Source organism: Mytilus edulis, chromosome 3 (genome assembly GCF_963676685.1).
Source record: "Mytilus edulis chromosome 3, xbMytEdul2.2, whole genome shotgun sequence".
Classification (NCBI taxonomy): domain Eukaryota; kingdom Metazoa; phylum Mollusca; class Bivalvia; order Mytilida; family Mytilidae; genus Mytilus; species Mytilus edulis.
Window position 1 is genome coordinate 51642874 of NC_092346.1, and position 60948 is coordinate 51703821.

General features: G+C 33.0%; 3 protein-coding genes and 1 long non-coding RNA gene across 4 annotated transcripts; 2 read left to right on the forward strand and 2 right to left on the reverse strand.

Moving 5' to 3' along the window:
- Nucleotides 1–2205: 2205 nt before the first annotated feature.
- LOC139516765 (lysosome-associated membrane glycoprotein 1-like) lies at nucleotides 2206–25132 on the forward strand. Its single transcript, XM_071307056.1, has 9 exons — nucleotides 2206–2302; nucleotides 2396–2483; nucleotides 6398–6498; nucleotides 10324–10525; nucleotides 13187–13378; nucleotides 16650–17029; nucleotides 17424–17652; nucleotides 21799–21969; nucleotides 22355–25132. Exons 2-9 carry the CDS (start codon nucleotides 2441–2443, stop codon nucleotides 22501–22503), a joined length of 1467 nt encoding a protein of 488 aa, XP_071163157.1. The 5' UTR covers nucleotides 2206–2302; nucleotides 2396–2440; the 3' UTR covers nucleotides 22504–25132.
- A 7709-nt stretch (nucleotides 25133–32841) lies between these two features.
- On the reverse strand, nucleotides 32842–39826 carry LOC139516766 (uncharacterized). The gene is made up of 2 exons (XM_071307057.1): nucleotides 39374–39826; nucleotides 32842–33817 (listed from the first exon to the last, which is right to left on the reverse strand). The coding sequence occupies exons 1-2, from the start codon at nucleotides 39714–39716 to the stop codon at nucleotides 33012–33014; spliced, it is 1149 nt and encodes a 382-aa protein (XP_071163158.1). The 5' UTR covers nucleotides 39717–39826; the 3' UTR covers nucleotides 32842–33011.
- LOC139516768 (uncharacterized) lies at nucleotides 36950–38144 on the reverse strand. Its single transcript, XR_011663019.1, has 3 exons — nucleotides 37981–38144; nucleotides 37383–37461; nucleotides 36950–37132 (listed from the first exon to the last, which is right to left on the reverse strand). It is a non-coding gene; the product is annotated as an uncharacterized lncRNA (long non-coding RNA).
- A 2332-nt stretch (nucleotides 39827–42158) lies between the features above and the next one.
- On the forward strand, nucleotides 42159–58254 carry LOC139516770 (lysosome-associated membrane glycoprotein 1-like). The gene is made up of 9 exons (XM_071307059.1): nucleotides 42159–42216; nucleotides 44735–44808; nucleotides 46736–46827; nucleotides 48663–48873; nucleotides 51499–51687; nucleotides 54551–54867; nucleotides 55225–55447; nucleotides 56373–56549; nucleotides 57783–58254. The coding sequence occupies exons 2-9, from the start codon at nucleotides 44751–44753 to the stop codon at nucleotides 57929–57931; spliced, it is 1416 nt and encodes a 471-aa protein (XP_071163160.1). The 5' UTR covers nucleotides 42159–42216; nucleotides 44735–44750; the 3' UTR covers nucleotides 57932–58254.
- Nucleotides 58255–60948: the final 2694 nt, after the last annotated feature.

The following is a 60948-nucleotide window of genomic DNA, read 5'->3' on the forward strand; positions in this document are numbered from 1 at the left end:
TAGCATGACATTTAAGACTATAGCATCACATTACCCTGATGCCAAACCCTGAGGAGAACACTGCGGCTTAATTGCAGTGGGATGATTTATCTCATTTCCTTTATTATTCAGGGAGTTGCCTTAATTTAGGTGGATTTACTTTTTGTTTCATTATGGGCAGAGTTGGAAGGCCTAAATTTTATCTTTGATTTAAAGCTTTTCATAAATAGGTCCAAATTGTCTACAGTTATAGCCAGCTGTTCTACTTTGATTTTGCAATACTTTGAGTTGTTATTGATTCTACCATAACACTGGTCACATACCTGTCAACCTATGAAAAAGAAGGTCATGAGACTCATGGCCTGAATTGAAGAAGAACAAACCTTTTCCCATCTAAATTTATTACTTAAGTTATATTTTAAATCAGACAGTTTTTTTGTTAAACAACTTTGAAATAAACAAATCATGTGACCTTTAACTTAACATTATTGGTTGTTAATTAACAGTGTTTTTCACATCAAAGCTGTCAAGTGAATCCATGTGCTTAATGAGTCACTTAATTTGACAGTAAAATGAGTTATAACAGCTAGTTGAAATTCCTTTCCAGAAAGAATAACAAATTTGCTAGTATTGCAAAGGAAAATCACTTATGTGATCAGTCTAAATATACCTTATCGCTATATGTCTGTCATACATTGTAACTTGGAATCACAAAGGTTTCCGTAAAATTTTGATGTCAATATAGAAAATGTCTGACGCCACAATAGAAATGATTGTTGTCAATAGACGTATTTACACTTGTATGCAAATTTATCCACCATACACCGTATCACTATTTGTCCGCCATAACTGGACATCACAAAAGTTCAAAATGTGCAACTGAATATATAGCCCAGTTTGCAGCAGATATGGTCAAAGCAGGTATTGTAAGGTGGCAGATTCAGAGGGGGTGGGATTTGGTGGAGGGGTTAGAACCCTCCCTCTTTTTGGATGTCGGACCAATGCATTTGAATAGGGACATATGGTTGGATCCCCCCATTTTATCCTGGGTTGGGAACCCCCTTTTTATAATGGCTGCATCTTGGCCAGGTTTTATATCAGTTATTAAACTTCCATGCGTGTTACCAATGTAACAATTGCATCAATGAGGGTAACAAAACAAGATACCTATATTCACCAAATAATTTTCATGTGCACATTTTTGTGCCATATCTTAAACTCGAAATATCAGATTTATGAACAAATGAGGGCAGCAATACTTATTTCTTTCTCAATAATTAATATTGCTTATTACTTCTTCAATGTCCATGTAAGGTCCTGCTCCCTCAGGAAACATTTCATCAACAGCTACAATTGACGGTTTCATGATTGTTGTCCTGAAATTTACATTAAAGTGTAAATTTGAGGAGTTTATAAATTTCTAAATCAGTCATATGAACAAGACACAAAGAACTGTCGATTATGTACCAATATACTTTAATTAACTTTTTATATACTCATTTAAGAAATTATGATTATCCTTAATAATTTCAAATTCAGAAAAAGGATTGTTTTAATGTATATTGATGAACACTTTACGAAATAATTTCGGGTCTCACTAATTAGCGACAACAAGCGTCAACAAGCGACAAGAAGCGACAACAAGAATTATTTTAGCGACAACAAGCGACAAGAAGACTATTTAGCGACAAGAAAACATTTTTTTTTATTAGATATAAAGAAATTTGTATTTAATGTTTTTTTTTAAATATACGAGCAGATATGTCTAATTAAAATGTTTTATTATATAGATAGACAAAGAAACATTTGTGAGGAAGAAAGAGATTGTGAAGTTTATATTAGTATATTAGTATATTGGTAGGTGAAGAAATTTAACATTTGTGAAGAAGAAAGAGATTGAGCTTCTTTTTTTTATTTTCTTCTTCTTCACAAATGTTAAATTTCTTCACCTACCAATATACTAATATACTAATATAATTAAAACTTCACAATCTCTTTCTTCCTCACAAATGTTTCTTTGTCTATCTATATAATAAAACATTTTAATTAGACATATCTGCTCGTATATTTAAAAAAAAACATTAAATACAAATTTCTTTATATCTAATAAAAAAAAAATGTTTTCTTGTCGCTAAATAGTCTTCTTGTCGCTTGTTGTCGCTAAAATAATTCTTGTTGTCGCTTCTTGTCGCTTGTTGACGCTTGTTGTCGCTAATTAGTGAGACCGATAATTTCAGTAAAGTCAAGGTCACATGACGAAGTCATATGATCCGTATGAGCGGCAGGTGATTGGGATTCATTGAGATTATTATTGATATATTTGGTAAGCATTGACACTTATTATTGCCTTGTGTGTCACTGAACTACAATAGAACAGTCTAAGAATTTGTATTACATACTTTTCTTTATGTTATAGGTTTTCTAGATCCTTAAAATTTACATTTCAACATCATTCTGAAAAATGAACGGGTTTACTCTTCTCATCACCGCCCTCCTCATAATTGGTAAGTATTTCTTATTAACTGACGTAAGTTTTCACACTTATTATTCTAGTTGTTTTAAATGATTTGGTTTGGTATTAAACTATATAAACATGCATGACTGACATTTATTTACAACAAAACTTGATCAGAGCGAAGTTGTACAAAAATGGTAGTCCAAACAATTATGTTATAATAGCCTTTCAAGACGTCATAATTATTTGGACTACAAAAATGGGTATTGACAATACATGTCATTTGAACATACAATGATTTCGCATGCCTTTATGACTTCATTTACCAGATAAAAAGGTGCCACTATCCCGGCTCTATTAAAAGTTTCCAGCACTTTCAGATTCTGTAAGGTAGTATAGAAATAATTTATGTCCCATAAGTATGTAATCTTTAGTCCAAATAATTATGACGTCTGACAAGGCCTTCCTATGACGTCATAACTCTGAAGCCATAAATTAAGTCTGGACTTTGAGAGCAAATTTTGGGGGGGGGGGGAACTCTGAGACCAGTCACCTAACTATAATTTTGACAAGAAATTTTTATTGACAGATAGAAATTTTTACGTAGTTACAAAGTCCTACCTTTTTTGTGCTTATTGATGCAAAATATTTCCAGAAGTATCCTAAAGGAAGGATAAAATAAGATGTGATTCCATTTGAGGTGGGCATATATTTATTTTGTTTTTAAAATGAGTTTGAGTTTGCTCAACATCGTCATGTGTTGGAAATGACGATGCCTACATTTTGGTCACATACATGTACACATGGTGCATGGTAATGGAAGTCACATGACAAATTCAACTAACAGCTGTATTCTGGAACTGCTGTATTGTCCCCTTTTATTTGTCTATGTACTGAATCAAAAATGGGAAACAATAGACTGCTTTCATATTAACTGCTTTTTGACTCTTGAATATAGCTTTCGACAAGTTACCTTCTTAGTGGTTAGACATTCTGGTACTTTGTCAAGAAAAAAGCGACCAAAACAATAAAATACCGAGCTGACAATCAGTGCAATTTGGGATAAGTCAACAATTTTTAATGATTTTGTCCTGTTTTGACAACTTAAAAAAAGATCCCCCTTAATTACACTTAAAAATATCTCTTATTCAAGTAACTCAAATTATTACAGCCCCCTTTTACAGTCATTGTCCTCTAAATGTAGCAATTGAAGTGAGTGAAATATAAATACTGGATTATCAGAGGCAGATTTAGGGATTAAGGCCCGGGTCCCCCCTTTTTTGGAAAAATTTAGTTGCTTATATAGAGAATCACTGAAGCGTGACTGGAGCGGGTCCCCTCTTAGGCAGTCAGTGGGCCCCCACATATATAAATTCCTGGATCCACCACTGATTATTCAGGTAATTGTTCAAAAGATAGTAACATAATTATACTAATACAATGTACAAATGTATATTTCTGTAGACTGAATTCAGTCTATTTTAATGCAACAGCTTCAAAAATTTAACACAACTTTTTCATGTTTTGGTTCTCATTTGTTAAAAATTATTAGAATTGTTTGTAATTAAACTAGAAATAAAACATTTTGGACAATATATATATGTTTGAATTATTCTAGCTAAGTAATTCACACATTAAAATGCATCTTTTGAAAATTGTTTAATTATTTAATTTATTGTGCTTATTGCTGTTTGAAAATTCATTTAACATGTTAAAGTCAATACAGGAGTTAATAAGTGTATATTTTTTTATGACGTAACAATATTACATACATCATTTGTACATTGTACTACTTGTATATATAAACCAAGGGCTTTCATGGCTTTATATTACAGTCTAAATGAATTGTGATTGTATATCTAATTTCTATGTTTCTATGTTTAATAATCTTTTTCCTTATACATGTATTTTCTATATGCACTTTTTGGCTTTTAATTGGAATTAAAATATGTTCTAGTTCTTGATATTATCATAAAGACATATTAGAAAATGTTCATGTACATGTATTAACAAAGTTAAGTGACTAAAATCAATAATGGAAATAATGCATTTGTATTACGTTCACCATGTAGTTAAAGAGATTATAACAAAATGTTTAATTGATAATTGTGTTGTACATGTTAGATGTGTTTGGGTTATTTATTGCTCTATGTGTCTTAATACATGAAATATTGATTACAAAATCTTAAAACAACTTAATAAGGCAATTTAAAGTTTCAACCTTAAAAAAGAAAAAAATGTATGATGTTTGAAGAAGCTAAAGACAACTTTCCAAATGCAAATATTCATATCAAACTAGATAATTTCTTAATGTGATAGTGTGACATTAGGATGCCATTTGAAAGCTTTTTTTTATATACCATTTGGAGAGGGTAGTAAAGAGTTATTTTCGTGCAATGTGTTTTGCAATTTTTATTTCATATTTAACCGTGAAAAAGGTTTGTTATTCATCGTGTTTTGTGAAATTGGTAAAAAGATCAACATGCAAGACATTTTAACTGCTCATTATCGTGAAATGGCAATTTTATTTCACATTCTTCTGTGCAGATATCCCCTTTTTGCCCCTCTTTCGATTATCAAATTTAGAATAAAAAATAGTGTCATGTATCGTCTTTAATATATGATATTTACTTCCTGAATTGACAAGAACAAATTCTGTTCTATAATAGAAATCTTAAAATTTTACACTTTTATTTATAAGAAGAATACAGTTTACACTGAAACATCCTCATTAAAATATTCAGGGAAAACAATACAGTAATGAACAAAAATGTATTGTTTTTCCTAGTAATAACTACAATATTTCAATGAGTATGATTAGACAAAATTAATAGGTTTGTATTATTATAAATTTGGTTCAAGAACTCATATTCCTTGAGAACAGTGGCAGATCCAGAAATCTTCAAAAGACAGGCCCACTTCAGTCATGCCTCAGACTCAGTGATTCCCTATAAAAATCTCCCAAAGTTTACCACAAAAGTTCCCCTAAATCTGCCTGTGTCTGTATACGTAGTGTTCCAAATATTATGAAAATTGGTACTATCAACTTTTGTTTCTTTGGTTAGCTATTTCAGATGTTATAGGATGACACATGCATTAGATACTCTATCAGTATTGATTTACAAGGTTGATATGAAGAAAAATTATTTTCACAGGAAGAAACCCATTGACTGAAATTATACATGTATGCAATAAAATTTGAATGTCTGTATTGACATGTTCTGTCATATCTGTTACCTTATTGATTAATGTGAATTCATTATTTTTCGTGGGATACCAATTTTCCTGGGTATAGTAAACCACAAATTGGAAATATAAACAAACTTACAAAGTTCACATTTACCGTAGTTTTCTGTACATATTTTGGCAATACAACAAAATAAAATATCCAGGAAACTAAATATTTCCCTTATTCCATGAAAATTGGTGTTTATGAAATTAAATGAATTTACAGTACATTTGTACATTGAAGCTCAATAGAATCTATCCCAGGGGTAGATTCAAAAATTTTCATACGAGGGGACCAACTGACTCACTACCTAAGAGGGGGTCCAGTCCAGTCAAGCTTCAGTGCTTCCCTATAAAATCAACCATATTTTTCCTGCGAAAGGAGTGGCCTGGGCCCTGAACAATCCTCTAAATCCATATGGTCAACAAATGGTCAAAACATATCATAAGCACACAAGAGCTACAGTTCAGCAGCTAGCTTTTGTTCTGAACATGGCTGTTGAATGAAAGATCATAAACTGCATGTGAAACATCTAACCTTCAAATGGTTGATAATTTCAGGTACATCTGAATTAGATATTTTTTTACTTTTAACTGAATTGTTTCACACTTAAAATTTAATTTCATGTAGTTTGAAATCATTGCAATCATGCAAATGTTTTAGATTATCTCTCTTTTTATTTGATTTATATTAAATATACATTGTCATGTATTTTTTTTTAATTTTGTTTGAAGGGTGTAGTGCTAAACAGGTTCGATATCCTGATCCAAAAAACCCATGTATTATGATCGACATGAATGCTAATCTTACTCTTTTGATGAAGAGCAATACAAGTGTAAGTACATTTATATAAATTTAATGCACTAGTCTTGATTTTACTTAACAAGACATGCTCATAACCGAAACCTTTAGGAAGCTCTAGTATGAAAAAGAACCAAGAAGTTAAAGAGCTTTACTACCATTTCATTGCTTACATACAAAATAAAGTACTTTTGTACATACAAAATGCAGTACTGTTGTACATACATGTACAAAATGTTCACTATGTACATTTACACCTTAAATATGAACATGCACATTTTTTTTTTATACGAATGCAAACAAATTTTGTGGTCGTTTATTGATATCACGTCGTCCTTGTCCAAAGACAGTTGGTTTCTGGACAATAACTTAAGTATAAGTAAATAGAAAACTTTGAAATTTAAACACAAGGTCTATAACCACAAAAGGAAGGCTCAAACCTTTTAGGAATATCGGCAAAAAATGGGAAAAAACAAGGGTTTCCTGGTTAATTAACAATTTAAAAGCAGTGGAAGGGAAGTAATCCAATCACAAAATTATACTGTTAATACAATGTTGGATTACCCCCATTACACTGCCTTTAAATTATGTATTCAGAAATGTTGACTCTTGAGATGATTAGCTGTCAATTTATTTTAAGTAGTTACTATTTCTTAAAATTTTATTTTTTTTCAAAAAAAAAGGGGCAGTGATTTTATCTTTTTTTTAAGGGGGAGGTGGGTGGTCAATATGCAACATGATTGTATATTGCATTGAAGAAGAAAAAAGGAGTTGTTTGTTGTTGTATATTTAGGGGGAGGCAATTCACAACAGCAAAGTGTATTGCACGAAAGCAAACAAATCATATAAGCAATTCTAATTTCTTTTACTACAGTGAGTTATTCTGTGTCAAAAACATATTAAGTGTCAAATATTTAATTACAATTCAAATTCAAACCTGTATCCAGTGAGAATATTGTGTCCATTTAAGCCCAAACTGTTGGACCTCTGCTGTCATATCCATCTGCGCTTGTTGAAGCAATATATTAATGCATAAAAATTAAAAAATTAAAGATAAATCAGACAAGTATCTTCATTTTAATGAAAATTCTTAAGAATGGAAATCCCTGTTTCAAAATTAGTATAATGCATTAAAATCAGACATAATACATTAATGTTTTTTTTCTTTTTAGCTCACGTGAGCTTTTCTCATCACTTGGCATCTGTTGTGGTTCACTTTTTATACATTAAACTTGCTCTAGAGAAGCACTGAATGGAATGAAACCAAACTTGGCATAAATGTTTCTTATAAGTGGGGACTTTGTTTAACATAGAACCCTACAGACAATACAATACATACAAATGATTTCTGTTAGAGAACCACTGAATGTAATGAAACCAAATATGGCATGAATGTTCCAAGGTGCTGACAAAATATTGTTACTTTTAAGCCCATCCATGATGGCCAGTGACTGGATGTTTAGTTCCACATAGAACCCTTTAAACAATACATACACATGTCTTTTTCTAGAAAACCACTTAATTGGAAGAAACCAAAAATGACAAGAATGTTCCTTATTATGTGTTGACCAAGTGTTGTAACTTTGAAACAGATCCATCATTCAAAATGACTGCCAGTGGTGGACTTACCGCTAAAAGGGGTGTATAGTCTGCAGTTTTATTCTCCAAAATTGGACCTTCCAGATGGGGTGTGGACTATAGAGTACAATAAGCAAGACATAAGGGAAAAGGTTCAATTATGCGGACAAGGTGGTTTGTCGACTTTCTGCCATCTTTGTTATTGATATTGTAGAGGGTGCTCTTATCATTTTTCAAACTAATAATTTTATCTCATCCATATAAATAGATTATTTCTATTCAATATAAAAAAAATTACTGATAAATTTAAAAACTAAACCCTTCATTACAAATTTCTCGTTTCTTTTCAATGCATTAGTTGAAATAAACTGGTATCTGCATGATTGAAACGATACAAACATAGTAAAAAAAGTCAACCATAAACAGCAACTACAAAACATAAGCCGTTATTGTACGTTCTGTTTTGGTGTTAAAAACTGACTAATATGGTTTGTATTAGCTTAAGACCCTTTAAGCATTAATGTGATAGATATTTTTAAGACTGTTTTACATAAGGATGGAACTGTTTAACTTTCAAAGTCGTATTAAAGTGATATCTATTATGTACGGATTTCGACTCTCACTGTTTTTTTCTTCTTTTACACATGCTTTTCAAACTTCCTGTTTAAACATACACACGTTTCTAAATTGTTTTTTTAAGTGATTTAAACTTTTTTTAACAATCATGAAGCATTCTAGAATCATTAACAAGCCGTTTCAGCTTCTGTTTGATGATAGAAAATAGTTTTTTCCAAGAAAATATAGCAAGCGACCCCACAGGGGTGCGGACTATGTACCAGTGCAAACTATACAAGCCTGAATATGGTAGCTAACACAGGACCCTATTGGAAATATATATAAATGTCTTCTTTCAGAGAACAACTGAATGGAATGAAACCAAACATGGCTTGAATATTCCTTTTGAGGTGATGACCAAGTGTTGTTACTTTGAAGCTGAACCATAATCAATGATGGCCGCCAGCGGGAACTTTGTTTAGTATAGGACACTTTTGACAATACATACAAATGTTTTCTATTAGAGAATCACTGAATAGAATGAAACCAACCATGGCATGAATGTTCCTGGTGGTGTTGTTACTTTGTAGCCGATCCATCATCCACAATGTCATTTTTAACCGGATTTTTGTGACAAAAATGTCGGTTATTGATTTGGGGATGTACGGCGGGCGGGCGGCAATCAAATGTTGTCCGTGCATTAACTGATGAACCGTTCAGCCAAAGCTTTTAAAATTTTAATATGTTGTTACTGACAACTAAATGAAGGTCAAGTTCAATAATGGCGATTTTGACTTTTACCGTTCAGGAGTTATGGTTCTTGAAAGATTGAAAAATGGAGTTTTCAGTCATGTCCGTGCATTTACGCATGTACTATTCTACCAAAGCTTCCCAAATTTTAATATGTTGTTACTGATGACAAAATGGAGGTCAAGTTCAATAATGACGATTTTGACCTTTACCGTTCAGGAGTTATGGTTCTTGAAAGATTGAAAAATGGAGTTTCCAGTTGTGTCCGTGCATTTACGCATGAACTGTTCTACCAAAGCTTCCCAAATTTTAATATGTTGTAACTGATGACAAAATAGAGGTCAAGTTAAATAATGACGATTTTGACTTTCACCGTTCAGGAGTTATGGTTCTTGAAAGATTGAAAAATGGTGTTTCCAGTCGTGTCCGTGCATTTTCTCATGAACCATTCAACCAAAGCTTTTGAAATTTTTATATGTTGTTACTGATGACAAAATAGAGGTCAAGTTCAATAATGACAATTTTGACTTTTACCGTTCAGGCGCTATGGTTCCTGAAAGATTGTAAAATGGCGTTTCCATTCACGTTGTTGCATTTACTCATGAACCATTCAATCTAAGCTTTTCAAATTTTAATATGTTGATACTGATGACAAAATGGAGATCAAATTTGATATTGACGATTTTCACTTTCACCATTCATCAGTAATGGTTCTTGTGATATTGCCAGGACACAAATAAATATTAATAAATCCGGTTTGCTGTCGTTGTGACAGCCTCTTGTTTAATGATTAACTGTTCAAAATGGCCACCAGAATTTTTTATTAAATTATGAGACCAATATTCAAAATCAAAGTAGAAGCAGGTGAGAGACACAGGCTCTCAAGAGCCTCTAGTTTACAATCCTAGAGAGTGGAAGACACCAGATTGTACCTTGAATGCATTTTGTGCTCTATTTTATATTTATTTTATTTCAGATGAAAGCAGAATCAACACTAGATGGTGGTGCTATGGGCAGTGGAGTGTGTGCAAAGCCAGTATCCAGTGTAGATCTTACATTTGCATCTGGTGTTAAGGGGTCATTAGATTTTAGTTTCACACTCGGAGCAGATTCTAATGTAAAAATGGATCTTACTCTCACTTTCACACCAGATTTCGTATTCAAGAATGGTGATTCAGGTATGCTATAGTATAAGTTACGAATCATTAATTCAATATTTTTGCCATTTATTTGAACATGTATTATTTTAGTAATAATTAGTATTTTCTCCTTGTCATTTCCATTGCACAAATGTTACCTGTAACTCATAGATTTCAACCATTACTATTTTTCCGTAATTTTTCAGATTTTGGGATCAAAACTACACTATTAGGGTCAATAGTCCAATAGCTACCGATTCCCGGTTGCTGCCATTCAATTTTGTTAAAAAAACACAGGTTTTTATACGACCGCAAAAATTTTAATTTTTTGGTCGTATATTGCTATCACGTTTTAACACAAGGTTTATGACCACAAAAGGAAGGTTGGGATTGATTTTGGGAGTTTTGGTCCCAACATTTTAGGAATTAGGGGCCAAAAAGGGCACAAATAAGCATTTTCTTGGTTTTTGCACTATAACTTTAGTTTAAGTGAATAGAAATCTATGAAATTTTGACACAAGGTTTATGACCACAAAAGGAAGGTTGGGATTGATTTTGGGGGTTTTGGTTCCAACAGTTTAGGAATTAAGGGCCAAAAAAGGGCCCAAATAAGCATTATTCTTGGTTTTCGCACAATAACTTTAGTATAAGTAAATAGAAATCAATGAAATTTTAGCACAAGGTTTATGACCACAAAAGGAAGGTTGGGATTGATTTTTGGAGTTGAGGTCACAACAGTTTATGAATTAGGGGCCAAAAAGGGGCCCAAATAAGCATTATTTTTGGTTTTTGCACCATAACTTTAGTATAAGTAAATAGAAATCTATGAAATTTAAACACAATGTTTATGACCATAAAAGGAAGGTTGGGTTTGATTTTGGGAGTTTTGGTCCAAACAGTTTAGGAATAAGGGGCCCAAAGGGTCCAAAATTGAACTTTGTGTGATTTCATCAAAAATTGAATAATTGGGGTTCTTTGATATGCCGAATCTAACTATGTATGTAGATTCTTAATTTTTGGTCCAGTTTTCAAATTGGTCTACATTAAGGTCCAAAGGGTCCAAAATTAAACTAAGTTTGATTTTAACAAAAATTAAATTCTTGGGCTTATTTGATATGCTTTATCTAAATATGTACTTTGATTTTTGATTATGGGCCCAGTTTTCAAGTTGGTCCAAATCAGGATTCCATATCAAGTATTGTGCAATAGCAAGAAATTTTCAATTGCACAGTATTGCACAATAGCAAGAAATATCTAATTGCACAATATTGTGCAATAGCAATTAATTTTCAATTGGAGTTATCTTTCTTTGTATAGAATAGTAGTTGATAATATATGTTGGAAATTTGCCAGACATGACTATGATGTCATTTTCTATTTTTATTTGCCAATAACTTTATGTAAATAACTTCATTGGAAATTTGCCAATATAAAATGTTGCTGATGAAGCTTTTTTTCCTTATCTTATCTAAAATGTTTTTAGATAATGTATGTTGGACATTTGCCAGACATGACTATGATGTCATTTTCTATTTTTATTTGCCAATAACTTTATGTAAATAACTTCATTGGAAATTTGTCAATATAAAATGTTGCTGATGAAGTTTTTTTTTATTGTTTTATACAATAAACAATGTATATTATCTTTTACTACCAACCAATCTTTACCATTCAGTGATAACAAGCACTTTATTTTACATTTTAATATTTTATGATGTATTTAAAAGAGTAGTTATTGTTGCAAACTCCATTAGAAATTTGAATTGATATCAGTTTAAAAAAGGGAAACGGGGATGTGAAAAAAGGGGGGGGGGGGTTAAATTTTTCTCATTTCAGATTTTATAAATAAAAAGAAAATTTCTTCAAACATTTTTTTGAGAGGATTAATATTCAACAGCATAGTGAATTGCTCAAAGGCAAAAAAAAACTTTTAAGTTCATTAGACCACATTCATTCTGTGTCAGAAACCTATGCTGTGTCAACTATTTAATTTTAGATTTAAATAAGTTTGAAGAAGAAATCTTTAATTGATTTGTAAAATCTTGACATTTGTTTTGTGTAAAAAAAAACATGTAATGTCAAAAATTTGATCACAATCCAAATTCAGAGCTGTATCACGCTTGAATGTTTTGTCCATACTTGCCCCAACTGTTCAGGGTTCGACCTCTGCGGTCGTATAAAGCTGCGCCCTGCGGAGCACCTGGTTATTTCTTTTCGAGTCAAGTCTGGTATTTAAAAAAAACGCAAATATGAATGTAATTCTTCCAGTTTCTCCGGGGTTTTCCACCTATCAATTGGTAACTAACTGACTTCCAAAGAGGCAAACACGCATTTTATGAGTGACTTTACCCCTTTCTCTACTTCTCTTTGACAAAATGAAAATGTCCGAGTTGGTGCCTTCTGCTCCTTATTAAACAAATATGAACAACTTATGAATGGAATACATACTTCAGATAACATATTTAATGAAACATGCTATTGCACATCACTTTGCAACCATTCGTCAGTAAATGATTTGGTAAATGCACATTTTGAATGATTACTAAAAAGTTTTAAAAATTACTGAAAATTTGATAGATTGTTACTGATTGTGTCAAAAAGGGGTTGGCATCTATTTGTAACTTGAAATATGCTCAGGTAATGATAAAGATTTAGTTTTAGCTTAAAGTACTATTTTTTATATAAAGATGTATTTTTCAGACATAAAAACTGTAACAACTGTTAGCAGTACACAATTATCTACAATGACAGCTTCCTATACATGTACAGCACCTAGAGTAATCAAATTTAAGACAGTGGAAGGAAAAGATGGCGAAGAGTATGAATTCTCTATGACAATCAGTGATGTCCAGATCCAAGCTTTCAATGTCACTGGTACCTCTTTCTCTCCAGGTAAGGATAGTCAAAATATTCTACAGATCACATTCAGTTAGATAATACTGAATCATTTACCATTAACTTGTTTGTCATACGCTATTAAAAATAGTGATTTTACGCTCATTCAGTATGTAAGAGACCTACCAATGGGTATTTAGATAGAACAAAGGAGTAATGAACATGCAGGTGCATGAAAAAAAAGTTTTAAGTGTTCAACATTTAAACAAACATTTAAAGTTTAGTCCTCTGCTAGATATTCATAGTATTTGATTTAGGCGTTAGGAACCTTTGTCAACCCTACAGTTTAAATATCTATACTATGTAGATATGGTAAGTGGGCGTTACAGACGAACATTCACCTTATCTGACCCAGTCAATTGATAACCTGAGCTCACCAAGAAATGGTCTTGTCCAAGCTGTTATCAAAATGATTCTATGTTGATTTCAGTATGTCATTTTTTGTCGAGCCTCCAATTTTTGTTGCAGAAAGCTAGACATAGGGATAGTGATCCGGCGGCGGCGGCGGCGGCTTAAGCTAACTTCTTAAAAGCTTTATATTTTAGAAGGTGAAAGACCTGGATGCTTCATACTTTGTATATAGATGCCTCATGTTACAAACTTTCCGTCAGTCACATGTCCAATGTCCTTGACCTCATTTTCATGGTTCAGTGACCACTTGAAAAAAAAGTTCAAATTTTTTGTAATTTTGAATTCTCTCTTATTATAAGTAATAGGATAACTATATTTGGTATGTGCGTACCTTGCAAGGTCCTCACTTGACCTCGACCTCATTTCATGGATCAGTGAACAAGGTTAAGTTTTGGTGGTCAAGTCCATATCTCAGATACTATAAGCAATAGGGCTAGTATATTCGGTGTATGGAAGGACTGTATTAAGGTGTACATGTCCAACTGGCAGGTGTCATCTGACCTTGACCTCATTTTCATGGTTCAGTGGTTATAGTTAATTTTTTGTGTTTTGGTCTGTTGTTTTCATACTATATGCAAATTTGTTGTATGGAATGATTGTAAGGTGTACATGTCTAGCGGGCAGATGTCATTTGACCTTGACCTCATTTTCATGGTTCAGTGGTCAAAGTTAAGTTTTTGAGTTTTGGTCTTTTTATCTAATGCTATATGCCATAGGTCAACTATATTTGGTGTATGGAAATATTTAGTGATCTTTATGTCAGTCACGCAGGTTTTATTTGACCGTGACCTCATTTTCACGGTTCATTGCACAGTGTTAAGGTTTTGTGTTTTGGTCTATTTTTCTTAAACTATAAGTTATAGGTCAACTATATATGTTGTATAGAAGCATTGTTAGCTGTACATGTCTGCCTGGCATGGTTCATCTGACCTTGACCTCATTTTCAAGGTTCATTGGTCTTTGTTTAGTTATCTTGGTTAATGTTTATGGTACAGTTGTTATAAAGCTTAGCTTTTTACTTAGGACTATCAACATAATATCAATGATTAGTATGGAAGGCGAGACATTTCAGCGTGTGCACTCTTGTTTTACTCTGATCAGTGATTCTAGTATTTGTTTAGCCTCTAGTTCTGTGTTACACAGGAACTTTAATGTATATAGATACAGCTAGGACATAAATGATATATGAGCTGCATCTGATAGAAATTGACCCTATGCAAATGCACATAATTGTGTACATGTATCAGATTTTTTTGATTTTTTAACATTTAAATCTGAAATAAAAGACAAATTTAGGTCTGTTTTGTAGGGTTTTTATGTCAACTCAATTTTCAAACTTTAACTAACTTTGCATAGAAATTTTTATCAATTAGTAATAGGTTAACAGATGAATTGATATTCTTTGCATAAGGTCAATTTCTAACCCATGCAGCTCATATATTACAGTATTAGGTTGTTCTCTATGATAAAATGAAAATTTGTCAATATGTATTTGACTTTTATTTAAGTCAATGTATGTATGTGTTTTAATATACATAAACATTTCTTTTATATAGTTCTCTTTTATAGAATAATGCCTTCAGCTACATTAGGTCACTATTATTTACATTACATGCTTGAGTGACTTTGGATAAGTGCAAAACATTGGTCTTTAATTTGCAAACTTCACAATATAATCTAAATCTTAGTAACCAAAGCCAAGAAATCATGAGTTGTCATCTTTGTATAAAGTGTTGAAAAAAGTAATTTGACAAAGAAGATGAAATTTTACAAAATTTTGTTGAAAAGGATAATCTTTTATGATAAAATATTTGATTGTAAAAGATTTTTCCTTATTTATTGTATATTATTGATCCAATTTATTATTATATACCATTGAATTAAGTAACAGCTGTCCCCTTGACTAATACCTGTACAATGTATGATATGTATAGTGTTCTAATAGATATATGGTGGTTACTAAGGTAATACATCTACTATTGATGATTTAGTACACGGTTGATGTATCTGTCATGTACATGTATGCATGATTTAAACAGTTATGACAATTTTGAATATATATAACTCTGATCATGCTGATTGTGAAGCAGAAAATTATTTAAAATGAGATAAATGATTTATGAATATTGCAAATAGACTGAATAAATACTGATCAGGATTGTTTACTTATGATTTATATGGATAATAAGGTAGATTATCTAATCACTTGTGTAATATATGGATGATTAAAATACATCCTGTTGAATATATAGATAGATATAAACTGAAATTTTGTTGCTTCAATTAGAAAAAAAATGTATTTTTATGTCCCACTCAAGGGCATCATGTTTTTTGGTCTGTGCATCTGTTTTCGTCAGTTCGTATGTTCTTCTGTCCATCTGTCCTGCAACTCCTGCAACTCCTGCTTCAGGTTTAAGTTTTTGGTCAAGGTAATTTTTGATAAAAGTCCTGGCAATCAACTTGAAACTTAGTACACATTTCCCCTGTGATATGATCTTTCCAATTTTAATGCCAAATAGAGTAAAATATGACTTAAAGACCAACAGTACACAGACAACACAAACCCAACCAAAGACCTGAGTTGATCTCAGTTGCTCCATGAAACAAGTTCTACAAAAACATCCATAACATACAATCAATAGAAAGGTTACATCTCGGCTCTTTTTAGGCAAAGTGTATTTTTCAATGATGATCAATCACCATCTTCTTGTTTTCTGTAATATACATATTATGCACATGTATTTAAATCTAAATTAAATTGGTCACCTTTCTTATAAGATTAGTTTTCTCTTATCCAGAGGGTGACTTATAAACATGTTTAGCTGTAATTTATGATAATTATTTTTGACTTTTTCAGCTGAGGATTGTACAGCAATAGATGGTCTTACAACAGAAGCAGCTATGACATCACAGCCACCAGTTCAAACTACAGAGAAAAACAATGAAACCACATCAGAGGCTCCAACAGTGCCAACAACAAAACCACCAACAAATGAATCTACATCAGAGGCACCAGTAGTAACAACTCAGCCAACAACAAAACCACCAACTAATGAATCAACATCAGAGGCACCAGTAACAACACCAGCAAAGCCAACAACACCTGCACAGCCAGTATATCCAACTCCTGCACCTGGTGCACCTGCTGTCAACACATACAAAGCAGCCAATGTAAATGGAACTTGTCTCATGTTCAAAGCAGGAATTGAATTCACCTTACCTGTTCTAGTCAATAAAGTAAGTAGTATGGAAATCTAGGATATTTAATTTAAGATTCTAAAATAAGTACAATGTAGGTTGTTTGATGCCTTGGTCTACCATTTGTCCATAGTTGATGAATTTATGGCAATTTTATTAATTTATTATCTTTTGGTTTCTTTTGAATTGTTTAGTTAAAAATTAATACACGCAAAGTTAATTGAATAAAATCAGACGTTTCCTCCCTTCGTCTTTGGATATTCAAATTCTTTTTATGGTAAAAAAAAGTTTGAAAATTCGTAGCTATTTTTTACTATTTCATATAAAAGTTTATACAGTTTTTATCTTTTTCATAGAAATATCTAGGAGAATATATCAATAGATAATGAGAAATGTCTGGTACTCAGACTTAATATGAGATATTATATTGTAGGTTAATGTTACAAAGACACTTGGTATCAATAAAGAAGATAAAAGCAACGAAACAGAGTATATTGGAGACTGTGATACATCCAATATGACACAGACCATGACTGTCACATTTTATAAGACATCTACGATGCTGATGACCTTTACAAAATCTGACACTGGGTATTACTTCTCAGATGTGGATATAACATTGAATTTGAATAAAGAATTGTTTCCCGATATTGACAGGGAAGGTAAATTAAAATAAAAGCCGATAAATGTTCAGTAACTGAAAAACATACTATAGACCTCAATAGACACTTTTGTTATATTGTTTTCACTGATATCAGTTTTCATGGATTGAGGAACAAATGCAGTTTTTGTGGGTATTTGGTTTCCTGGTTTGCCTGTAGAAATTGATTACTTGATTGTAAATATGAGTTCCTGGTTTTTTGTCGAGCCTGCAACTTTTGTTGCAGAAAGCTCGACATAGGGATAGTGATCCGGCGGCGGCGGCGTTAGCTAACTTCTTAAAAGGTTTATATTTTAGAAGGTGAAAGACCTGGATGCTTCATACTTTGTATATAGATGCCTCATGTTACGAAGTTTCCGTCAGTCACATGTCCAATGTCCTTGACCTCATTTTCATGGTTCAGTGACCACTTGAAAAAAAGTACAGAATTTTTGTAATGTTGAATTCTCTCTAAATATAAGTAATAGGATAACTATATTTGGTGTGTGCATACCTTGCAAGGTCCTCATGCCTGTCAGACAGTTTTCACTTGACCTCGACCTCATTTCATGGATCAGTGAAGAAGGTAAAGTTTTGGTGTTCAAGTCAATATCTCAGATACTATAAGCAATAGGGCTAGTATATTTGGTGTATGGAAGGACTGTAAGGTGTACATGTCCAACTGGCAGGTGTCATCTGACCTTGACCTCATTTTCATGGTTCAGTGGTTATAGTTAAGTTTTTATACGACCGCAAAATTTGAAAATTTTTTCGTCGTATATTGCTATCACGTTGGCGTCGGCGTCGTCGTCGTCATCGTTGTCGTCGTCCGAATACTTTTAGTTTTTGCACTCTAACTTTAGTAAAAGTGAATAGAAATCTATGAAATTTTAACACAAGGTTTATGACCACAAAAGGAAGGTTGGGATTGATTTTGGGAGTTTTAGTCCCAACATTTTAGGAATTAGGGGCCAAAAAGGGCCCAAATAAGCATTTTCTTGGTTTTCGCACTATAACTTTAGTTTAAGTAAATAGAAATCTATGAAATTTTGACATAAGGTTTATGACCACAAAAGAAAGGTTGGGATTGATTTTAGGAGTTTTGGTTCCAACAGTTTAGGAATAAGGGGCCAAAAAAGGGCCCAAATAAGCATTATTCTTGGTTTTCGCACAATAACTTTAGTTTAAGTAAATAGAAATCAATGAAATTTAAACACAATGTTTATGACCACAAAAGGAAGGTTGGTATTGATTTTGGGAGTTTAGGTCCCAACAGTTTAGGAATTAGGGGCCAAAAAGGGATCCAAATAAGCATTTTTTTTGGTTTTCGCACCATAACTTTAGTATAAGTAAATAGAAATCTATGAAATTTAAACACAAGGTTTATGACCATAAAAGGAAGGTTGGTATTGATTTTTGGAGTTTTGGTCCCAACAGTTTAGGAATAAAGGGCCCAAAGGGTCCAGATTTAAACTTTGTTTGATTTTATCAAAAATTGAATAATTGGGGTTCTTTGATATGCCGAATCTAACTGTGTATGTAGATTCTTAATTTTTGGTCCCGTTTTCAAATTGGTCTACATTAAGGTCCAAAGGGTCCAAAATTAAACTTAGTTTGATTTTAACAAAAATTGAATCCTTGGGGTTCTTTGATATGCTGAATCTAAAAATGTACTTAGATTTTTTATTATTGGCCCAGTTTTCAAGTTGGTCCAAATTGGGGTCCAAAATTAAACTTTGTTTGATTTCATCAAAAATTGAATAATTGGGGTTCTTTGATATGCCAAATCTAACTGTGTATGTAGATTCTTAATTTTTGGTCCCGTTTTCAAATTGGTTTACATTAACGTCCAAAGGGTCCAAAATTAAACTAAGTTTGATTTTAACAAAAATTAAATTCTTGGGCTTATTTGATATGCTTTATCTAAATATGTACTTTGATTTTTGATTATGGGCCCAGTTTTCAAGTTGGTCCAAATCAGGATTCCATATCAAGTATTGTGCAATAGCAAGAAATTTTCAATTGCACAGTATTGCACAATAGCAAGAAATATCTAATTGCACAATATTGTGCAATAGCAATTAATTTTCAATTGGAGTTATCTTTCTTTGTATAGAATAGTAGTTGATAATATATGTTGGAAATTTACCAGACATGACTATGATGTCATTTTCTATTTTTATTTGCCAATAACTTTATGTAAATAACTTCATTGGAAATTTGCCAATATAAAATGTTGCTGATGAAGCTTTTTTTCCTTATCTTATCTAAAATGTTTTTAGATAATGTATGTTGGACATTTGCCAGACATGACTATGATGTCATTTTCTATTTTTATTTGCCAATAACTTTATGTAAATAACTTCATTGGAAATTTGCCAATATAAAATGTTGCTGATGAAGTTTTTTTTATTGTTTTATACAATAAACAATGTATATTCACTTTTACTACCAACCAATCTTTACCATTCAGTGATAACAAGCACTTTATTTTACATTTTAATATCTTATGATGTATTTAAAAGAGTAGTTATTGTTGCAAACTCCATTAGAAATTTGAATTGATATCAGTTTTGGAAAAAGGGAAACGGGGATGTGAAAAAAAGGGGGGGGGGGGGGGGGGGGGGTTTAAATTTTTCTCATTTCAGATTTCATAAATAAAAAGAAAATTTCTTCAAACATTTTTTTGAGAGGATTAATATTCAACAGCATAGTGAATTGCTCAAAGGCAAAAAAAAACTTTTAAGTTCATTAGACCACATTCATTCTGTGTCAGAAACCTATGCTGTGTCAACTATTTAATTTTAGATTTAAAAAGTTTGAAGAAATCTTTAATTGATTTGTAAAATCTTGACATTTGTTTTGTGTAAAAAAAAAACATATAATGTCAAAAATTTGATCACAATCCAAATTCAGAGCTGTATCACGCTTGAATGTTTTGTCCATACTTGCCCCAACTATTCAGGGTTCGACCTCTGCGGTCGTATAAAGCTGCGCCCTGCGGAGCACCTGGTTGTGTTTTGGTCTGTTTTTCTCATACTTTATGCAATAGGGCTACTATATTTGTTGTATGGAATGATTGTAAGGTGTACGTGTCTAGTGGGCAGATGTCATCTGACCTTGACCTCAGTTTCATGGTTCAGTGGTCAAAGTTAAGTTTTTAAGTTTTGGTCTTTTTATCTAATATTATATGCCAAAGGTCAACTATATTTGGTGTATGGAAATATATTATGATTTATATGTCAGTCCCGCAGGTTTTATTTGACCATGACCTCAATTTCACGGTTCATTGCACAGTGTTAAGTTTTTGTGTTTTGGTCTATTTTTCTTAAACTATAAGTAATAGGTCAACTATATTTGTTGTATGGAAGCATTGTTAGCTGTACATGTCTGCCTGGCATGGTCCATCTGACCTTGACCTCATTTTCATGGTTCATTGGTCTTTGTTTAGCTATCTTGGTTATTGTTAAGTTTATGTGACAGTTGTTATAAAGCTTTATACTATCAACATAATATCAATGATTAGTAAAGAAGGCGAGACATTTCAGTGTGTGCACTCTTGTCTTTACCCTGGCAAGAAGTCTACAAAAATATTGTTTCCCAGTAAATAAAAATGAGTCCAAAATATTTCATTTTCTTAAAGCATATTAAATTCTGTCATTTTCAGTAATATTTTACCTGCCAACTTTTACAATTTAGATGTGAACTATTTTATTCTGATCCCTTGATTATGATTGTAAAAATACTAACTGGGAATAAAAGAATGTTCCAGATTTTGAACTTTCCCAAGGGAGACAATATTGATCAGATAATCGAAGTTACTTAATTGCAAGATCACATTAATAAGCCAATTTAAATTGTTGATTGTAGTGATTATTTGGCATTTCAAACATGCCAAAACTTTAATTAGTATATTTAAAACATAAACAGCAAAACTTTGTTCCAACATTAAATGCTTACAACACAAAATAATCCTTTAAAACAGACCCATTAGAAGTTCCTACCAATCAAAATGTCTTTTCATAGCTACCATGTTATCAATTAATGTAAAGTGGGAAAAGTAAGGCAGATAGCCTTTATAATTTCCATGGACTGCTTCTCAAAGAAAAATATTATCAATTTGTCATCAGTTTGATCAATCTTAACTTATACCTACCTTTTTTTACAGAAACCTTGATGGTGAGGAAAACATTTTTAAAGGATCAGTTTGCTGCAGATAAAGATGGAAGCTACAAGTGTAATGATAAAAGTGAATTGGCTATACAGGGAGTTAATTTCAGAACATACAACTTGCAATATGCTGCCTTCCAAAAAAATATTACAGAATTTAAAAGTTCTGGTAGGTTAAATTTGAATATCAATTCAATCACATAAAAAATATCTAAATATCTGGAAATTTTTCTGCCATGTGTAATAGTGTGTGCAATGAATATATCAGTATTATTTTAATGCTTTGTGTGTAAATAAACAACTTTATTATCTAACTTGCAGTGCTAAGATCTAGAACATTAGATTTTTTTTAGAACTAGCAGTGACATAAAATGATTTCCTAAAAGTATTTTCAGGTATTATAACAGGGCATTTGAGTCCTCAGACATATTCTTCATTTATTTTTCCAAGTCCATGTATTGATATCCAGTGAATTGAAAACAGTTAGTTAAAATTTTATTCAGTTAATTGGAAATCCAAATATTCATACTTATTATATCATTTTCTTATTACAGGTATATCAGAATGCTCTGCTGACTCCGACACCAACTCTGTAGTACCCATCGCAGTAGGTGCTGCTTTAGCAGGATTGGTTGTAATTGTGCTGATAGCTTACCTTATTGGTCGTAAGAGGAGTAGACAGTCTGGATATGAACAGGTGTAACAAGGATGCAGTGGCGATAGTAACTTAACATGAAGGGTGCAAATATGACACAAGATTGATAAAAACATATCTTTGTTTAAACAAACAATTCCAAACATTCCTTTTCATCTAGTCTTATATGTGAAAATTATATAAATTTAAAATTATAAAACAGAAATTCATTATGTGAATAATTCAAATTTATGTACTTTTTGATGCTTTACTTTATGTAAATTTTATGAAAATATTAAAACTTATAAGTATATGAATTTTTACCTCATGTTAGATTACAGCACATATGAACAAACATAATTCAAACAAATTGAGGGTCTTGAATGAATTTATTAAATTGGATATCATTCATTCATATTTGTAGAATTTTTAAGTTGTTCATCATACTTTCATCAGGATCATGTTTTATTCTTTAGGGCGCTTTATTTATAGATAGCAATAAGAAAAATAAGTTTTGAATCATAACTATTGAGTTACTTTGTATTAGTCCCAAGAATGACAGCTTGTTTGAAGCTAAAACTGAGGTATAAAATGTTGATCTTTAGCTTATTCTCAAAATACTCAATCCAAGAACGCATTCTTGTATCTTGTATATAAATTATTTGTAATAATTAATATCTTAAAGTATTTGTCAGTAACTTATTTGTTATAATCATGTTTGTCCATTGATGACATGATAGATATAAACTACTATATGCTTTAACTTTTTGGTCTAGTAAATTTAAAAAAAAAAAATAATATCATTTCAAAATTTAAGCGATAAAAAGAGAAAGTTATAAAAGTATTATGTTATTTATAACTTAAATTGTAGTGCCGATGTTCACTACGAACTTAACTGTTTGATAGATATAACAAATTTGGGTTTCCCTTAACATGGGAATGTGATAGTGTTATTAGGCATAATGTCTTAAGGATATTTATATTCTTGTTTTTTTGTTGTTTTTTTTTAACTTTTAAACTGCTGCATTTTTGATATGAGAATAAAGAAAAGAAAATTTCATCTGATGTTTATCATGTTTTCATGTACATATTTGTATGAAAATTGGCAGTAATTGTTTATTGAGTCTTAAAATATGGATGAACCATAACCCTTAAAACAAGATGTCAAATGGGCTAAACAAATGTAAAATATAAACAAATTTTAGGTACAAAGTCATTAGTAAAGAACATTGTCACCATTCCTGATGTGTATTCAGCAAAGGTTTGACCAAAGAAATACTACCCAATAATTCAATCTGTTTGTTTGCTTAAACTTATAGTACACCATTTATATTGTTGATTTTGTGAAAATTGAAAATAACAAAACAGGCGAAACATCAATAATAAATAAAGTTTTGGTGATATTTTTACATGTTGAAAGAGTTGTGATTATTGTTTGAATGTATGAGAGTGTATGCTTTCTTGTTAATTTTTTTTCTACATTGTGATTTATTTATTGATTGTTTAATAAGGACAAAAGTGCTAATCATATTTTTAGTTTCTGTAACTAATGCAATGCCAGTAGTTGATTTGAATACTGCCAGAAAGTTGTTTTGAATATAGTGCTCAGCTTCAGTAACCATTTTTAAATTATTAAGTGAGTTTCATAGAATTAGGTAGACAATAAACTCAATATGTTCAATGAGGTACACATTTCCTATAAGCTTCTTTGAAGATTTTGGCAAAACTATCAAATCATTTTTCCAAAAAATAAAAATAACCCCCCCTTACATTGCACTATTATTTAAATATTTTATTGTTAGAAGTATTATTCACTTTATTATTCATATTGCAATCATTTTCAATACTGTTTTTCTTTCTTTGAATGTGTTCTTTGTTGTTGTTATCTAATATAAACAAATTACTTAAAATTTAAACAAAGATAATGTGACCACACAAGTGCTGGCTGAATTTTTTTTCAAAACTTAAATATGGCTGCATCTATAATTTTTTACAGAATTCTTTTTCCAAAGTAAGGAGGGATGTAGTTATATAACTAGTCCATTAAATTTGCTTCTGCTATCTGTACAAATAAAAACTCTGCTGGTAACCAGGGAAAGTGATTGCTTTGTAAAAACTGCACTAAACAGTTTTCAAGAAAGGAAATTAGATTGACTATGTACTTCATTTTAATGTATGCACTTTTGTACAACTGCTAACACAGGGTAATCTGTTTTGTATCCTTTAAGCCCACTTTTTTTCATTTGGGGAGGAAAAAAGGAGGTATTTTTTTATGTGTAATCTTTCAGGAAAATGGAGAATCTAGGAATTTTTTTATTACAACCTAAGGCAAATTAGTTTTTAAGTTCCTTCTTTCAACTAAAGTAAAGACTATCATGTGGGACAATTTTGTGTTTCATATAACATTTATTCTGTTTACAGAAGGTTTTTTTCTTTGGAACATTTATATATATTTTTCTTTAATTTTTTTTCCAACAGCCCCCCCAACTCTTACACTGGCGAAGGAAAAATCATCATCATCATGATAAGGTATAGCCTTAATTAAAATATAGACTCATAAATGTTTACATTTAGCATTTGGGATAAGTTCACTGCTCTCTTTAGATATTAGTGGTGTAATTTTGGTGCAAAAAGTGTGATTGTGTCTTTGTTGTCTGTATACATACTTATATTTTGAAATTAAAATCTAATTACTTAACTGCTTTGTGTTTTCATGTGGCAATATTTTTATACAACCGCAAAAAAATGTGCGGTTGTATATTGGTATCACGTTGTCATCAGCATTGTCTAAAGACGGATGGTTTCCGGTTAATACTTTTAGTATAAGTAAAAAGAAATCAATAAAATTTTAACCACAAAAGGAAGGTTGGGATTGATTTTGGGGGTTATGGTCCCATTGGTTTAGGAATAAGGGGCCCAAAGGGGTCAAAAACATACATTTATCTAGTCACCGGTCACTCGTTTCTTATGACTTTAAATGAATGAATCTCACTGAAATTATACTACAAAGTTTCTTACTTCAAAAGAAAGGCTGGAATTGAGTTTTGGGGTTCTTCCTCCAAGGGGGGTTTCGATAAGTGAGGGGCCAAAAAAGGGGCCCAAATACGCATTTTTGTAGTTTTTGTCGAGCCTGCAACTTTTGTTGCAGAAAGCTCAACATAGGGATAGTGATTCGGCGGCGTTACCTAACTTCTTAAAAGCTTTATATTTTAAAAGGTAGAAGACCTGGATACTTCATACTTTGTATATAGATGCCTCATGTTACGAACTTTCTGTCAGTCACATGTCCAATGTCCTTGACCTCATTTTCATGGTTCAGTGACTATTTGAAAAAAAAGTTAAAAGATTTTTTGTAATGTTAAATTCTCTCTTATTCTAAGTAATTGGATAACTATATTTGGTATGTGTGTACCTTGCAAGGTCCTCATGCCCGTCAGACAGTTTTCACTTGACCTCGACCTCATTTCATGGATCAGTGAACAAGGTTAAGTTTTGGTGGTCAAGTCCATATCTCAGATACTGAACCCAATAGGTCTAGTATATTCAGTGTATGGAGAACTGTAAGGTGTACATGTCCAACTGGCAGGTGTCATCTGACCTTGACCTCATTTTCATGGTTCAGTGGTTATAGTTTAGTTTTTTGTTGCTTTTTTGTTGATTGTTGACAAACGGGTGACAATCATTAAACTTCGGCTTCAAAACATGAACTTTAAATACCTGCCATATTTTCACAACAACACTTGACTGATTGAAAAAAAATTAAAATTGACGATTATACGAAATTTATGTGAAAATAATGAAAAATTCTTGAACAGAAGACTAAGTTTATGATGTTTGTATGCATTGGTTCAAGAATTGAAAGAACATTTTTTTTCACCGGTCACTCGTTTCTTATGACTTTAAATGTATGAATCTCACTGAAATTATACTACAAAGTTTCATACTACAAAGGAAAGGCTGGAATTGAGTTTTGGGGTTCTTCCTCCAAGGGGGGTTTCGATAAGTGAGGGGCCAAAAAAGGGGCCCAAATAAGCATTTTTGTAGTTTTTGTCGAGCCTGCAACTTTTGTTGCAGAAAGCTCAACATAGGGATAGTGATTCGGTGGCGGCGGCGTTAGCTAACTTCTTAAAAGCTTTATATTTTAAAAGGTAGAAGACCTGGATGCTTCATACTTTGTATATAGATGCCTCATGTTACGAACTTTCCGTCAGTCACATGTCCAATGTCCTTGACCTCATTTTCATGGTTCAGTGACTATTTGAAAAAAAAGTTAAAAGATTTTTTGTAATGTTAAATTCTCTCTTATTCTAAGTACTTAGGATAACTATATTTGGTATGTGTGTACCTTGCAAGGTCCTCATGCCCGTCAGACAGTTTTCACTTGACCTCGACCTCATTTCATGGATCAGTGAACAAGGTTAAGTTTTGGTGGTCAAGTCCATATCTCAGATACTGAAACCAATAGGTCTAGTATATTCAGTGTATGGAGAACTGTAAGGTGTACATGTCCAACTGGCAGGTGTCATCTGACCTTGGAGGAAGTCAGTGTGCCTGTAAGAACCACTAACCTTTTGTGGCGGTCAGTTTTTATCGGTGGAAGAAGTCAGTGTGCCTGTAAGAACCACTAACCTTTTGTGGCGGTCAGTTTTTATCGGTGGAGGAAGTCAGTGTGCCTGTAAGAACCACTAACCTTCTGTGGCGGTCAGTTTTTATCGGTGGAGGAAGTCAGTGTGCCTGTAAGAACCACTAACCTTCTGTGGCAGTCAGTTTTTATCGGTGGAGGAAGTCAGTGTGCCTGTGAGAACCACTAACCTTCTGTGGCGGTCAGTTTTTATCGGTGGAGGAAGTCAGTGTGCCTGTAAGAACCACTAACCTTCTGTGGCGGTCAGTTTTTATCGGTGGAGGAAGTCAGTGTGCCTGTAAGAACCACTAACCTATAATATAATACAATAGGTCTAGTATATTCAGTGTATGGAAGGACTGTAAGGTGTACATGTCCAACTGGCAGGTGTCATCTGACCTTGACCTCATTTTCATGGTTCAGTGGTTATAGTTAAGTTTTGTGTTTTGGTCTGTTTTTCTTATACTATATGCAATAGGTCTACTATATGTGGTGTATGGAATGATTGTAAGGTGTACATGTCTAGCTGACAGGTCTCATCTGACCTTGACCTCATTTTCATGGTTCAGTGGTCAAAGTTAAGTTTTTGAGTTTTTGGTCTATTTTTCTAATACTTTATGCATTAGGTCAACTATATTTGGTGTATGGAAATATCTTATGATCTATATGTCTGTTACGCACATTTTATTTGACCTTGACCTCATTTTCCCGGTCCATTGCTAAGTGTTAAGTGTTTGTGTTTTGGTCTGTTTTTCTTAAATTTATAAGCAATAAGTCAACTGTATTGTATTGAAGAATTGTTAGCTGTACATGTCTGCCTGGCATGGTTCATCTGACCTTGACCTCATTTTCATGGTTTCTTGATCAATGTTTTGTTTTCTTGGTTAATGTTGAGTTTATGTGACAGTTGTAATAAAGCTTTATATTTAGGTCTATCAACATAACATCAATGATTAGTAAAGAAGGCGAGACATTTCAGCGTGTGCACTCTTGTCGGTCAATAACTTGTGTTTAAGTGTATAAATCTCTCTGAAATTATATCACAAGTTTCCATACTACAAAGGGATGGTTATCGGGGGGTAATGGATCAAATAAATAAGCAATTAGGGGCAAAAAAAGGGGGAAAACAAGATTTTTTTTGGTTAAAGGACAATTTAGACAATTTAAAAGCAGTGTAAGGGAGGTAATCCAATTTGTTTGATTACTTGATTACCTCCCTAACACTGCTTGAAAATTACGTTTAAGAAAGTGATAATTGTGTTCATACTTTTTTTTTATTAATATGATTTGTGAGAAAAGACATCATTCTTGACTTTCTAGAATAAACATCATCAGGTATGCTCAAGAACAAAATTTTGAAAAGCCAAAAAAGTAGAATGTTTTAGATAATGTGCTCCAATGGAACATCTTTAACTGTGATTTTGTCTAAGGGAGCATCATCAGCTTCAAGTAAAATGACATTATTTATGAACTAGATTTTTAAATCAATCCAAATTAACCATTCCTTTTCAGTAGCTCACCTGGACCAAAAGGTATAAAACTACTGAACAGCATGGGAAAAAACTTTTATATGTGAATGTTTCCTTGGTATATCTAGTATATAAATTATAAATGGAGAACAAAGGTATTTTGACCAACATCTCAAAATTTAAGCAGTTAGAGCAAAATTTCATAAAAATAGCAGACCTTGATCCAACTAGATTTTAAGAAAACAAGAAATGATTGTAACAGGCTCCTGTAACAAAGTCCCCTCAAGTATAACCCCATAAAGACTACCCCTATTATTCATTTAATTAATTTTGCAGAAATTATATGGTTTAAGGCTGCAGATATTTTCCTTCCACAAGAGTTGAGAACATTCTCATATGACAGGAGTGGGATGACCCCTGGGAACTTCTTTAATATTTCATTTGGTGTGGCTTATTGGTGGGGGATCTTAACCATTTAAGATATTTGATCATACATATATTTAAATGACAGTGGTGGGAATTACCCCCCCCCCCCCCCCCCCCCCCCCGGAGACTTACCTTGCATATCATTCAAATCATCTTGGCATGACAAAGCAAAAAATATATTGTTCACAGGTGGACCACTAACACTATTATAATGACTGAGAGTGGGAAGGATCCCTGGAGACTAACCCTGTATATCATTCAAATCATCTTGGCATGACAAAGCAGAATATATATTGTTCACGGGTGGAGATCTCAACCACTAACACTATTCAAATGATAGTTGGTGGGAATGATCACTGGGGACTAACCCTGTATATGATTCCAATCATTTTGACATGACAAACAGGAATATATATGGTTTACAGTGGGGATCTCAACCATTTAGATATTAGCGAATTTGGGTGGGGTTTACCCTAGTCCAAATAATTATGACGTCTTGAAAGGCTATTATAATTTTTTTCTTTGACGCCTTACAAATTATGAAGTCTTGAAAGGCTATTATAATTTTTTTCTTTGACGCCTTACATCGATGTCAGGCGTCAAAGAAAAAAATTATAATAGCCTTTCAAGACGTCATAATTATTTGGACTAGGGTTTACCCCTGGTCACTGAAAATAAATATCGTCTTTGTGAAGTGACAAACAGGAATATATATGATTTAGTGGTGGGGATCTCGACCATTTACAAGATATTAGATCATGGGGGCGGGGTTAAGGACCCCTGTGGTTGACCCTATATATCAGTAAAAATTTTATAACATGACAAACCAGACTATATATGGTTTAGGGGTGGGGATCTCAATCATTTACATTTTCCCAAAACATTGGAACCCCATGGGGACTGACCCTGTATATTGTTAAACTTTTTGTGACATGACGAACAAGAATATATATTATTATACCTTACATATATTTTAAACAATTCTATTGGGTGAAACGTTATCACGTGACATGGAATAATTCAGTTGTTTTTCATTCAATTGCAAGGAAGGACGAATAACCCTAAAAATTTGCACCAGCGGTGAATAACCCTATTATTCACCGGTGAATAACCTTTTCAGTTTGTTGATTTGTACTTGAGTTACCTCCCATGAAAATGACGTCACAGACGTAAATAAACAAAATGGCAGCGTTCACGTTACACTGGAAGCCCACCGAGAGAAATGGAAATAAGGCAGTGGTCATGAAAAGAGTGCCAGCAGCCGTGTCTCTTATAAACGGTCCTTTTCAGGGCCATCAATATTTTACAAAAAGATTCTACCTTTGTTGTACATTCGAGAAATTCTAGAACACAAAGCCGTTATTTTCAGCTTGTGTGTTTGTGTTGACTGTTGTGTAAAGTCCAAAGAAGTGTTCGAAAGGCCTTTCCAATGTTAGTTCGGTATAATAAAACAATTGTGGCCCCGTAGAGTCGATGAATATCCAAAATTGTCAACCCTTAAAAGTTATTTCACTTCGGGCTGCGCCCTCAATGAAATAACTTTCTCGTGTTGACAATTTTGGATATTCACCTCTTCAACGGGCCATAATTGTATATGATTAAAGGGTGAGAATCTTTACCATTTACAAGATATTTGAATATATCCAAAGGACAGGGGGTGGGGATGACCCTTTGGTTTTACCCATGGTATCATTAAAATCATCTAGGCATGAAAAAAAAACAAAATAAAAAAGGATGGGGATTTTGACCACTTACATAATATCAGAACTGTCCCTAATGGCATGTATTGGGTGACCACTACAAACCCTTAATTACAATTAACATGCTTTATCATGCAGAACATTTTTAATTTAAAAGATTGCTCTTCAATAGACAATTCCTGGGGTTTGGTAGCATTTTGTCTTTTGCAGTAGGTATCAGAATTTATCTTCAGGATTAGAAGCACTTATGTTAAATTGCAGTTGAAGTAATAATCAGTTATAATTCTAAAAGGAGTAACAAATAAACGATTTCCATTAATTTTGGTAGCAATTAAGTTTACCGGATATTTGATTCTATTAATTTTGGAAGCAATTAAGTTTACAGGATATTTTGTGAATCAATTTGCTAACATGAGTACTATAGTTAAATTTTAGTATAACTTAGTTTATTATGTACATTTATTTTAAACAGATAAATTTAGAAATTGAGACAAATCTAAGGTTACAACTCTCTAAGGTTTAGTTACCTTAAACGGGAAGTTTGTATTGACCCCTGATAGTTTTTGTAATAAATCATTATCTGCTGGGTCTTTTTATTTGGTTTCAAATGTTCTTGATGAATGCGAATCTGGAAACATGCATTAAGCATATGGTAAGCAGTTTATAGATTTATTGAATTTCAAGATATTTTATGAATTTAAACAAATACTTTCTGAAGTACATCATATATCTTCAATTATTTGTGAGATTTCTTATTCATTTGAAGTAAACAAGATATGATTTCTTATTTACTTAAAATTGAATACCATACTCTCGTGACCTTTCATATGTCAAGTTTATTTTTTTACAAAATCATACAATTTTTCTATGATTTTTTTTTTCGAATTTAAGACTCGTGCAGTTGATCAAAATTGAAAGTATATGTACAGACGAAGACCTTTAGGATCAAGTCTAACCTGGGGCCTCAGTAGCTTAATTTTGTTATTAGTTCATCTTATTGATCACTTGTCAGTCAAGACGGAGGTGTTACGAGTTCGAACACAGCATGTGACTGGTGCTTTTAACTCATCTTAATTGACTAGTATTTTCAGTTGTCTTGCTGAATGTCTTTCCTGGCATTCCAGCTTCTACAATTAATAAAAGCGGTAACTCGTCTTAAATGAATAGGATTGTCAGTTGTCTCTCTGAAGGTCTTTCCAGGCATTCTAGCTTCTTTAATAAAAGCATTTGACTCATTTTATTTGACTAAGATTGGCAGTTGTCTTGCTGAATATTTTTCCTGGCACTGTGGCTTCTTAACCAACAAAAGTGTTTTACTCATCTTAAATGAACGTGTCTTGTTGAAGGTTTGGTCGGGCATTTCCTTTCGATAATTCGTTAATCAATAAAAGCGTTTGGCTCATCTTAATTAACTAACATTGTCAGTTGTATTGAAGCAGGTCTTTCTGGTAATAATAAATTTCGGCTTCTTCAACCAATAAAAGCGTTTGGCTCGTCTTAATGGACTAGATTGTCAATTGTCTTAATTTAAACATAATTATAGTGGATTGGGAAACAAGTTTTGCAACTTATATTAATCCCTTTCAACTTTGCGGGTGCAAGTGCTGCCTTGTAGCGACATTAGCCTGCTCTTTTTCGAAAACCACAAGGGTGTCTTTAACGTGCAAGAGATATGGCTCTCTCTCTTAACACGGGTCAGACATTTATCGTTCCCTTCCGACGGACTATCATCGTTTTCTCAAGAGACCATACTCGCATATGGTGTTGAGGGAGAGTCGAAAATTCAGTCCCTGAAATTTTCATCCCGGTACGTGAATCGAACAAGGAACCCTTGTGTTAGTAGTCCGATGCACTAACCACTACACCACGGCTCTCATTTGTCTTGATGAAGGTCTCCCCGGGGACCCCGGCTTCTTCAATCAATAAAAGCGTTTAACTCATCTTAATTGCATAGGATAGTCAGTTGTCTTGCTGAAGGTTTTTCCGGACATTCTAGCTACTTTAACCAATAAAAGCGTTTGACTCACTTACTTTATTTGACTAGGTAAAATGTATGATGGATAGGACAATGCTAGTGCTTAAATGCACATACAGTATATGATCTGAGAGCTTGACCAGCAAAATATTGCTATGATGCATCCAAGTTTCAAGCAGATAACTATAACACCAATAAGACAACACATTCATGAAATGGGTAGTTATAAAATCTTTTATGAATTATGATAATTTATAAGTCATAGTGTACTTAATACTTTCATTACAAAATGTTTGGTATAATTCCTTATGTTTTGTTGATACTATTTTGTGTTTACATAAAAGCATTAATTTGCATACTGTGCTAACGTTGAATACTCCATTCTATTACAGTTCTTCTCGACTTTTTATATCTAAACCATATTCCTTTCGGAGTCCTATATAAACGTTTCCAGGATTATTAGGAGAAAATGTTTCTAACGTTTGTATTACACTTAATCGTTCTCTTTCAAATTTGTTACTTAACATTGCTTGTTCATAAAATTCGACAGTTTCTTTTGCTGCCTGTTCGAAAGATGTAGGCTTGAAGCCAAGTTTATGTTTTGCTTTATCACAGCATATAGGACCTCTTGTCACGGACGGGAATAAATGAAGAACATCTTCATTGTCAGTCACTGGAATATCAATATCTAGTTTTTCCATATATTTTTTCATTATTTCAAGAACTTCTGGTAGCGTTGGCGTCTCATCGAAAGCAAAGTTGTATGCTTCGTCTAAAAGGTCTTGGTCATAATTTAAACTTTGTAATACGATATTTGCAACGTCTTCAACATAAACAAAGCTCATTGGGAAGTCAATAAGATTTTTCGGAATAGCTATCTTTGTTTCCAAGTATGGCGATAATCTCAACCAAGCCTGGTATATCCACCAACGGTATGTATTATCACGTGACCCAATAACATCAGGAAGTCTAATGAAGAAATACGGCATCCCACCTTGCTTCCTCTGTTCTACCAAAACCTCTTCCCCTGAATATTTCCGATGGCCATAATCATCTTTCTTGTTCAAAACATCCTGCTCTTTTATGTCACCTGGTCGCACAGAATCGGTCTCTACCGTTGGCCGTGAATGGTTTTTCGTGCAGACTTCGTAAACCGAGTCAGAACTGATATAGATGTAGCGACCAACTCGACCTGCAATTAAAAAAACATATTTTTAAAAATGGAAAATGGAAACGGGGAACGTGTCATGGAAAAACTCGACCTGCAATTAAAAAAAACATATTTTTTAAAATGGAAAATGGAAACGGGGAACGTGTCATGGAAACAACAACCGACCACAGAGAAGAAAGCACTCACAGCATTCATCAATAGGTCAACTACCGTAGCGAGAAAATCACGCATCGGAAGCGGACTTCGGTCGACAGCTCTGCATGTTAGGTTCCCTTAACCATAATGTATACTAGCTCAGCGAAATGGACGCCTCACTTACACCTTAACATACAAATGAACCAAAAGAAAAAAACCCACACATGTGCAAAAATGCGGCAGGGTTAAGCATGTTAGTTTGCGATAATTCAACCCCTTATACCTCTAGCAAATTGCAATAAACAAACACACAGCAAAACGCTGTCCACGAAAAAGGCTAGGATTTGAAAAATACAATTTCTGGTCAGATGTGATATCGTTTTAGTATGCAATTATTTGGTTTTCCGGTATAAATCAAGTTGGTTTTTATTTCTGGCATTTTTCATAATCATTGTTGTTATCATTGTTTTTCATTGATTTATTCAGGTCTTTATAATTATTTCATTCGTTTAAACGGGCAGTGCATTAGAGTGAAATTAATTTCTCCTGGGTGTTTCATCATATGTAGCATAGAGAGCGTAATGTTTTCCCGCTTCAAAATTATTTTCGCGGTATTTGATTGCCCTATATGTAATCATCCAGCACGACATCGTCAATCTGAGCAGTCGAATTATTTTGGTAAATTTTAATTCTGGTTAAAGTTTATTAAGCTTTATATTTGGAGAGTTTTTTGTTTGATACTGATGTTTGAATTATATATGATATGTGTAGATATATATGTATGAATTGTGTTTATTTCTTACTAAATATAGAGCATCGGCGTTGTCGTGCGACTATCCACTTTACAAAGTCTTTGGTATTTGTTATAGCCTTTTATGGCGTGTATATTCAGAGTATTTATGTATACTTGGATATTTGGTACAATTATTGGTTATACTTGGATATTTGGTACAAGTATTGATTATACTTGGTTATTTGGTGCAAGTATTTGTTTTATGTCTACATTGATGGGTGGTTTATACCAGGAGAACTATAAATAGATAATAGCTATACACATTAAAGGATAAATGTGCCAGCTTTTGGGACATAGCAAACTAGGAACTCAATGAAAGCCTAGTACAGGCGATATGAGTCAAGTTTTTCATCTTATCCTTTTTCATTTCAGTACTTGAATTCACGGGATCTGTTCAAGCAGACTCACAGGAGAATAGTGTTCAATAGGAAATTGTGTTGATGGCACATTTCTAAATTTGCTTTTCATTTCATAAATCTTGAAATATTGCAACAACAACAACAAAAAAAACAACAAGTCTATTGATGAAGATTGTATGTTTTCAACGTACTGATGTTTACTTTTCGGCGCATGCCTGGTAAATGTTTCAAAATAAATGTATGTGGATATTTGTTTGTCAAAACATAGATTAACAAAATATTTCTTGTTCAAAGTTGTTTTTGGTCATATATTTTCGTATTTTCAATTTTTACAATTTTTCTTCGTTTTTAATTTATACAATTTTTATATGGTTTTAACTATTACATTTTTTATTTTTATTTTTTGGGGTACAAGATTATCTGTATATTTTAGATGAGGGTAAGTATCAAGGAGCACATTGTGCGTGAGTGCACCCTTGGAAGTTTTCTGTAGTAGTGTTTTTAGTAATTTCAGGGGATAGTTTGTTCCAGTCTTTGATGGTTTGACAGAAAAAGAAAATTGATAGCTGTCTTTATTGCACTGGATTTGTCTGTAGGATTCTTTATTGGTGGATCTCGTAGTAGACTGACTCTGTTGTAATACATTATGCGATGGAATGGCTATAATTTCATTTACAATTTTGTGGAACATTATAAGCCTTGTTCGTAGTAGGCGTTCTTGTAAGGTTTGTTATTTCATGGTGTCTAGCATCTCAGACACACTGCTGGTGTTGTGATCTCTATTGTACACGTAAATTGTCGCTCGTCTCTGTACTTTTTCTAGTGATTTTATATTTTCGTTTGTAAATGGATCCCATATAGTACAACAGTATTCTAACTTTGGTCTTATAAGTGTTTTGTACGCTCTTTCTTTAATTGTTTGTGATTGGACTTTAAGGTTTCTTCTGATGAAACCTAAGGATTTATTTGCTTTTGCAGCTGTTTGCTGGATGTGGATGTTCCATTTTAGGTCTGCTGAGATGGTGATACCTAAGTATTGTGCAAGTTTTACAGATTCTAAGATGTGTCCATACATGTTGTAATAAAAGTGGATGGGATTTCTTTTTGTTGTTATATTCATGATGCTACACTTGTCTGGATGGAAAGACATAAGCCAATCTTTTCCCCATTGTATGGCAGCTTCTACACTCTAAAAATTGTGTTTAGAGCCTAAACACATTTGTGAAACCGATTTTTGACATGTTTTAAATCTAAACATGTTTAATATTTAATGTGCTAACAGCCTAAACGTGTCAAGCTATAACGTGCTTAGACTGTAAACATGTTTAGATGTAAAGTGTTTAGACTAGAAACTTGTTTTGCTAAAAAGTGCTTAGACTGTAAACATGTTTAGTTGTAAAGTGTTGTATCTGGAAACATGTTTAGTTCTGAAGTGTTTTGTCAGGAAACACGTTTAGCTGTGAAGTGTTTTGAATGTAAACATGTTTAGACCATAAAGGGTCGTGAAGAAACATGTTTATCGTTTTAGTGTGATAAGCCGTTACTTCATTAGACCCCAAATAAACTAATACTCCGGAAGGCTAGACTGTAAAACGTATGATAGCTCTCAATACTACATGTTTTCATACCACCACAAAAGGAGCCAAACGCATCAAACTAAGAAACTTGAATTTCCAAATCAAATTGATTGTGACTAATACCTTTTCAATCTGAATGAGTATTTTCTTTAATTCAATTGTCGACATTCGACTATTGCATTTTTTCTTCATTTCAAATATTCATTGAACAGTCCAGAACTTTTGAAATGAAATCATTATTATACTAATTCTAAGATTAAAAAACAAAATTACAACATATGAAACAAAGGAATTTATGTAATTGTTTATTTCCAGTTAATCATTGAACACAATCAAATATAAACTCATAAATTCATATCAACGTACATATACATAATATTGACCAATTAAAACAATTTGAAAATGTCCTGTTTTCATTTTACAAGTCAATAAGAGCTTCCCCTTTCTTAGTACCCAACTGCTGGTCACTGGCCTGAAAGATAGAAAAATATTGATAAGCATCTAAGTAGAAAAATATAAGTATACTAACTACAACACCAAAAAGTAAATGCATGATTTAAGATCAAGATAACAACATTAGAACCGTACGTGGTATAAAAGCATAAATGTTCCAATGAGTCAATTGATATTTTTAATATAAAACTTCTTTTCATGCTAAATATCATTCATTTGATCAAATATATATTGACATTTTTAAAATCAAATACACTTAGGATTCTTACCTAGCAATATAGTTGCTACTGTGCATTATCTCCTCTTTTAGCATGTCAAGACAAATGATTTCCTCTGCAATTCTCTCATCTATAATAGAATAAAACAATACATATCAATAAAAATATAAGAAAGCACAACCGCTTACAACTATTGAATAAAAACAAGCATCTTTTTATTTATTTTGAGCAAATGTTGATTGTGCATTTAGGAAGTGCTTACTAAAACAATGAACTCGATATGACACTGATTTTGCGAATAATGCACTCGGCAGATTCCGCTTCCCTTCATGTTCCATTATAATCTGCCGAGGAGTACCAAATGAAGATTGTCCGCGCAAACTCCTTTCCAAGAACATATATATATATATATATATATATATAATAAGTGCTAGCTTGCATGATAGAATATTACACAACTCTTATCTTTACACAAGATATTTTGAACACTAAAAGCTCTTACAAGCACTTGTTTCGTGGGATGGTTCCCCCTTTTTCTTCTCCTGCATTGACTATACGGTAGTGTACTTGTAAATAATACTTATAACTGTCAATAATCATTTAAAATTGGCAGTACAAAATAAAAATCAGTATAATTATAACTCCTTACCTTTCTGAAACAGTTAAGTTACGGTCAGTTATGGTCAGAAGTAAACAGCGTGGCCTTTGACTTCGGGTTCTTTGTTTCTTCTTCCCGCTCAAAAATTAGCACGTGGTATGCATGCCGTCTTCAGCCTAAATGTGTTGTAATTCTAAACGTGTTTAGGAAAGTGTCTAAATATTGAAAGTGCTTAGAATTTAAACATGTTTAGCTTCATATAGTTGACGATGTAGCTAAACATGTTTAGCACAACAACATGTTTATTGCAAAGTGCTGAGAGCCAAAACATGTTTAGTGCGAAGTGCTGAGAGCCAAAACATGTTTAGTTTTTAATGCTTAGAAATTAAACACTTTCCTTAGCACATAAGTCTTGCAACACGTTTAAATTCTAAGCACTATTTTTACAGTGTAGGTCTTCTTGGAGCTTGAGGCAGTCGTTTTGAGTTTTAATTTGTCGGTAGATTATACCGTCATTTGCAAAGAGTCTGATTTTGCTATGTTGGATGTAATCTGGGAGGTCATTTATGTAAACTAAGAATAGTATTGGTCTTAGCACTGTACGGTAACCCTGTGGGACACCTGGTGAGACTGGTATTTTTGAAGATGACATGTTTTCTAAAAGTATACTGTTTGAGTTCTGTTTGAAAGAAAGGATTCTACCCAGTTGATGATTTGATCTGATATGCCAAAGTATTTTATTTTGTAAAAAGTCAAAGTATTTCATTTTTTTAAAAGTCATTGTAATACTAGTATGTACTTTATAATGACATTGTTGAGGATGAAATTAATTTTCTTCTTCAATGTCCATCACTTAAAATTGAAAGGTCCAGTTTTATTTTAAATTTATCCTCTAAATTTACTAATTTTAAAACTTTAAATGACCAATCTAAATTTGTATTGTTGATGTCAAATGAAGATCCATTTGTTAATAACATAATGATTAAATTAATAAATAGTTTAATAAAGACTAGAGGAGTAAAACTAAGTATTAACACATGAATAGTCCACAGCTCTTCTAATTATAAAACGGTACTGATTGTGTTCACTCACTCATTATCTTTGAGAATATATACTGCGTTTGTTGTCTCCCTTCTCTTATATAATATAGTTTTAGTTTTATTGTCATGTATCAATTGTAACTTCAATGAAAAAAATCACCACAATTATTTGTACACTTTGATTTAAACTATAATTGTACTGCTCCTCGGGGCGTCTTGATTGACAAATAAAAAAAAATAAAATTTGTTGTTGTCATTCATTAATTCATTCATTCATTACATGGCAAAATATAACGTGCAAATGCAGGATAACATACATTTAGTTTGAGTTATAAAATGATAGAATAGTATTGAGGTTCTTTTCATCCAAACAGAACCTCTGTAAAAATATGAAATCTACAAACCTTGCAGAAGTTTCAATGTATCCTTGATCATATACGGATCAAAACCACTGAAATCTACAATTGCATCATAAAAATCATACTGTTCTGCACTCCAGCAATCCGCTAAACTTTTCATGCGATCACATTTCAAATGCTTTACCCGTGGCTTAATATTATCGTCAGTGTCCCAGTACCAATTTCCTCTGGTTACCAAAGTCAAATCGTGTCCATTTTCTAGCATTATATTTACGTTAGCTGCACCAATAAGACCATTTCCCCCAAACATCAACACCTTTTTAACATCATTCGCATTAGTCCCAAGAACAAGAGAACAGAGTATTAGAAATGATATCAATAAGCCCATGATTTCATTTGCGCAATGTTTGTGGTTTTGTGTATTAATATTTAAAAAAACACCACCCGATAAAACTACGTATGTGATTTAACTAATGATGTGTTTACAGACCTTGACTTTGTAGGTCAGGGCTAGTTTATTCGTTCAAATATCAGATGTACATTTAAACAAAGGGATTGGACAAAAGGCAGTGCCTATACAAATCCTTTATTTTATTGAGGTTGTGTTGCATAACTATTGTTTATGTGAACACTTTTACTATGTATAAACGGTGTCATCCTGGTTTGCCCACTTTTAATTACATGTATATGTAAACATAGAGGGAATTGGGCAAACCAGGAGTAAACCGTATAAACTACAATATAAACCTTCGTCGGATTAGGGATTTCCTGTAGCTGTATTAGACTATGGTCCACAGAAAAAAACCCTGAGGCAATAGAACAATTTGAGTTGAATGAGTTGGAAACTCCCAAGTAGTAGTAAAAATAGGCACGATTAGGCTATACACAGCTACTTTTGCATAGGTACTATTTCTGTACTAAAAATTTGTAGTACTGGAAATCTACTTTTAATATTCAGTACTATTTTGTTACTCTAAAATTGTAATATTTAGGTACCTGTATTTTACAGTACTTTATTTGTACTTCAAATTTAGGTACTACAGATTTTTAGTTACTACCGTTACATTTTCAGCATTTTGAAAGTTTTTCTATTTCAAATCTCTTAAAGTTATGATTTTCAAACATGGAATATTGTATTATTTCTGTACCAAAATATTTAGTACAAATCAAGTACTGTAAAATACAAGTACCTAAATATTACAATAGTTTTAAAGTAAAGAAATAGTACTAAATAAAAATAGTAAATATTAAAAGTAAATTTCCAGTACTGCATTTTTTTAATACTGAAATAGTAACTATGCAAAAGTAGCTGTGTATACCGGGCGGATGATTTACGAAAAGATATAGCGCAGTAGTGGGCTGTTTATTAAAAAAAAACAGAAACGTATATGAAAACTGGCGATTGAGAAAAGTAAACAGAGAAAAAACTCCATAGAAATTAACATAATCCGAAAAAAACAAACAAAAATGAGACGTATATATTAGAATGAAGTCACGCGAGAGATTAAGTCAGTCAGTCAGATAGTTCATTAAGAAAACTGTATACGCATAAAACCAAAGTACATCTTTGAATGATTTGAATATCAAGGAATAGCATGGAGACTAAACATTATCAAAACTGGATCTTCTCGTTCACATTATAAATCAACTTCTTCGTCTTCCAGAAACGAATCTAAAAAGAGTGCTCAAGCATTCAAAAGAATATGGGAAATATTGAAACTGCCAATGGAGTAAGATACATCAAATAAATATTAACACTACAGAAAACTCCTTCAACCTTCTCGTAAAATAATTTAAAAAAAACAACCAATCCTGCAACACTCCACAATACAGATTTGACACGATATTTATATTTTTAAATATGACAAATGAAGGTAAAAAAAAAGCCTTGGAAACATTTCCCCCTTTCTTTTACATACAGATATGTTTACATAAAAAATGAAAATGTGTAAAGATCCCGAGCAAAGTAAATTCAATACAAGAGGTACCGAGAGCCATTGTCATTAAATATATTCTTGTTCAATGTTGTTGTCTAAAATTGACAATATTTTGTAACTGTGCATGATGTTTGCGACTAATAAAAATTGACCATCGAAGGAACGTGTCTTCCTCATGGCATACACGATGAAGCCTCTTGTCAAATATCAAGAAGCTATGCTTTATAATTGCCGTTAAAATGCGATAGAAGTGAACAGACTGACGGAGTAAAAGTAAACCAATCTATCTCTTCCTTTGTAGTGGGGATATAATAACAATCCACGACAGACATGATTATATACAATTACAAAACATCATGCAATGATTCACACACTAAACTTTTATGGACAATTCAGATTGCAATGATGACTGCAAAGAGTGTCGTCTGTATAGCCTGGTTGCACGTGGGCTTGTTGTGGTGGACACAAAAATTTCTTAGAATTAGTTATGACTCTAAAATTAAGGACTGCAAAGAGTGTCTTCTGTATAGCCTGGTTGTATGTGGGCTTGTCGTGGTGAACACATCAATTTTTAAGAATAAGTTATGACTCTAAAATTAAGGACTGCAAAGAGTGTCTTCTGTATAGCCTGGTTGCGTGTAGGCTTGTCGTGGTGAACACATTAATTTTTAAGAATATAAGTTATGACTCTAAAATTAAGGACTCCGAGAGGTTGAAGAGGAGCAGAACGGATCGTAACTCTTGACCAGCCCATATAAAGCTAAGAATAGATTCCGTTGTTACATCATGAATTGGTTATACGTGTACTATAAATTTCAACACTGAATGAAGTCAAATGATACGATTTTTAAAGATATATAAATTTTATCAGTTTTATAGTTGATCAAAGTCGAGACAACCGGAAATACTACTTATAAACAAACGAACGCATGTGATACACAACCTAAAAGGGTAAATTATACATATATTAAGTATTATTACAAAAGAAACTTCATTACACAACCAGTAAGACACGAAAACACTACACATGTTAGTTAGCAAAAACTCCATACAACTATCAATACAGAAAAAAGCTTACCAAACATCTAATTTACAGTGGAACAGAGTAAACAATGCTTAAGCCTAGTCTATCCAAGCTATTTAAGTTTATCATTGATAGCCTCTGTATTGTTGTAGATCACCTTTCAAACCATTGTAAGCTTTATGACCCGTCGTTCGTGAAACTTTCGAACCTCTTTTCCAACATCATTGATAAATTGAATCAAAACGCAGTCATGTGTTATCGGAGAGCAAGAAGACATCACAATTTTCAGTAGACCACTATTCCTAAAACAATACTACTATAGTGGAATGCTTAGACATCTTAAGATTAGTCGAAGGCCTGCTTTATGGTATATGTAGATGACAAACACTGGTACTTTAAAAAGGGCAATTAATATACTCCTCCGAACAGAGTGGGGAGTATACATATTTACATTTGTCCGCACGAAACACAGTTCTGTTGCCATTTCATTTGATCAGCAACTAGTATTCATGACTTTTTTTTATATATGTACAAAACTTCATCTATTCAAGTTTGTCTGAATTACATGTTTCTAGTTCCTTCTATATTCTACTTCCTGTTTCCCAAAACTGATATCTTTAAAATGCCAATACCATGCACGTATACGAAATATTTTCGACCATTTTTTTAGCAACTTCAAGTCATTAGTTCGTGGCTTATTCGGAAACATAAAACAAGAAACATTTAGCTTACAGCTAATATCGCTTGGATCTATTTTGACAACATGCTGGTGAAATCATTTTTTGTCTGTCCCATGTCAGGTACCTTACACGTGCTTTCCTTTTTATTATTTTGAGATCTTTGGTATACATTTTTAATTTTTGTTCATCTATTCACAAATTGTATTTTGTAAAAATGTATTTTAAACTTACGAAGATTACGAGCTTGACAATTTATATATATATATACACTATAGCTATTATTGAAAACTGCATGCTGCCCTACATGTGTCTTTGGGTTGATATATGTCGTTTGTTTGCTGTCTCAATGACGTTTACCCTATTCAAAGATTGTATATATATATATATGTTTTAAATCCTAGGGGTTGTAGGAACAGCGCGCTTTAACGTTCTACATCTTCTTTAATATATTCTTACATATATAAGTCAACGATTTAAAAATAGATATGTAAGTTAGTTGTAATACGTTTTCAAGCAATCAAACTATATTAGCCTGAATTGAATTTGGAAGTTGTCTAGGCACTTGGGTTAGTTTTACTATAAGCACTTCCACTACGGTGCAAAGGGGTTAGAATTCGCCATTGAACATAACTGACAAAAGAAGCGGAACCCAATATACTACTTGTAAATAACCATAGGCAACAGCATACCAATTTAACAGGGTAAGTATTTCATCACAAACTCTCCGATTCGGAAGAGGTTTACAACAATGTAAAACTTCGAAAGTAACTGAAAATATCATTAAAGGAGACAGGATCATAATATTTGTTATAGAGAAAAAACAAACCCGGGTTACAAACTAAAACTGAGGGAAACCTATCAAATATAAGAGAACTAAGACACAACAGAGACACTGTAGCGTGGTACTTCATTTTAAAGTACTTTTATAAACAAAGGTATTAAAAGTCGCAGGAAGATGACTAAGGCGTGATTGATATTTTGATGCAAAAGTCAGCATTAAACCAGATATAAAAATGACATACTGTAAACCTAACATTTGAACTATCTTAAAAATCAAACCAAAAAAATGTATTTATAAAGTTAACACCATAAAGATCTTCAAGCAAAAATTGAACGGTCAACACAAAACAATGTTTCAATTTTTTTTGCAGTTAAAAAGCTGTCTGTTAATCATACAGCATGCAAGATTAGTTATAGTCCCTATATCACAAGTTCCATGCACAAAATTTAACAGGCATTCAAGCCATCAGAATATGACTTGGCATATGAATAAAAAGAGATGATGTGGAATATACGTCAATGAGACAGTAAACCAACAGAAAAAATGACATCCAGATGGTGTGTTGGATTCGCAAGCTAACGAAAATCCAAGTGAATGAAATGTTTTAATGCAACTGTAAAATATAAAGTATTAAAATGATTCCTTTTTTAAATCTCATCTAATCACCAAAAGATCGATGTAGGATGAAAAAAAACTTAAATCAAATAGTTTGGGGGTGGGGTGGGGGGAGGGGGGGGGGGGGTCAACATTGCTGCAAGTTTTGTTAATCTAAAATCGATTTTACATTTATCCCTATTGGTCAATCAATTTTTCCCAAATTAAGTTAAGAGGGGGTGTGGGGGTCAGTGAAAAAACTATGTGAATTAAGTTGTTTATCCTTCATTAAACGTTTGATGTCGTCCCTTAACGTTTGTCGAAAACAATTTAAAGTATTGTCGTTTCCAGTAAATATAAAGTACACTAATTTATGTCTTTCTTATTCAGTGCTGCAGACTGCATAATGAACTGCTTCGGGATATCAGATGTACTCCTAACAGGAATACTTATGGTTATTTCAGGTAAGTTGAACCAGGGTTTAGAAAAAAAAAATAAGTGAAAGTATTACTGACCGACGCGAGTCTATTTGTATCGTCAAATTGACCAAATCGATACTAATCTTGTTTCAAAAAAAAATTTGGAAAAATGTTTTCATTGGCAAATGAAAAAGCGATATCATATTTCAGTTACTTATCAATATAATTATTAATAAAATCATTTATCATAACTGCACGCCAAGTCAGTTATACTTTTGGTAGTCAAAATAACAGAGTGGGAAAACTCTTATAAAATAGTATATTTCAAACACTTATATCATCTTTTCATAGCAAAACGTTAAAACAGATATGAAGAACATTCGTAAAGAATAACTTAAAAATAGTTAATCTTCTAAATCCTATGCAACATTTGAAATAAGGGCAAAAACTCGTAAACATGGCTTATTTCGAAATACATCAATCATCAGCTACTTTAAACAACATATGAGGTAAATGATAGATCGGCGACAAAAAAAAATGAGAGAGATAGTTGATGGCATTTAAGAGTTGTGTGAACCGTTTAGATAAAGAATTCCATATAAGATCAGCTTCTTTGCCTTTTATTGCGTATCCGCGTAGGTATTTTGAGGAATACATTATCAGACCATATCATATGAAAGACAAGCGTGCACACGCTGAAATGTCTCGCCTTCTTTACTAACCATTGAATTTTATGTTGATAGTCCTAAATATAAAGCTTTACTACAAGTAACACATAAACTTGACATGATCCCAAAAAATGTGAGGTCACGTAAACCTAAACGAGAATGTACATCTTTCAATCATTTAATAAACCAAACATAGTTGAACTATTGGTGATAGTTTCCAAGAAACAAACTTAACCAAGAAAACTAAACATTAACAAATAAACCATGAAAATGAGGCCAAGGTCAGATGAACCATGCCAGCCGGTGACCTATAGTTGTTAATGTATGTGCTATTTTGGTCTTTTGTGGATAGTTGTCTCATTGGCAATCATACCACATCTTCTTTTTTATATGTACACCTTACAATGAATCAATCTATGCATTACATATAGTTGACTTATTACTTATGGTGTCCAAGAAACAAACTTAACCATGAAAACTTTAAAACATTGACCAATGAACCATGAAAATGGTGTCAAGGTCATATGATACCGTGGCTTCCAGACAGAAATATACACTTTACAATCCTTCCATACAACACATATATATTTATCTGTTGCATATAGATTAAGAAAAACAGACCGATACACTAAATCTTGTCACTGAGAAATGAACTGTGAAAATGAGGTCAAGGTCAAATAAAAACTGCCAGACTGACATGTACATCATAAAATATTTCCATACACCAAATATAGTTGACATATTGCTTATAGTATTAGAAAAAGAGACCAAAACTCAATAACTTTGACAACAGAACCATGATAAATATCATGAAGTCAAGGTCAGATGACACATACCAGTTGGGCATATACACCTTAAAATCATTCCATATACCAAATATAGTAGACATATTGCTTATAGTATCTGATATATGGACTTGACAACGAAACTTAACCATGTTCACTGATCCATGAAATGAGGTCGAGGTCAAATGAAAACTGTCTGGCGGGCATGAGGACCTTGCAAAGTACGCACATTCTAAATATAGTTATCCTATTACTCATGACAAGAAAGAAATTAACAATACAACAATTCTTCACTTTTTTCAAGTACCGCCGCCGGATCACTATCATTTTGTCGAGCTTTCTGCGACAAAAGTCGAAGGCACGACAAAAACTACCCACTTTTGGAAATATAAATAGTGGTATATTCTGGTTAGGCACACAATTGAAATAATTCTGGTTTATGACGCACTTTTCAACCTAGGGACATTTGAAATTACGTGAAAATTGTCATATAAATGATGTGCATTGATTATTTAAAAGGTTGCAAAGGATTCCAGTACCCAGAATCAGCACCATGCATAATAGTAAATATGGACGCTACAACTCAACTGACTCAACTTGGATCTGAGCCGGTAAACACAATCTGCTTTCATGATATTTTTTTTTATATATATGTATGAAAACGCGTAACTGGATTTAATATTGCAATATAATTTAAAAAAACCCAAGTTGTTTTGAAATCTCTTGCCAAGATCTTTTATAAATATCACACAATCCTGTTTCATTCTATCAGAAAATCAAATATTTTAAACATGAGGATATCCCAGTTATTAGCATAACACATTACATCGACAACATCCACCATGCATTTTCTACATTTGAAAATGCCTGTACCAAGTCAGGAATATGACAATTCTTGTCCATTCGTTTTTTATGCGTTTTGTTATTTGATTTTGCCATGTGATTATATATGGACTTTCCGAATTGATTTTCCTCTGAGTTCAGTATTTTTGTGATTTTACTTTTTCCAAGCAAGGATGGCCTCGGTGTCCGAGTGGTCTAAGAAGTTACTCACAAGCCAGTCAACACTGATGTTGTGAGTTTGAACCCCGCTCGTGCTAGTGCACTCGATTCTAATTGCCTATGATTGTCAGTTTTTCTATCGAAGGTCGGTGGTTTTCACCGGGCACTCCGGCTTCCTCCACCAATAAAAACTGGCCGCCACGTTATAGCCCAAAAGTGGCGATAAAACGCCAAAAGTATAAATCAAACCCAAGCAAGGACCGAAGCTCATTAACTAGGTAATCAAACGCAGGACTTCTGGAAAGTTCAAAGAGCCGAAAACTACTTCTGAAGTTGATTTAGTCATAGAGTGGTTTCCGATGTAATATTAAAAAATGAATCCGTATCACAAAGCATAAATAAGACACCAAGATATATGTGCTAAAATAACTTCATATAGAAAGCAAATTATGTATGCTTGCCAATGAGACAAGTTCGAGTTTTGACTATTGTTGATGACCGTACGGTGACCTATAGTTGCCTACGTCTGCTTCATTTTGACTATGGTATGCATAACGTATAGTCCGCTATAAAAGGACCCAACATGAAAAAACAAACAAACATGACTGACAACAACTATTAAGACCTAAACACTGTCGAGAAATTTTCCAGGAAGAGTAAAAGCCAAATCTTACAGGAAATCATGATAACCTGGACCAATGACAATACCGTAATTTTGACAGAAAATAAAATAAGTTTACCATTAAAAAAAATAAAATCTGAATTATACATATATCGCTAATCTTTTTTTTTTTTTTTTTTGTATAACCATTAATGATTGTCTACCAGGAAAATGTTTATACTGTCGGAGGAGATAGCACGGGGCTGGTGTATCGTAGCTGCGGGGCCGTAGCTCATAGTTCCTTTGTTGTATTTTTTTTACTTTTGCGGTCTATGGTCCGCAAAATAAAAAAATAAACAAAAGAGGACCATAAGAGTTACGGTTCCGCAGCTAGGTGTACCTGAGACAAATTAACGTTACTTTTCATTTGGTGCAAAGAGCCGATATGAAACATTCTCATAAACATGTTTAACCCCGCCGCAATGTTGAGCCTGTCCCAAGTCAGGAGCCTCTGGCATTTGTTCGTCTTGAATGATTTTTAATTTTAGTTTCTTCTGTATAATTCGGAGTTTAGTATGACGTCCATTATCACTGTACTAGTATACATATTTTTAAGGGGCCAACTGAAGGACACCTACGGGTGTGGGAGTTTCTCGCTGCATTGAAGACATATGGTGGAGACCTTCTGCTGTTGTCTGTTATATGGTCGGGTTGTTGTCTGACACATTCTTCATTTCCGTTCTCAATTTTATTATATTTCAACCAGAATAAAGTAGTCTAAATCATAGAAAAAATGTAGAGTAAAAACCTTGAATCGTTTATAAATAATTTTGCAATTTACAGTTAGAAGTAACATCATCTTTGAAGAGTGCCAAAGTAGACAGAGGATTTTGTGCAGGTGCCAGCGGCTCTACGTCAAATATTATTTTACAAACAACAGCTCCTTTACCAGCGAGGATTACATTATTATTTAACAAAGACGAACAGTCTGTTGTGTTTATGGACATTACAGTAACTTTTGATCCCGATGCTATATTTAATAATACGGATGAAGGTAAACAGTTTTTCAAACTTTTATAAAGAAAGATTTTTGTAGAAAAGAATACATTTGGATAAAAAGAGTAAAGCTCATAATTCCATGAAGTTTTAAAACAAGAGGCTCTCAAGAGCCTGAATCGCTCACCTGAATTTTTTTGGTTTAATCTCTCATCAATGATTATTTTGGCTTTTCAATTTATTTAAATGTTCTTTGAATCGTCCTATTTTCTTCAAAAGCAAAAAAAAAAATCATTTTCTCCTATGTTCTATTTTAGCCATAGGAGCTATGTTTCTTGACATACAAGGAAATGAAATATAAAATTTATACTAGATACTTTGAAACTCTGAAACTCATTTAGCCTAAGTTTGGCTGAAATTGATACAGCAGTTTCATAAGAGAAGATTTTTTAAAGTAAGTCAACATGGTGAACAAATTGTGAAAAAAGTCTTTAAAGGGCAATAACTCCTAAAGAGGTCAATTGACAATTTTGGTCAAATTGACTTATTTGTAGATCTTACTTTGCTGATCATATTTGCTGTTTACAGTTTATCTTTATCTATAACAATATTCAAGATAATGACAAAAACTGCAAAATTTCCTTAAAATTACCAATTAAGTGGCAGCAACCCAACAATTGGATGTTTGATTCATCTGAAAATTTCAGGGCTGATAGATATTGACCTAATGAACATTTTTACTCCATGTCAGATTTGCTCTTAATGCTTTCGTTTTTGAGATATAAGCCAAAAACTGCAATTGACCCCTATGTTCTATTTTAAGTAACGGCGGCCATGTTTTTTGACGGATCAAAAATCAAAGCACACACTTTGTGCAGGATAATCTAAGGAACAACCATGCTAAGTTTTAACCAAATCCATTCAGTAGTTTCAGAGGAGAAGATTTTTTAAAGTTAGCAAATATGATGAACAAATTGTGAAAAATTGTCATTAAAGGAAAATAACCCCTTAAGGGGTCAATTGACAATTTTGGTCAAATTAACTTATTTGTAGATCTTACTTTGCTGATCTTTTTTGCTGTTTACAGTTTATCTTTATCTATAATAATATTCAAGATAATGACCAAAAACTGCAAAATTTCCTTAAAATTACCAATTAAGTGGCAGCAACCCAACAATGGTTTGTTTGATTCATCTGAAAATTTCAGGGCTGATAGATCTTGACCTAATGAACATTTTTACTCCATGTCAGATTTGCTCTAAATGCTTTTGTTTTTGAGATATAAGCCAAAAACTGCATTTGACCCCTATGTTCTATTTTAAGTAACGGCGGCCATGTTTTTTGACGGATCAAAAATCAAAGCACACACTTTGTGCAGGATAATCTAAGGAACAATCATGCTAAGTTTTAACCAAATCCATTCAGTAGTTTCAGAGGAGAAGATTTTTTAAAGTTAGCAAATATGATGAACAAATTGTGAAAAATTGTCATTAAAGGACAATAACCCCTTAAGGGGTCAATTGACAATTTTGGTCATATTAACTTATTTGTAGATCTTACTTTGCTGATCTTTTTTGCTGTTTACAGTTTATCTTTATCTATAATAATATTCAAGATAATGACCAAAAACTGCAAAATTTCCTTAAAATTACCAATTAAGTGGCAGCAACCCAACAATGGTTTGTTTGATTCATCTGAAAATTTCAGGGCTGATAGATCTTGACCTAATGAACATTTTTACCCCATGTCAGATTTGCTCTAAATGCTTTCGTTTTTGAGATATAAGCCAAAAACTGCATTTGACCCCTATGTTCTATTTTAAGTAACGGCGGCCATGTTTTTTGACGGATCAAAAATCGAAGCGCACATTTTGTGCAGGATATACTAAGGAACAATCATCTTAAGTTTCATTCAAATCCATTCAGTAGTTTCAGAGGAGAAGATGTTTGAAAAATTGTTAACGACGACAGACGACGACGACAGACGACGACGACGACGACGACGGACGCCAAGTGATGAGAAAAGCTCACTGGCCTTTTAGGCCAGGTGAGATAAAAAGAGAGGGACATTCAGAACTGACATATCTTTTACAACGCCATGGGAACATATGAAAGACAACAAAAAGATAAACAAGTCCACAAAACAAAACATAGACAACTAAAAACTAAGCGACACTTCTATAAAGTTTGAAAATTTACCAATACAATTGATTATAAAGAAAGAAGATGCGGTATGATTGTCAATGAGACAACTCTTCTCAAGAGACCAGATGACACAGAAATTTACAACTAAAGTTACCGTACGGATTTCAACAATGATTAAAGCCCATACCACATGGTCTGTTATAAAAGGTTCCGAAATTACAAATTGTTAAACAATACAAACGAGAAAACTAACATAACAACAAACGACAACCACTGATTACAGGCTCCTGATTTTGGACAAGCACATACATACAGAATGTGGCGGGGTTAAACATGTTAGCGGGCGCCCAAACCCTTCCCTAACTAAAACAGTTGTGTAACAGTACAACATAGACGATTTAAAAACAGGTGCTTTCAAAACTTTTGTTCTCAAGTGTTTCAGATTTGTTAAGGTAATTCCAGAAAAATCGGCTTTTGTAGTTTTGTGTAATTTATTTCTGCAGTACAAGAACATTTATTGAAGTATTATTTTACTACAGGTAACCAAGTTTTAGCAGATATTGGAAACACGCGTCTGTCAAAGGATACATCTTCCTATAAATGTGATGAACAACAAACTATTTCATTCAATAAAAAGCATTCATCAATGTTCGAGTACGAGTTTAAGATGACCATCAGTAATGTTGTAATTCAAGCTTTTAACATAGTTAACGGTACACTATCAGAAGGTAAATGATTGTTTTGGTTAACCGATATCTGTCAGAAGTAACTGCTATCAAAGGGCATTCTACGAATATAAAACACAGTTTTTCATAAATAGTGTTTCTGGTTGAAGTAAATTTAACATGATGTATCGACCATCAAAGTAAACACTATTTTTAAATTCTGTCCAAAAAGTCTTTTTAAAATAGAATAACATCCTGAAGAATATATCATCAAAACATTTTTATCCTTTTTTTGAGATTTAAATTCCAAATTCTTATGAAGACAGCTGTCTTTGCTGGTTGTTCGGTACATTTGTTAATCAGAAGCAATCTAGACAGACTTCCATCTACTAGTATTGGGACAGTTTCGTCGTAATTCTTCTTCTCTTTAAACTTTAGAATTCTGCTTGTCGACGGTTCCTTCGTCATGTCGTCAGAACATCTTGTACTTCAAAAAAATCCGACTGTAAATATATTTGCTGTAACCATACTTCTGTAATTAAAAAGATAATGATTCAGGATGTATTTTTTTGGAACTGCAATGAAACTGTAATGGAACAATCAGCCAGACTGTCAACTTTCTATTATGACTGTAGCCTTGATATTCCAGCCTAGACGCCAGTTGTGCCTCTTTCATATCAAATATGTTCCTGAGTTGTTTGAGTACCTTGCCATGGCTATCTTAACGAAGATCCTTCTAAATTCCTTTTCATTTGATAAAACATAAAATTGAGAATGGAAATGGGGAATGTGTCAAAGAGACAACAACCCGACCATAGAAAAAACAACAGCAGAAGGTCACTAACAGGTCTTCAATGTAGCGAGACATTCCCGCACCCGGAGGCGTCCTTCAGCTGGCCCCTAAACAAATATATACTAGTTCAGTGATAATGAACGCCATACTAATTTCCGAATTGTACACAAGAAACTAAAATTAAAAAAATGCAAGACTAACAAAGGCCAGAGGCTCCTGACTTGGGACAGGCGCAAAAATGCGGCGGGGTTAAACATGTTTATGAAATCTCAACCCTCCCCCTATTCCTCTAGCCAATGTAGAAAAGTAAATGCATAACAATACGCACATTTAAAATTCAATTCAAGAGAAGTCCGAGATGTAACCAAAGAAAATAAACAAAATGACAATAATACATAAATAACAACAGACTACTAGCAGTTAACTGACATGCCAGCTCCAGACTTCAATTAAACTGATTGAAAGATTATAATTTCATCATATGAATATCAGGCACAATCCTTCCCGTTAGGGGTTTAGTATCATACCATCATAACATATATGAGAAGAACATAACCCGTGTCATGCCAACAACTGGTTTTTTAATAAAAGTGTTTAGTTCCGATGCAAAGACCCTATAAGTGAATCAATATTAACGCCAAAATAAGCAATCTCTAGTGACCTGACAACAGTATCGTAACTATATCCCTTCTTGATAAGTCTATTTAAAGGTTTTGTTAGTTTCTGAGGTGAATACTGACATTTTTGTGCTTTATAAAGAATATTTCCATAAAAAATTGGATGTGAAATACCTGAACGTATAAAAAGTCTGCATGTTGAGCTATATTTACGAATGATGTCCTTATACCGATGATAAAATTTAGTAAATGTTTTGACTAGTTTGTGATATCGAAATCCCTGGTGTACTAATTTTTCAGTAATACATAAATTTCTCACGTTAAAATCTAAAACATTGTTACATACACGAGCGAATCGTACAAGTTGAGATATATAAACACCGTAAGATGGTGACAATGGAACGTCACCATTTAAAAATGGATAATTTACGATAGGAAATGAAAAATCATCTCTTTTATCATAAATTTTAGTATTAAGCTTTCCGTTAGTGATATAGATATCAAGATCGAGGAAAGGGCAGTGGTCATTGTTAGTATTAGCTTTATTTAAAGTAAGTTCAACAGGATAAATTTCTTTAGTATACATACTGAAGTCGTCATTATTGAGAGCCAAAATGTCATCCAAATATCTAAAAGTATTATTAAATTTGTTTATAAGATGTTGTTTTTTGATGGGTCTTTGCTGATTTTTGTCATAAAATGTAACTCATAGCAATACAAAAACAGGTCCGCAATAAGTGGTGCACAGTTAGTCCCCATTGGAATTCCAATAACCTGACGATATACGAAATCTCCAAAGCGAACAAAAATGTTATCTAGTAAAAATTCAAGGGCATATATAGTATCAAAGCATGTCCAATTGACATAGTTTTTTTGTTTATTGCTACTAAAAAATGACCTAAAAGAGTTTGAACATATATATTCACATTCTGACTTTTTAAATGCCCATTTAATTAGGTGGGTGAATTTTTTCTTAATGAGAATCTGAGGCAATGTGGTATACAGGGTAGAAAAATCAAAACTTTGAACAGATTCAAAATCACCAATGTTTGCTTTAATATTCAAATGGACTGATTATTGTGTAAAATCAACTAAAATGACCCAAGGAAACTTGCTCTTTGTTGATGCCGAACGGTAACCTGTAGTTTTTCACACCCCTTTAGGCCTTATAGTTGTCTCATAGCTATCATAACATTCTCTTTTATATGTACATACATATATAATTTACAGTTTATCAATTATAGTGGCATACGTCTTTGCTAGCCAAAGGTGCTATCGAAGATGAGTGGCATAATGGTTTATGAATGTTGTCAGCTTCGTTGACTTAAGCTAGTCGACAAGAGACAATATTATAGCTGAACTGGTTATTTTGATTTAGTCGGTAAGTCCTTAATTGTGCATGGATATAAAGGAATATGAAGTCAAGAATCTGTAGCGACAAATTAAAAATTAAAATCCAGAATCACTTTAAGAAACCTTGCTTATCATTAAAATTTCTGCTTTTTCACTTTTCAAGCTGAAGAATGTGCTGCGGACGAAACAACTGTTGCACCAACAAGTACTGAAACAATTGAAACAACACAACCAGATGTCACCAATACCGGAAGTACTACAAAGATGGACACAACGGACGAAACGACGGTTCCTGCAACAACAAGCTTCATTTCAACGCCAACAGAAACTACCCCTGAAGGGACTAGCAGTAATCCTATCACACCAAGACCGGACGATCCACCTATACAATCTTACTTTGCACACGGAGAGAACGGCACTTGTGTACTCATACAGTGTGGAATACAGTTCGAAATTAATTACAATACAACTGAACAAAAAGTACATAGACTTAGTAATGTTGCTTTAATCGCTGTCATTTAAATTCGGTTGTATAGTTATCTCATAGGCACATACCACATATATTTATGTAAGGTAACAATATATATTCATGGCTTACAATGTACACATGTGTTTTTAACAAACTCCATACTCGAAGTCAAATTTTTGTCAAACTCCAAAATTTTCTTTTGTATATATGTATAAAAATAAAAGATATGGTATAATTGCCAATGAGACAACTCTGCATCAGAGACCAAATGACATGTCAAACTATAGGTATAATTTGCACGTCTTATTCTGTAATATCGTATTTTGAAGATGCTTACATTAAAATAATATTGCCTGTTCTGGTTTCAGAAAGCATCAAGGGTAATTGGAGTTCCAGAGAGAGTAAACTTTGATGGAGGTTGCAATCAACCCAACAATACACAAAGTCTTCAAATACAATTCTATGATAACTGGGATCTCAGACTTACATTTTCTCGATTCGATGACCAAGGACGAATAAAGTTCTATTTGTCTGATATAGATTTAACAGCCAATTTGAGCAAAGAACTTTTCCCGGATATCGGTAATCCAAGTAAGTCTTATAATAGATATAAAAAGATTAGTAAGTAAAATATATGAATACATCCCCGAGGAGTTGATATTGTTTTTTAAGATAATGCAGACTAAAAAATGTATTTTTTTTTTAATATAATGCAGACTAAAAAATGTATCGGTTTCAGTGCAGTATGTTTAGGTCCAAAAAACATCGAATAACGAGGAAAATCAAAAAATTGTCACGTCACAAAAAGAACAATAATTGATTTCTTTAAACTTTAAATGTCTAAATCTCCCTTTGTAACGATGTCTCAATCTCCCTATGTAACGATGTCTTAATCTCCCTAGCTATATGTCTCAATCTCCCTTTGTAACGATGTCTCAATCTCCCTATGTAACGATGTCTTAATCTCCCTAGCTATGTGTCTCAATCTCCCTTTGTAACGATGTCTCAATCTCCCTATGTAACGATGTCTTAATTTCCCTAGCTATGTGTCTCAATCTCCCTTTGTAACGATGTCTCAGTCTCCCTATGTAACGATGTCTCAATCTCCCTATGTAACGATGTCTTAATCTCCCTAGCTATGTGTCTCAATCTCCCTTTGTAACGATGTCTTAATCTCCCTAGCTATGTGTCTCAATCTCCCTTTGTAACGATGTCTCAATCTCCCTATGTAACGATGTCTCAATCTCCCTATGTAACGATGTCTTAATCTCCCTAGCTATGTGTCTCAATCTCCCTTTGTAACGATGTCTTAATCTCCCTAGCTATGTGTCTCAATCTCCCTTTGTAACGATGTCTCAATCTGCCTATGTAACGATGTCTTAATCTCCCTAGCTGTGTTTCAATTTCCCTTTGTAACGATGTCTTAATCTTTTAATGGGTACACAGTTATTATGGACTAGTTGAAATAAAAGTATCTAGAAGTCCATACAAAACTACCTTTTGTATTTTTCTTTAGTTCTAAGACAAAACATCAAAACAACTTTTGCAACAGATACAATAACAGCTTCGACAGATGGCAGTTACAGATGTACAAAAGAAGCAGCATTTCTATTAAAAGATGGGACTGTTATGAGTACATTTAATTTGCAATATGCAGCCTTCCAGAAGAATATAACTGACTTCTCAGAATCAGGTTCGAACAAGTTTACTTGGATTTATATTTTATGCAAATTTGTAATGTCATAGTTCGTATATGGGGAACCAATTGTTAATTAATATCGTTGATGTTCCCCAAATGTTTATTTTTTATAAAGTTCTTAATTTTGTTCAACATTTCCTGCACAAAAAAAATACTTTGGCTTATAAGACGACGTATTCAATAACGGTGAGCAAAGAGCTACATAATACAACGCAATACCAAATCTTTCCCCTCTCCCCTTCCCATTAAAAAAAAGATACAAATAATAAATTTACAGCTAGTGTGCCTAAATTGAGTGAAAAACAATTCGAAAAATTATAAGCGTCATTATGGAAATTCATTTCACTGATATTCAACTGACGTATTCCAGTCAACTTGAATTTAATATCACAGACATTTGAATATCTATTTGCCTCATGTTCTTAATTTCTCTTTAGAACTTATTACATATTCCAAAAATAAAAAAAAAATATATCACGAGTTTAAACAATCTCAATATTCATTAAACTGTCCAAATCCAAAGACTTTTTGGGAAATTATAACACCTCATCGCTCACAAGGGGCGTTCGCGCTTGCGCTATACTAGTATATTTATATGTCTTAAGAGATTTTTACACACCAACACAAACTAGTTTCACCAACATCAATAATTAAAAGTAGACTAACTGGGGTCACGCGCCAGGAACGATTTGCTTACCAAAATACTTGTATTAGTAAAAAAAAACGTTTGCCTTTTATGTCTTATCTATCACATTACTAAATTGAGAATGGAAATGGGGGATGTGTCAAATAGACAACAACCCGACCAAAGAGCCGAAAACAGCCAAAGACCACCAAAAGGTTTTCAACACAGCGAGAAAATCTCACACCCGGAGCTAGGCGGGCTTCAGCTGGCACCTAGGTAAAATGTGTACTAGCCTCAATAAAATTTGGACGTCACACCCAATCCCAAAATTAAAAAAACATATACGACTAACAAAGGCCAGAGGCTCCTAACTTTGGACAGGCGCAAAATTTGGCGGGGTTAAACATGTTTTATGAGATCTCCATCCTCTCCCTATATATCTCTTGCCAACACACAGCAATACACACAGTAAAACTAAAGTTTATAAAGTACGAGTCCGATGTCATATCATTTTGAATCAACTACTCGTCCGACACAGATTGTTTTGTGCTCCTTGCAACAATAAATCAATCCATTTTCTTTCATCTAAGTTTTGATTGTAGGTATATCGGAATGTTCCTCAGATGTTGAAACAAGTTCCGATATTCCCATTGCCGTTGGTTCTGCACTTGGTGGACTGATACTCATCGTTCTGGTAGCTTATGCTATTGGTAGGAGATGCAAAGAAAAGGGAGACTACGACACAATATAAAAAGGGGACATAATAGAAAAATCATACATATCTCAGACATTGATACATTTTTCTTAAAATACATTATGTTAAGCAGAAATCCATGTGAATAAAAGACATTAACAGCATATGAGTGTAAACATTGATAGTGCAATTTTGGGGAAGCAATATTCAAACGCATAAGCAATGGTATAAGAAGAGCATAGATGAAACATATATTGTCATACATAAATATTGATCTATTTTAATTTTTGTAGAAAATCTATTTTAATTTTTGTACAAAATCTACTTTAATTTTTCTAGAAAACTGATTGCTTTAAAATTAAATTTTATGTACATTTATAGTTATGTATCTTTCTGTTACTTCAGACCCAATGTATACAAATAAATTTTCTTTATTAAAATAAAGAGAGGTGCTTTGATTGCTAATGAGACAACAGTACTATATCCATTAGAAATCAACGGACGAGGATGAAAAAAAAGGACACCGTACGGCCTTCAACAACGAGCAAAGCCCATACCGCATAGCAGAGGCGGATTTAGGGGGTGGGGGGCCCTCCCCCTTTTTGGGGAAAAAATTGGTTGCTTATATAGGGAATCACTGAAGCGTGACTGGAGCGGGCCCCTTCTTAGGTCAGTCAGTGGGCCCCCACTTATGAAAATTTTTGGATCCGCCACTGCATAGCCCGCTATAAAAGTCCCCAAAATGAAAAAATATAAAACAATACAAACGAAAGCCAATTTCAACTAATAGATAAACCCGAGGATAAACCATGCATGGTTCCCAGATTAACACATCAACCAGTGAACATCGAAAGGTTATTATTACGTGTCTCTAAGCAGTATCGAATGAATGAAAATGAAAGAATGAAAACAATCTCCAAATGCCGAAATAATTTTCAGTGAACATGCAATTATTATTTTTACCGAAAATACAGTCAAATAAGAAAAAATATTTATGTCTTAAGAAATAGATTTTATATGTGTCCTATTTGCTTGCTGATGTTAATATATCAAATTGATGGTAACGGAAGTATTTTACGGTTGACAACATTTAAGGAATTTTGCGGAAATAAGATAAATAATTCGATAAAAGGATTAATTTGTCTAAGCATTCTGAATGCAGATATGACATTCGAGTTCCATATAATAATAAGCCATTTACATGTTTCACATATTCGTTTAAATGGCATTATACTCTGCAACTATTTGAATCTTCATTTGCCATCATGGGTCAGTCAAATGTATATATAACATAGATACAACACGGCTGCGCACCGGTAAATTTGAATCTGACATCTGAATTTGAGTTATGGTCAAACAAGACGAGGAATCGTTGAAGGTAACTTGCATTTTGATTTATTCAGTTTTATTTTATATGACATAGCATAATTAAATCCAAATGAACTAATTACTAAACACATCCGTCAAAAACTGTACCCTATAATAAGGTTAACTTGCAAGAGTCGCATGTTTGATTCATTTTAAGACTGTCCTGTCCAGAATTGATGCTACTATGTATTCTGGTAGGCTAAATCTAAAGAACCTGTAACACTTTCAAAGAATTAAGAATTATATGGGGCAAATTTTATCTAAATTTATTTGATTCTATATCATTCAAAACCCAATTCAATCGGGAAGTAACTATGTTTTGCCTTAAAGCTACAAATGCATTCTGTCCGTCAATGATTTTTGTAGTACAAAATATGCAAAATAAAAGTAGTTTCTAGGACTGAATAACATTTTGTTTAAATTTTTTTTTTAAATAAATGAAAAGTTTTGAAGTTAATCATCTTAATTTCACGATAGGTTTCAACAATATAATTACAAGGTAGAGTTTGTCTCATACTTCAGATATAAAAAAAACCGCTAACGGTCAAACCTAAAAGTCAGTCAGAAAAAGGCCAACTAGACATTTTTTTACCATTAATTTATAGCAACCATATTTCTCCCTATACAACTGTACGCAAAAAGCAGATGTATGTCTAATATGTATCAACTTTGTTGGACTTGTAAAGACAGTGCATGCGGCATAATGCCATTCCACGAGATACCAACCGTGTGTCCTGCTTTTTCATATTCACGCTAAAAGGCTTCTCAAAATTTTAGGATTTTTTTTAATTGTATGTCCTGATCTAAAGATGATGTCCTGTCACTAAATAATTCAGTTGTGGTGACCATGTTGAAATCATGAACTTGAAATTAAGCATACCATAGATATACGACATAGATCTGGTTCATATATAATATATCGACAACTATACCATTACCAGGGGCCAATTTCACAAAAAAAACTTACGACTAAGATTGATCGTAAGTATACTGATTTGTTCATGACTTAAGACCAATCTAAGTCGTAAGTTATTTTTGTGAAACAGACCTCTGGTTATTAGAAGTCAGAATGGATACTCTCATGCAACAAGAGACCAAATGAAACAGAAATAAAAAAAAAAAAGCTATATAGGTTCCCGTACGGCCTTCAACATGAGTAAAACTCATACCACATAACAGTCCGCTATAAAAGGCCAGTCAGATAACTGCGAGTACTCTCAGATCTGTTCATTGCGTCTTTTTGTGTCGGGATGTATAAGTACCCGGCCACGTCTACTTGTATTTTTGTCCATCTAATGAGTTAAGCCTTTTTCAACTGATTTTTATAGTTCGTTCTTGTGTTGTACTGTTATACCACTGTCCCAGGTTAGGGGGGGGGGGGGGGTTGGGATCCCGCTAACATGTTCAACCCCGCCACATTATTTATGTATGTGCCTGTCCCAAGTCAGGAGCCTGTAATTCAGTGGTTGTCGTTTGTTTATGTGTTACATATTTGTTTTTCGTTCATTTTTTTTTACATAAATAAGGCCGTTAGTTTTCTCGTTTGAATTGTTTTTCATTGTCTTATCGGGGCCTATTATAGCTGACTATGCGGTATGGGTTTTGCTCATTGTTGAAGGCCGTACGGTGACCTATAGTTGTTAATGTCTGTGTCATTTTGGTCTTTTGTGGACAGTTGTCTCATTGGCAATCATACCACATCTTCT

What these genes read in the sequence shown, in the direction of transcription:
- LOC139516765 (XM_071307056.1), top strand. Translation starts at nt 2,441, where the DNA reads ATGAACGGGTTTACTCTTCTCATCACCGCCCTCCTCATAATTG. An exon ending in CACCGCCCTCCTCATAATTG is followed by an intron (nt 2,484 to 6,397) that starts GTAAGTATTTCT and finishes TTTTGTTTGAAG; the next exon opens with GGTGTAGTGCTAAACAGGTT. An exon ending in TGATGAAGAGCAATACAAGT is followed by an intron (nt 6,499 to 10,323) that starts GTAAGTACATTT and finishes ATTTTATTTCAG; the next exon opens with ATGAAAGCAGAATCAACACT.
- LOC139516766 (XM_071307057.1), bottom strand. Translation starts at nt 39,716, where the DNA reads ATGGGCTTATTGATATCATTTCTAATACTCTGTTCTCTTGTTCTTGGG. An exon ending in TACATTGAAACTTCTGCAAG is followed by an intron (nt 33,818 to 39,373) that starts GTTTGTAGATTT and finishes TTTTAATTGCAG; the next exon opens with GTCGAGTTGGTCGCTACATC.
- LOC139516770 (XM_071307059.1), top strand. Translation starts at nt 44,751, where the DNA reads ATGAACTGCTTCGGGATATCAGATGTACTCCTAACAGGAATACTTATG. An exon ending in TAACGGTACACTATCAGAAG is followed by an intron (nt 51,688 to 54,550) that starts GTAAATGATTGT and finishes TCACTTTTCAAG; the next exon opens with CTGAAGAATGTGCTGCGGAC. An exon ending in ACAATACAACTGAACAAAAA is followed by an intron (nt 54,868 to 55,224) that starts GTACATAGACTT and finishes TTCTGGTTTCAG; the next exon opens with AAAGCATCAAGGGTAATTGG.